Source organism: Gossypium raimondii, unplaced genomic scaffold (assembly GCF_025698545.1).
Source record: "Gossypium raimondii isolate GPD5lz unplaced genomic scaffold, ASM2569854v1 Contig00255, whole genome shotgun sequence".
Lineage (NCBI taxonomy): Eukaryota > Viridiplantae > Streptophyta > Magnoliopsida > Malvales > Malvaceae > Gossypium > Gossypium raimondii.
In genome coordinates this window covers 321,858-393,946 of record NW_026291356.1, presented here as the reverse complement: position 1 = coordinate 393,946, position 72,089 = coordinate 321,858, and the positions used below count along the sequence as shown (strand labels likewise).

General features: G+C 33.3%; 2 protein-coding genes and 1 non-coding gene across 3 annotated transcripts; all 3 read left to right on the top strand.

The window, feature by feature from the left end:
- Nucleotides 1-19,380: 19,380 nt before the first annotated feature.
- On the top strand, nt 19,381-19,487 carry LOC128037419 (small nucleolar RNA R71). Its single transcript, XR_008193377.1, has one exon. It is a non-coding gene; the product is annotated as a small nucleolar RNA R71 (small nucleolar RNA).
- A 10,865-nt stretch (nt 19,488-30,352) lies between these two features.
- Nucleotides 30,353-36,331, top strand: LOC105794403 (putative clathrin assembly protein At2g01600). Its single transcript, XM_012623565.2, has 15 exons — nt 30,353-30,738; nt 30,866-30,935; nt 31,061-31,158; nt 31,898-32,036; nt 32,145-32,272; nt 32,377-32,469; nt 32,595-32,645; nt 33,267-33,332; nt 33,438-33,503; nt 33,683-33,763; nt 33,864-33,944; nt 34,803-34,973; nt 35,052-35,133; nt 35,242-35,363; nt 35,720-36,331. Exons 1-15 carry the CDS (start codon nt 30,649-30,651, stop codon nt 36,080-36,082), a joined length of 1,701 nt encoding a protein of 566 aa, XP_012479019.1. The 5' UTR covers nt 30,353-30,648; the 3' UTR covers nt 36,083-36,331.
- Nucleotides 36,332-53,018: 16,687 nt separating this feature from the next.
- Nucleotides 53,019-57,237, top strand: LOC105794402 (myosin-binding protein 2). Its single transcript, XM_012623564.2, has 4 exons — nt 53,019-54,765; nt 54,859-55,020; nt 55,110-56,524; nt 56,643-57,237. Exons 1-3 carry the CDS (start codon nt 53,412-53,414, stop codon nt 56,483-56,485), a joined length of 2,892 nt encoding a protein of 963 aa, XP_012479018.2. The 5' UTR covers nt 53,019-53,411; the 3' UTR covers nt 56,486-56,524; nt 56,643-57,237.
- Nucleotides 57,238-72,089: the final 14,852 nt, after the last annotated feature.

The window sequence follows — 72,089 nt, the reverse complement described above, 5'->3', positions numbered from 1 at the left end:
ATCACGACCTTCTACTTACATTATTTTTCAAATCTAAGCGTGTTGACGAAGAACTTAAAATTGACCCTCTGCCCTTTAGAGAAAGTTAGATGCTAGAAATGATGAATCTATACGTGTTTAGGAAGAACTCCAAACTAACCTCGAAAAAATATGGATAATGGATTTAATTTTGTTACATTGTCTTTGTGAGGAAGAAACTAGTTTTCTCCACCATACATCGTAAACGAGGCTTGAAATGGATTGATCTACTCAGGAAAACAAGGAACTTTCTAAAAAGCTTCAGTTGATTTACAAACACAACCTATTACTTACAGGATTTTACGAATCTCAGTATCTGCTGATTTACGATGACGACCTTCTACTTATAGGATTTTACTAATCTTGCAATCTGTTGATTTACAATCACGACCATCTATTTATAAAATTTTATGGATCTAGTGGTCCACTAATTTAAGATCACAACCTTCTACTTATGGTATTTTACGAATCTCGCGATTTGCTAATTTGCGATCACGACCTTCTACTTAAGGGATTTTACAAATCTCGTGGTCCGCTGATTTATGATCACAACCTTCTACTTACGGGATTTTATGAATCTCGCAATCCACTAATTTACGATCATGACCTTTTACTTATGAGATTTTACGAATCTCGTGATTTATTGATTCACGATCACAACCTTCTATTGACTTGATTTTACGAATCTAAGCGTGTTCAAGAAGAACTAAAAACTGACCTTTCTACCCTTCAAAACAAGTTTGATGCTAGAGATGATTAATATAATCGTGTTGAGGAAGAACGCAAAACTGACCTTGGAATAAGGAGGCTAGAGAAATCAAATTTGTTACATTGCCCTTGTGAGGCTGAACCAAGTTCTTTTCACCAAACGTTTGAAATGAGGTTTGAAATGGATCGATCTACTAAAAAGAAAGAGCTTTACCTTTTACTTACGGGATTTTACGAATCTTGAAGTTTGCTAACTTACGATGATGACCTTCTACTTACGGGATTTTACGAATCTCACAGTCTGCTGATTTACGATCACGACCTTCTACTTATGGGATTTTACAAATCTCGTGGTCCACTGATTTACGATCACAACCTTTTAGTTATAGGATTTTACGAATCTCGCGGTCTACTGATTTATGATCATGACCTTCTACTTAAGAAATTTTACAAATCTCATGGTCCGTTAATTTACGATCATGTCCTTTTACTTATGAGATTTTACAAATCTAGCTATCCATTGATTTACAATCATGACATTCTACTTATAGGATTTTACGAATCTCGTGGTCCATTGATTTACGATCACGACCTTCTATTGACGTAATTATACAAATCTAGGCATGTTGAAGAAGAACTAAAAACTGACCTCTCTGCTTTTCAGAGCAAGTTAGATGCTAGGGATGATTAATATAGGCGTGTTGAGGAAGAACTCAAAACTGACCTTAAAAGGAGATTAGAGGAATTAAATTTGTTACCTTGCCTTTGTGAGGCTGAAGCTAGTTCTCTTCACCATACGTCTGAAATGAGGCTTGAAATGGATTGATTTGCACAGAAAAACAAGGAACTCTCTAAAAAGCTTTAGTTGATTTAAAATCATGACCTTTTACTTAACGGAATATTACGAATCTCGAGGTCTACTGATTTACGATCACGGCCTTCTACTTACCGTATTTTATGAATCTCGTGGTCCATTAATTTATGATCACAACCTTCTACTTATGGGATTTTACGAATCTCGTAGTCCGCTAATTTACAATCATGACGTTCTACTGACGTGATTCTACGAATCTAAACATGTCGATGAAGAATTAAAAACTGACCTCTCTGCCCTTCAAAGCAAGTTAGATGCTAGAGATGATTAATATAGGCGTGTTAAGGAAGAACTCAAAACTAACCTTGAAAGATTGAAGATAGAGGAATCAAATTTGTTACATTGCCTTTGTAAGGCTGAAGCTAGTTCTTTTCACCATACATCTAAAATGAGGCTTGAAATGGATCGATTTGCTCAGAAAAACAAGGAACTTTCTTAAAAGCTTTGGTTGATTTATAATCACGAGCTTTTACTTACGGGTTATTATGAATCTCGAGGTTTGTTGATTTACGATGACTACTTTCTACTTACGGGATTTTACGAATCTTGCAATTCGGTGATTTACGATGACGACCATCTATTTACGGGATTTTACGAATCTCGTGGTCTGCTGATTTACGATCACAACCTTCTACTTATGGGATTTAACAAATCTTGTGGTGAACTGATTTGTGATCACGACCTTCTACTTAATCAATTTTACTCTCGTATCACAATCACAATCGTCTACTTATGGGATTTAACAAATCTTGTGGTGAACTGATTTGTGATCACGACCTTCTACTTAATCAATTTTACGAATCTCGTGGTCTGCTAATTCACAATCACAATCGTCTACTTATGGGATTTTACAAACCTCTCAATCCGCTAATTTACAATCATGACCTTTTACTTACTGGCTTTTACGAATCTAGGCGTGTTGAAGAAGAACTAAAAATTGGCCTCTTTGGCCTTTAGAAAAAGTAAGATGCTACAAATGGTTAACATAGACATGTTGAGGAAGAACTCAAAACTGACATTGAAAAAGGAGGATAGAGGAATTAAATTTGTTACATTGCCATTGTGAGGCTAAAGCTTGTTCTTTTCACCATACATCTGAAATGAGACTTGAAATGGATTGATTTGTTTAGTAAAACAAGGAACTTTCTTACGAGCTTCAATTGATTTACAATCACAACCTTTTACTTACGGGATTTTAGGAATCTCACAGTCCATTGATTTACGATTACGACCTTCTACTTACGTGATTTTTTGAATATAAGTGTGTTGAGGAAGAACTCAAAATGGACCTCTCTCTCCTTCAGAGCATGTTAGTTGCTAGAGATGGTTAATATAGGCGTGTTAAGGAAGAACTCAAAATTGACCTTGAAAGAATGAAGATAGAGGAATCAATTTTGTAGTATTGCCCTTGTGAGGCTCAAGCTAGTTCTCTTCACAAAACGTCTGAAATGAGGCTCGAAATGGCTCGATCTTCTCAGAAAAATAAGGAACTTTCTGAAAAGCTTTAGTAGATTTACGATCACAACCTTTTACTTACGGGACTTTACAAATTGCGTGGTTTGTTGATTTTCAATCACGATCTTCTGCTAATGGGATTTTACAAATCTCACGGTCTACTGATTGACGGTCACGACCTTCAACTTACGGGATATTACGAAACTCTTAGTTTGCAGATTTGCAATCATGACCTTCTACTTACGTGATTTTACAAATCTAAGCTTCTTGAGGAAGAATTCCAAAGTAACATCTCTGCCCTTCAGAGAAAGTTAGATGCTAGAGATGATGAATATATATGTGTTGTGGAAGAACTCAAAGTTGACCTTGAAAGAAAAAGGATAAATGAATTAATTTTGTTACAATTCCTTTATGTGGTTGAAGCTAGTTCTCTTCACCATATGTCTGAAATGAGGTTTGGAATGGATAGATCTGCTCAAAAAAATACGGAACTTTCTGAAAAGCTTCAGTTGATTTACAATCACAACCTTTTACTTTCGAGATTTTACGAATCTCACAGTACGCTGATTTATGATGACGACCTTCTACTTACGAGATTTTACGAAACTCTAAGTCAGCTGATTTACAATGATGAAGTTTTACTTACTAGATTATATGAATCTCACAGCTCACTTATTTACGATTACAACCTTTTATGAATCCCGTGGGCTACTGATTTATTATCAGGACATTATAATTAAGGGATTTTATAAATCTCGCAGTCCGCTAATTTAAGATCATGACCTTCTACTTAAAATATTTTACGAATCTCGAGGTCCGTTGATTTACGATCGCAATCTTCTACATATAGGATTTTACCAATCTCGAGGTTTTGAGGAATAACTCAAAACTGACATATTTGCCCTTCAGAGCAAATTAAAAACTAAAGATAATGAATACAGGCGTGTTGAGAAATAACTCAAAACTAACCTTGAAAGAAGGAAGATAGTGGAATTAATTCTATTACATTGCCTTTTTGAAGTAGAAGTTTCGGGATTTTACGAATCTCGTGGTCTGCTGATTTATGATCACGACCTTCTACTTACGGGATTTTACAACTCACATTCCACTGATTTATGATCACGACCTTCTACTTACGTGATTTTACGAATCTAGTCGTGTTCAGGAATAACTCAAAACTGACCACTCTGCCCCTCAGAGCAAGTTAGATGTTAGAGATTATGCATATAGCCACGTTGAGGAAGAACTCAAAACTGACCTTGAAAGAAGAAGAATAGATGAATCAATTTTCTTACAATTCCTTTGTGTGACTAAAACTAGTTCTCTTCACCATATTTCTGAAACGAAGCTTGAAATAGATTGATCTTCTCAGAAAACAAGGAATTTTTTGAAGAGTTTTAGTTGATTTACAATCACAACCTTTTACTTATGGGATTTTTTGAATCTCAAGGTCTATTTATTTATGATCACGACCTTCTACTTATGGGATTTTAACAATCTCATGGTCTGCTAATTTATGATCACGACCTTCTACTTACTAGATTTTACAAATCTCGTGGTCTGCTGATTTACGATCACAACCTTCTACTTACAGGATTTTACGAATCTCGCGGTCCACTAGTTTATGATCATGATCTTCTACTTAAGGAATTTTACAAATCTTGTGGTCTGCTGATTTACGATCACTACCTTTTGCTTATCAGATTTTACGAATCTCGTGGTCCACTGATTTACGATCACGACCTTCTAGTGACGTAATTTAATGAATCTAGGCATGTTGAAGAAGAACTAAAAACTAACCTCTCTGCTTTTCAGAGCAAGTTAGATGCTAGAGATGATTAATTTAGGCGTGTTGAGGAAGAACTCAAAACTGACCTTAAAAGGAGATTAGAGGAATCAAATTTGTTACCTTGCCTTTGTGAGGCTGAAGCTAGTTCTCTTCACCATACGTCTGAAATGAGGCTTGAAATGGATTGATTTGCACAGAAAAACAAGGAACTTTCTGAAAAGCTTTAGTTGATTTACAATCACGACCTTTTACTTACGGGTTATCACGACTCTCGAGGTCTGCTAATTTACGATGATGACCTTCGACTTTTGGGATTTTATGAAACTCATAGTCTGCTGATTTACGATCACGACCTACTTTTGAGATTTTATGAATCTCGTGGTCCGCTAATTTATGATCACGACTTTCTACTTACGGGATTTTACTAATCTTGCGGTGCACTGATTTACGATCACAACCTTCTACTTAAGAAATTTTATGAATCTCGTGGTCCACTGATTTACGATCATGACCTTCTACTTACGAGATTTTATGAATCTCGCGGTTCGTTGATTTACGATGACAAACTTCTACTGACGTAATTTTACGAATCTTGGCGTGTTAAAGAAGAACTAAAAATTAGCCTATCATCCCTTCAGAGCAAGTTTGATTCGAGAGATGATTAATATTGGCGTGTTGAGGAAGAACTCAAAACTAATCTTAAAATGAGGATAGAGGAATTAAATTTGTTACATTGCCATTGTGACGCTAAAACGACGGAAATGTGCAAGTGTACACAATCGCAACAAGTAATAAAGTGACAAGTAAATGTCAAGTTATCATACCCATAGGGACTGTGAAAAGAATTATTTATGAATGTAATTTTAAAAACACTTTGGTGAAGAAAAATATTTTGATTTGAGGAGATGATTAAAACTAGGATTTTAACTAAATAAAAATAAAATAAAAGGTTCCAATGCACGATTTTAAAAGATGATTTTAATCAAGATGACATAATTGTGCTAGATTAATTGTAACACCCCTAACTCGTATCTGTCGCCGGATTAGGGTTACGAAGCATTACTAAATATCAAAATCTCATACTTAACAAAATGAACCAAATACCATAGCTGTATATAAATATGCGTCATGTGTATGTAAATATATATATATTTAAACCCTAATTTATCTCACCTAATGATCAAAATAATTTATTCGTCAAAACATAGTTCATTAACAATCCACACCAAATATCAATCATGCTTTACTAATTAAATTGGATTTTCAAATCATGTTTCGAATTTCAACCCTTTCCTTACCATTTCACTAATCAAAATTTTATATCTTTCAAATACTTAAAACATTTTTAAACATTTATCAAGACATATCATATACCGAGCAAATATCAAAACATCTATTTGTATACATTTATTTCATTAACAAATTACTAACTATGCAACATAATACAAACATAAGTAACCTACCCTGTTTTGGACAACATTTATACATCAAATTGGACAGCATGAATATGCTCAAAATGGACAGCATTATACTTCAAATTGGACAGCATCAATATGCTCAAAATGGACAGCATTATACATCAAATTGGACAGCTTTAATATGCTCAAATTGGACAGCATTATACATCAAATTGGACAGCATCAATATGCTCAAAATGGACAGCATTATACATCAAATTGGACAGCATCAATATACTCAAAATGGACAGCATTATACATTAAATTGGACAGTATCAATATGCTCAAAGTGGACAGCATTATAACATATAAAAACAGCCACACTTGAATATCATAGTAATATGCGAAATAACCACATTTTAATGTCTTTGAAACACATTTGTGGCATGGCTTAATATTCATATCTGAACATTAAGAAGCGAAATCGGCAAACTTATTTGGACATACTTATTATCACATAATTATATACTATATAACATACTTCCAAAATGAGCTCAATACATGGCATAATATTCACAAACATTAACAGTATTATTAAGCCATTTTTGCATGGCTATATATACACTAATCAAAATGTACCATATCGAAATTAGCCTATATATGACATAAGTCGAAAGTCGAATTTATAAGGTACCGAAATAGTGATCGATAGTGTGACAATATTCCTGAACGATTCCCAAACTCAAGCTAGCTTTCAAAATATCTATAACACAGGAAAAACAAATAGGATAAGCTACAAAGCTTAGTAAGTTCGTACTAAATATACTCAACAATTCATAAAACACAAATCAACAATTTGAACAATTAATGTATAACTCATGATAATATCAAACCGTCCATAAGCTTATTCATATACTTATGTGTAAAATCTTACCCTTTTTCTATTTGAACTTCCTACTTACTTGTATATACCTGTATAAATTCATAACGAACATAAACATTCTCGTAACATTATCTAACACTCAATGTTTCGTACACTAATTGCCATCGCATAGCCGAAGCTATTATAATCTCGCACACTAACTGCCTTACATAGCTGAAGCTATCTCAGTCTCGCACACTAAGTGCCATATATAGCCGAAGCTATTCCAAATCACACAATAAGTGCCATAAATAGCTGAAGCTATCTCGAATTTCATGTTAAGTGCTAAACATAGCCGATTTATCTTTAAACGTGACTGTATTCTCATGTATACAATTTATGCAATAACAAAGTATTAAAAGCATAATTGCAACAATATTTAACGCATACGAACCTACCTGGGCTGCTAAGACGGCGAATCGAGTCGTTTAGTCGATAACTTTAGTTTTTCCCCGATCTAGGTCTGAATTCCACTTTTCTTGATCTATATAATATCAAATTCAGCTTATTCAATCATTACTATATTCAATTTAATCCAAAACACACATTTGGACACATTTACACTTTTCCCCAAAATTTTACATTTTTACAATTTAGTCCCTATTTCAAAAGTAACACAAAATACACAAAATTTCAATATACTCATGCTTGGCTGAATCTTCCCTATGTCCATAGCAATCCATAAATTCTATTTATTTCACATCTTAACCCCTCAATTTACAATTTTCATAATTTAATCCTTAATAAACATTTTTATCAAAATTCACTTAATAAAACATAATAATCTAACATCAAATATTTATTTTCATCATCAAACATAAAAAAAGCTTGAATATTCATCAATGGCATTTCACAAAATCATCAAAAATTTTAAAAATTAAAACACGGGCTAGCTAGTATACGAAGCAACGATCTCAAAAACGTAAAAATATAAAAAACCGAGCTCAAAAATACCCTAATCAAGCATGCAAGATTGTCGAATGCAAAAATTCAAAAAATGGCTTCCCAAGCTTTTACTTTCGATTCAAAATGACGAAAGAAAGATGACAACCTAATTTGTTTTACTTTAATTTAACTTTAATTACATTTTTACTATTTTAACCTTTTAAAACATTAATAATTACACAAATTCCAAGCCATTAAAATCCACTATCTCCTTTATGGTCTAATCACATCATAAGAACCTCACATTTAATTAATCATAGCAAAAAAATAATTAAACAATTAGTATGCCACTTTTACATTTTACGAGATTTAGTCCTTTTATCAAATTTCGGTAAAATTAAATCACGAAATTTTCACACATATCAAATAACATACTGTAAATACCAAAAATAATATTAAAATAATTTTATGACTTTATATTTGTGGTTCCGAAACCATTGTTCTGGTTTAGCTTAAACTAGGTTGTTACATTAATTACATTTCTTAACTCAGAATTATTAAACTCATGTTTATGTTGGTACAAATAAATTCGCGGCAACTCGGTAATTTGCTAACTTATGAGTATACTTACCTACAAAAATCCATTTATCTCTTGATTATATCTCTATGCCAATTCAACCGATTAAACAAATTTTAATAAGCAAATGTGTTAATGCACATACATACTTATGAAATTAAAATAATCTCTTGTACATATCTCTATGCCAATTCAAACAATTAATTCAATCTCACAAGTACATAAAAGATTATGTGAGGTAGCAATGTATTTCTACCTTCAAACAGTTTAATCACAATAATCTTGCAAGTTATGCAAGGCTAATGTATCACTAGATACCATTGCTAATTTAACACTCATCTACCTTAGATGATTAAACATGCACTAATTGAGTATCGTGTCAATTAATTACAATTTCAATCCGTTTAAATAATTAATTTATTAGTTACCTTACAATTGTAATGCAAGAATAACTTAGTCATGGTTTTACTTAATCAAACATTTTACCGAGGCCTATAACAACACACAAAAAAAATTTAATAACTCCAGTAGACGAAAGGCAATCAACCTAACACGAATTGAATTTAAGTCATATTAATTAAATTAAACATATCAACATCACAATTATTCATGGACATGTTCATAACAACAACAATAAAATTAAAAATGATAAGAAACAAGAATCAAATCTGGTGTTTCTCCGAGGCTTGACTAGTTTGTTCCGCTTCTTCTTCTCCACTTGTTCTTATTGAACCGATGCTTCTATGAACACTTGAATGCTGATCCAAATGGTGGATGGATGACTCTTTTTCAAGAGGTGAAATTGGCAAGGGAAAAGGGAAGAAAATGAAGAATAATGGAAAGGAATGAATAGAGAAAAATGAGAGAGAAGTGAAGAGATGAGAAAGGTTGAGGTGTATTTGAAGTGAGCAGCAAAGGGGGGTATTATAGGTTGGGATGGCTGCTAAAATTAGCAAAAATCAGCAGCCATAGAGTCCCCCCATGGCTGCCCACACATGTGGCAAGTTTGAAGGTTTCAAACTTGCTATTTTAAGGTAGGGGAAAATCTAGAAAGGCATAAATAATGCAGGGGTTTGAATGCAATTTGAAGGAGTCTTCAAGGGCTATTTTGCAAGAAAAATAATCAGCCAAATAAGCTAATTGGGTCAGCATGTGAGACAGTATTGGGCTGCCCAGTGCTCGATTGGATCGATTTTTTCGGTTCAACTTAACTGGGCCACTTTTCATAATTAATTAATAATAATTTATTTAACCAAAATTAAATTGGGTTAAATTTAAAATTAATTATATTATGAATTAATACACATAATTTGGACCTTCTTAGGCTAAAAAATTAATTCACCTTGATGCTTCAAAATTGCTTCTTGGTTTTGCGCTTCTAGTAGTGTTTGCTGAGCCATTTTTTGCCCTTTATGCAAATCTGTTGAAAACAATCAAAATTAATCAAAATTTGATATAAAGTGAATTAAAATTCAACATGTTTATAATTTGAGTGCAATTTAATTATTTTATAATATTTATATATTTTTCGATAAGAATTTTACCGAAACTGCATGAATTTAAGTTAAAAAGGGCATGGAAAAGTGTGCATATGTTCATGTTTCCACACCCCCAAACTTAAATCATTACTCGTCCCGAGTAATGCACAAATTGAACAGAATTTTTTCAGAAAGACCTTTGAAAAATTCCTTCAGAACCACATTCTTCCCAAAATCATGATTTTAGTATACTTATGCTCAAAAACAAGAAATTTGATATTTATGCTACTTATGTATACATATCATTGAAATTAATCTCAATTATTATTATGATAGAAAAATTAGACTAAATGCTTCCTAATAAAGACATGTTAAATCCCTACGAATTTGGTTTTATTTCCTCATTCAAGATTAAGCTACAATCATCAAGTTTAATTTATGCCTTCATATGTTGAACATAACAATTTATGTCCACTAATGTAGGTAGCATAGAAACTTGAATCATTAGGTCTTTTAAAAGGTTTTAACGTGGCTAGGCTAGGGGTAGGTAACAGGTAGATAATTTTAGGCTAAAAACCCTAGACTCAGTCAGCTTAAATCGGACCCTCGAAATAATTACCTTCAATTCACCAACTTATTTTGCTTTCACATGCTCTTTTGTACCTCTATTTCTTTCGATTACATATGCTCTTTTTTTTCTTTTTTTCTTTTTTTTCACGAGCATTTTGTTGTATGTACTACAATTTTTTTGAGCATTTGATACTTCTTTTCAACTCCCCCGAACTTGTTTCAAAGAATATTCTGAGTAGTACTGACTCTAATGTTTGGGACAATTTAAATATAATTAAGAGAAAAGTGATGGCTAAATATTGCAAGGGTTCAAATAAAATTAGGCCATATAGTCTCAAAGTTGGGTTTCAATGGATAAAAATTCCTCAAGGTTGGCTTGAAAGGCTCAAATGGTCCAAACAAAAGTTGCCTAAATCATTTTCAACATTCAATGCTTCCTAGGATTTCACCTCGAGAAACTACTAAGTCAATTCTAGAGATTTAAACTTTCATGCATGCCTAATTTTCCTAAGGAATTAAAAATTTTATGGTATGATTTGCATGATTTATTAAAAATGCATTTATGTCATAATTCAGCTAACATAAAAATTATTAAGATAATTGAACTTTACTTATACTGAAGTTTAGCAAACTTAACAAAATTTCAAATTTTTGAACAAAATATATTCTAATCATAATTAAAAGAAAATTTTATTCTGAGTGGAAATAATTTCAATTTCTCGGTCCCCCTACTTAAGATGAACAATGTCCTCATTGTTAAAACTGAATAGATAGTATACACCAGGTAGAATTCTAGAAAAGAGGAGGTGAGTCAATTTGATTGCTTAAGTACCAAGCTCTCTCTAGATCCAATCCTAGACATGTATATATCTATTGCCACACTTTGTACTTTGCAACTTGTTCATTTTTATTTATGATTTCCACCTCTTGCTTTATTATGCGAAAATAAAAATTCCTAATAAAACATAATCCTATTAAATAACCTTAGAACGTAAATAAAATAAAGTCAAGATCCTCCCTTTTTATTTATTTGCAGATCCCTCTGAATTCGACTTATCTTTTGCTACATCGTCTTTCTTTTTGCATGAATCGCTTCTCTCCCTCTTCAATAGTGGACTCCATGGTTCAAATATGAAATCTGGAAACTCAGGCACAAAATAAGCTTGTTGCTGTAGAACAGAGTCTCCAGCTATTTGTTAGAGGTTCCAATCTATGATTGTGCCCTAGCTATAACCTATCTTCTTTACGTTTGCAAGAATTTTAGCTTTCAAGCACAAAATTGTTATCGTAAAGGGAAAGTAAGTTAGGCCAGAACGTCTAACGGCACAATTTCACATTTCTCTCAGGATGATTTTTCCCACATCAATGGTCTTTCCAGTTAAAATCAAGTATAATAAGACCATTCGCTTTAATGAAATTGTAGTCCCATGTGAAATGGGCATAAGGCTAAATCGAACGAAATAGAACCATACATTCGCTAGTGGTGTCAAATATTCTCTGAGACAAGTGTGAATTCCTTGCTTTGACACAGTCCACTTAGAATCTGGAACTATGAGTTCCTTGAGAAATTCTTGCAGATTTTTAAACTCAATATTACTCATCAAGGAAGAATATTAGTCGTCTTCGAAATCAGGTAATTCGAAGAATTCATTAATAGCGTTTGAGGTTATTGGTAGCTTGATTCCGCGAACAGAGACTTCCGTCATTTCACTTGAGGTCAAATTCGCGTAAAATTCACGAACTAACTCCTCATCTGCACTAGGTCTTTTCTCACAAAATAACTCTCAATTGAGAGCTTCAGTAATTTGTCAAATGCGCGCCATGAAATCAATATAGTTGCTTTCTTTCAGAGTAATGCCTTTTTCTGGGTACACCTGTTGATTCTTGAAAACGCTTTCGTATCTCGCTTTGGCTTCTTCACAGTGGAATTTATTTTGTGATTTGTCAATTTGAACAAAGGCATGAGTTCTCTTGCGAGGCATGATTAACCTGAACATAAGATGGAAACAAATATTTTCTCAAAAATTTAATTAGTATAAAATATTAATAATTTAATAAATTGAAAAATTAAATAATTAAATAAAATTAAAATTTAGGAGAAAATTTTGTCTTACCACTTTTTTTATAAAAATTAAGAACTCAAAGAATGAGTAGCAAGGCAGCAATGTGAGCAGATGTGCAGACAGCAGGCGGTACTGTCGGGTGAATAGCAAGGCTGGTGAGTTGGCGCGCGTGAGCGGGTGCGTGAGAGCAGGTCTGGCGCAAGCTGCAGTAGCGGCGTGAGCTGCTGGTGCATGCATGGGCTACTGGTCGAATGAGGCTGCTGCTAAGCATGAGTTGCCGTATAGAGCTAGGCGGTGCTGCGGCTAGAGAGTTCGGCACTAGGTGATTTGGTACTCAGTGGGTTTTGGATGTTAGGATTGATGGACGGATGAGTGAAAAAAATAGATAGCGTAGGTGAAATTTATAATGAAATGAGTAGGAGTTTAATTAGAATTCTTAGAACAAAAAATTCCAAGTTCTAATTCTACATAGAGTTAACAACAATTAATAATTAATATAATGCATATTAATTTATTATTTGATATTAATTTATTAAAAATAAATACTAATTAAATAAAATATGATCAAATTTAAACTAATTCTAATTCTATGCAAAGTTGATAATAATTAATATATATTATAATAGATATAATTATATATTAATGATTATCATCTTATTTATTAAATTAAATTTAAAACATTTATTCTAGATGTCTTTCAAAAATATTTACAAAAGAGACATCTAATTTTTAATATTTACAAAAGAGCAACAAAATTTTAAAAATAATTCAATTAAGTACCTAGACTTAAGGAAAATTTGAAATTGAGTTGCAATTAAAACTTGGATCAAAATTAACCCTTTTATTTGAAACACTAAGAATTTATTTTGCCATTTAGGGAATAATTTCTCGGAATATTATGTTAAAACCAATTTCCAGGAAAGATTGGAGGGGTCACAAGCGGTCCCGCTTAAGTTCCAATCTCCTAGACAGAATTTATTTAAACATAATAATCCCAAAAATATACCCTAAATCATTTATTTAAAAAGAAAAACAAGAAAATTTAAATATCTGATAAAATGAATAAGATTTGATCTCGTTCAATTTTATCCTCCCAGTAATGTTTTAAGCGTTAAGCATTAACTCAAAAATTACCTCCCTTACTTTGAAGTTCGACAACTCCATATGGATAAACTTGGTGAATCATAAATGGACCGGACCAATATGATTTTAACTTACCTGAAAAGAACATTAATCTGGAATTGAGTAACAAGACTTGCTGACCTACTTCAAATTCTCAAACTCGAATGTGCTTGTCATGCTATCTCTTAAGTCTTTCATTGAGTAATTTGGCATTCTCATATGAGAACATTCAGAATTCTTCTAACTCGTTGAGTTGGAGCATATGTTTCTCTTTAGCAAGCTTCAGATCCAAGTTGAGTTGTTGGAGAGCCCAGTAAGCTTTGTGCTCTAATTCCAAGGGCAGATGACAGGCTTTCCCAAAGACCACCTATAGGGTGACATCCCTAAAGGTGTCTTGTATGATGTCCTATAAGCCCATAAAGCATCGTCCAATCTTTTGGACCAATCTCGTCAGTTCGGGCAAACTACCTTCTTGAGTATGCCTTTGACCTCTATGTTTGACAGTTCAGCTTGTCCATTCGTCTGCGGATGGTAAGTTGTGGCAACCTTGTGCTTCACTCCATGTTTTTCGAGTAACCATTTCAACCACTTGTTCACAAAATGAGACCCTTCATCACTGATGATGGCGCTTGGGGTTCCAAACCTTGTGAACACATGCGTCTGCAAAAACTTCATCACAACCTTAGTATCGTTTCTCGGATATGCCTCAGCCTCAACCCACTTAGACACATAGCCTACTACTACCAATATGTACTTGTGACCAAAAGACGGAAGAAAAGGATCGAGAAAGTTAATACCCCAAATATCAAATAATTCTACCTCAATGATGTTTGTTCTAGGCATCTCATTGCTGTTTGTGACGTTTCCAACCCTTTGACATTGATCACAGCTCCTTATGTAAGCATATGCGTCTTTAAATAGTGTTGGCCAAAAGAATCTGACTTGCAATACTTTGGTCGCAGTACGTGTACCTCCGAAGTGTCCCCCACTCGGAGCTGAGTGGAATTGGTATAGAATCTTATGTATTTCATCTTCTACCATGCATCTTCTGATCATTTGATCTGCACACTTTTTAAATAAGTATGGCTCTTCCCAGAAATAGTACTTCACATCGTGAAGAAACTTTTTCTTTTGATGATACGTCTTATCAGTCGGCATCAAACCACAAGCTAAATATTTAGAAATATTAGCAAACCAAGAGGTATTATGGACATGATTTACCTTCAGTATGTGTTCATCTGGAAATGTCTCCTAAATTGGTATAAATGGAGAATTCCCTTCTTGCGGCTCCAATCTGGACAAGTGGATAGCTACTTGGTTTTCTACTCCCTTTCGATCTTGAATTTCTAGATCGAACTCTTGAAGTAGAAGTACCCATCGAATCAATCTTGGCTTAGTGTCTTTCTTGGCAAGTAAATACTTAATTGTCGAATGGTCTTATAGACAGTCACTTTTGTACCTACAATATAGGATCAAAATTTGTCAAAAGCAAACACAATAGCAAGTAACTCTTTCTCTATTACCGTGTAATTCAGTTAAGCTCCTGTCAGAGTCTGACTTGCCTAGTAGATGGGATGAAAAACTTTGTTCCTTTGCTGGCCCATGACAGCTCGTACTGCGAAGTCACTTATGTCACACATCAATTCAAATGGTAAATCTCAGTCTGATGTGATGATTATGGGTGCCGAAACTAGTCGACTCTTCAAATCTTTGAAAGCTCTTATGCACTCTTCATCAAATTTGAATATCGTGTCCTTCTCAAATAATTTGCATAAGGGTTTAGCAATTTTGGAAAAGTCCTTGATAAATCTTCAATAGAAACGGCGTGGCCCAAGAAGCTCCTAACACTCTGTACAGATGTTGGAGGTTGAAGTTTTTCAATAACATCTACCTTTGCTTTATCTACCTCGATTCCATGTCTCGTTGTCTGAAGCCCTAGAACAATACCTTCTCGTACCATGAAATGACACTTTTCCCAGTTGAGTACAAGGTTTGTTTCTTCGCATCGCCTTAGTACCTTGGCTAGATTGGCTAGGCAATCATCATATGTATCTTCGAATACTGAAAAATCATCCATAAAAACTTCCAATTATTTCTCAACCGTATCAGTAAAAATAGACATCATACATATTTGAAATGTAGCAGGTGCATTACATAAACCAAATGGCATGCATCTAATTGCAAATGTACCGTACGTGCAGGTGAATGTTGTCTTGTGTAGATCTTCTGGTGCTACTGTAATCTGATTATACCCCGAGTATCCATCGAGAAAACAGTAATAGTCTTGCCCTGCGAGTCTATCCAGCATCTAGTCCAAAAACGGCAAAGGAAAATGATCTTTCCTAGTCGCCTTGTTTGGCTTCCGGTAATCGATGAAAAATTCTCCATCCCATAATCGTTCTAGTCGGGTATCAACTCGTTGTTCTCATTTTCAATGACCATAATATCTCCTTTCTTTGGCACGCACTGGACAGGACTTACCCATGAACTGTCTAAGATGGGGTAAATTATACTCGCATCTAACCACTTGATGATTTCTTTCTTTACCACGTCCTTCATGATAGGGTTCAATCTTCGTTGTCCATCAATCGTCCCTTTCTCTCCATCTTCCAGGATGATCTTATGTAGGGGTGAGCAAAACTCGAGTCGACTCGAAAAAATTGAAAAAAAATTTGAATTTCGAGTTAAACGGATCGAGTTATTCGAGTTAATAGAGTTATTCGAATCAACTCGAATTTTTTTTCAAATTTCGAGTTCGAATCGAGTTGAGTTTTCAAATTCGAATAACATGAATAATTCGAATATCAAACTATAATATTTTACATTTTTACCCCAAACTCCCAAACCTTTATACTTTTCCTTCAAAACTTTTACTCCTTCTCACTTTCCCCCCAAAACTTTTACTCCCCTCCCCTCCCAACCCCCAAATCTACCCAAAATTCATTTCCTATCAAAATTTTACTCTCCCATTTACTTTTTCTCAAAATTTTACCCCCAAAAACCCTCAAAACCTTTTATTTCCCCCCAAAATTTTTACTCCCTCCCATTTTTTCCCTAAAACTTTTATTCTCTTCCCATCCCACCTCTCATCTACCCAAACCCTCCCCCTCAAATTTTTTTTAATATTTTCCCTCCAAAATTTTACTCCCCCCTATTTACTTTCCCTCAAACTTTTATTCCCCAAAACTTTTTATTTTCCCCCTAAACTTTTATTTCTCACATTTTACTCTCAAATAAAAAATCAAAATTATCCAAAAAAATCACTAAACATAAATAGTAATAATTTTATTTATATCTACTATTTATATTATTAAATTAAATTTCACATTTTATATTATTTATATTATTGAATTGTTTAGTCATATTGAATATTTATATTAAAATTGAATTATTAATTATGCCATAAAATATTCGTGTTAAAATTTTATATTTGTATCAATTTCACATTTTATTTTTAAAATAACTTTTATTAAAAATCATATTTTTACATTTAATATATTTTTAATTCCAAAATACATAGTGACAAGAATCAAGATAATTGAAACAACTAAGCAAGCAAAGAAACTAACCAGTATAAAAAAATTAATAAATAAATTATGAGTTGATGAAAGTTAATAAAAAATCTGATTAAGGTGGACAAATTTTATTTCGATGGGTGACAGTGGTTACAAGGACCCAAAATTATTTTTTAAAATTTAACTCGAACAAATATATTCGATTCGATTCGATTCGATTCGATGCGAATTCCATATCTCTTGACTCGATTCGAGAAAACTTCAAATAAAGTTAGGATGATAAAGTGAGATTCGAAAACTCAATTAACTCAAAAATTTTCGATTCGATTCGATTCGATCAAATGCTCACCCCTAATCTTATGCATGCATACAGACGGACTAATGCTGCGAATATTGGCTATGGTCCATCTGATAGCCTTCTTGAATTGCTTCAATACTAGGATGAGTTTCTCTTCTTGCTCAATAGTTAATTCCGTTAAAACAATCACAGGCAAAGTAGAAACATTACCTAAATAAACATATTTTAAATGTAAGGGAAGTACCTTCAGTTCTAATTTAGGTGGCTCCTCGATTGACGCTTTTGGTTGGGCATAATCTCTCTTCTCTAACTCCAAAGATTCAAAATGAGATTGCGGATTAAATCCCATTTGATTAACTTTTAGCAAAGCTAAGTATTCATCCTTATCTTCATCACTTGGAGGGTCTGATGTCAAAATTTGTTTCAATAGGTCATCAACATAGTTAAGTTCCCTTTCTATGATTAATTCCTCTAAATCGGACACTGCAAAACAATCATCAACTGTGTCAAGAAATCACATAGACTTAAAAACATTAAATGTTACCTGATCGTCCTGAATATGCATAGTAAGCTCGCCCTTTTGCTCATCAATAAGGGTCCTTCCAGTTGCTAGGAAATGCCTTCCTAGGATGATTGACACTTCTTTGTCTGCTTCAAAGTCTAGAATAACAAAGTCAGCAGGAAAAATAAATTTGTCTACACATACCAGTACGTCCTCGATTTTTTCTTCTGGATGTGCTAAGGATCAATCTGTTAATTGAAGTGTAACTGTAGTAGGTCTAACTTCAGCTATCCCTAACTCCCTAAATATTGACATGGACATCAAGTTGATACTCGCACCCAAATCACATAGTGCCTTACCACAATATGTTGCTCCAATGTTGCAAGGTATGGTAAAACATCCAGGATCTTTCAACTTTGGGGGTAGTTTGTTTTGGAGATATGCATTGTATTCCTTTGTTAGGGTTACCATCTCAAATTCTCCCAGCCTTCATTTTTTTTACAGGACATCTAGGTAAAGTACTTTGTAGTTGGTTTCTAAGTTCAGTTGCAAGCTGGCCCATTTGGTTTTCCAGGTTTTTCAATGTAGCTTCTTGGCTTTAGATTAAGGCATCATTCTTGGCTATGTATGCCTTCAACAAGTTTTCTAAACCATTGGATGGTTCAACTTGAGGTTGTTTCTAAACTTGTTGGGTAAAAATAGGTGGTTGGGTCGGTCTAGGTTGGGCATATGTGTTACTAGGTCTAGCCCTTTGGTATGGGTTATAGGAATTGGATTGTAGTCCTTACCTTTCTCGGTTTTGGTCCTAGTTACCCATGTAATACACAAATTCTAGGTTCGATGGACATTCCTCCAACAGATGTCCTTCCCCGCAGCAGACATAGGCTATATTTTCAAATTGATTTGGTGGTTGTGTTGCAAAACTATTAAACCTATTAGTGGTAAAATATTTAAGCATTGAGGATATTCAGGATGCCTGAGATGCGAGTGAAGTGAGAGCGTCCACTTATGTACTCTAGCGACTCGTCTTCCTAACGTTGCTCGATTGGTTGGTCATTGATAATTGTTGCTGGCAATCCTCTCAATGATTTCATAAGCCTCATTATAAGACTTAGAAAGGAAAGCACTGTTAGTAGAAGTGTCCACTACCATTCTCGTGTGAGCATAAAGACCATTATAAGACGTCTCAAGTTGGATGCAATATGGGATTCCGTGATAAAGGCACTTTCGTAATAGTTCTTTGTACATTTCCCATGCCTCATACAAGGACTCATCATCCATTTGTTGGAAAGCAATGATCTCGTTCCTCAACTTAGCATTCTTGCTAGACGGGAAATACTTCATGAGGAATCTTTCTACTAACTCTTGCCATGTGGAAATAGAATTTGGTGGCAATGAGTTCAACCAGGCTCGAGCTTTGTCCCTTAGCGAATATGGGAACAACATCAATCGTAGTGCATCTTCGGGTACTCCGGCTAACTTGAAAGAATCGTTCATCTCCATAAACAGTCTTCAGTGAAGATGAAGATCTTCGGTAGGCATTCCACTGAATTGGCCCACTATTTGAAGCATCTGGAACATGACTGGCTTTAGCTCGAAATTATTGTTCCTCGATTTCGGGTCTCCTAATACCCGAATTAGGATCATGAAACACTAGCACGACATACTATCTTAGAGCTATATCCCTATCATCAGCAATAAGGATAGGATTTTGAACAGGGTTTGCTCCGTTTCCTTGATTCAAATTTTTAAGGTTCATCTCTTCGGTCCTTCTCTGACTTGCTTGTCTTCTTCGCTGTCAAAAAGTTTGTTCAATTTTAGGGTCTACAGGGAGTAAATCGATAATTCAATCAATACTCATAAACACCTAAAATAAACACAGAAAAATTAATTAAGTTAAAATTGAACAGAAAAATAAATCAAAATGCAAAATTCACAAATTCACAAATTCACAAATAATGACTTTTTAAAATAGTCCCCCGGTAACAATGCCAAAAACTTGGAACAACGGAAATGTGCAAGTGTACACAATCGTAACAAGTAATAAAGTGACAAGTAAATGTCAACTTATCGTACCCACAGGGACTGTGAAAAGAATTATTTATGAATGCAATTTTAGAACACTTTGGTGAAGAAAAATATTTTGATTTGAGGAGGTGATTAAAACTAATATTTTAACTAAATAAAAATAAAATAAAAGGTTCTAATGCACGATTTCAAAAAATAATTTTAATCAAGATGACATAATTGTGCTAGATTCATTACATTTCTTAACTTAGAATTATTAAACCAATGTTTATGTTGGTACGAATAAATTCACGGCAACTAGGTAATTTGCTGACTTATGAGCATACTTAACTACAGAAATCCATTTATCTCTTGACTATATCTCTATGTCAATTCAACTGATTAAACAAATTTTAATAAGCAAATGTGTTAATGCACACACATGCTTATGAAATTAAAATAATCTCTTGTACATATCTCTATGCCAATTCAAACAATTAATTCAATCTCATAAGCACATAAAAGATTACGTGAGGTAACAATGTATTTCCACCTTGAAACAGTTTAATCACAATAATATTGCAAGTTATGCAAGGCTAATGTATCGTTAGATACCGTTGCTAATTTAACCCTCAGCTACCTTAGATGATTAAACATGCACTGATTGAGTATCATGTCAATTAATTATAATTTCAATCCGTTTAAATAATTAGTTCATTAGTTTCCTTACAATTGCAATGAAAGAATAACTTAGTCATGGTTTTACTTAATCAAACATCTTACCGAGGCCTATAACAACACAAACACAATTTTAATAACTCAAGTAGATGATTAAACATGCACTTATTGAGTATCGTGTCAATTAATTACAATTTCAATCCGTTTAAATAATTAATTTATTAGTTACCTTACAATTGTAATGCAAGAATAACTTAGTCATGGTTTTACTTAATCAAACATTTTACCGAGGCCTATAACAACACAAAAAAAAATTAATAACTCCAGTAGACGAAATGCAATCAACCTAACACGAATTGAATTTAAGTCATATTAATTAAATTAAACATATCAACATCACAATTATTCATGGACATGTTCATAACAACAACAATAAAATTAAAAATGATAAGAAACAAGAATCAAATCTGGTGTTTCTCCGAGGCTTGACTAGTTTGTTCCGCTTCTTCTTCTCCACTTGTTCTTATTGAACCGAGGCTTCTATGAACACTTGAATGCTGCTCCAAATGGTGGATGGATGACTCTTTTTCAAGAGGTGAAATCGGCAAGGGAAAATGGAAGAAAATGAAGAATAATGGAAAGGAATGAATAGAGAAAAATGAAAGAGAAGTGAAGAGATGAGAAAGGTTGAGGTGTATTTGAAGTGAGCAGCAAAGGGGGGTATTATAGGTTGGGATGGCTGCTAAAATTAGCAAAAATCAGCAGCCATAGAGTCCCCCCATGGCTGCCCACACATGTGGCAAGTTTGAAGGTTTCAAACTTGCTATTTTAAGGTAGGGGAAAATCTAGAAAGGCATAAATAGTGCAAGGGTTTGAATGCAATTTGAAGGAGTCTTCAAGGGCTATTTTGCAAGAAAAATAATCAGCCAAATAAGCTAATTGGGTCAGCATGTGAGACAGTATTGGGCTACCCAGTGCTCGATTGGATCGATTTTTTCGGTTCAGCTTAACTGGGCCACTTTTCATAATTAATTAATAATAATTTATTTAACCAAAATTAAATTGGATTTAATTTAAAATTAATTATATTATGAATTAATACACATAATTTGGACCTTCTTAGGCTAAAAAATTAATTCACCTTGATGCTTCAAAATTGCTTCTCGGTTTTGCGCTTCTAGCAGTGTTTGCTGAGCAATTTTTCGCCGAGCAATTTTTCGCCCTTTATGCAAATCTGTTGAAAACAATCAAAATTAATCAAAATTTGATATAAAATGAATTAAAATTCAAAATGTTTATAATTTGAGTGCAATTTAATTATTTTATAATAATTATATATTTTTCGATAAGAATTTTACCGAAACTGCTTGAATTTGAGTTAAAAAGGGCATGAAAAATATGTATATTTTCTTGTTTCGAGAGGCTGAAGCTAGTTAGTTCTCTTCATCATACGTCTTAAATGAGGATTGAAATGGATCAATCTGCTTTGAAAAACAAGAAACTTTCTTAAGAGCTTCAGTTGATTTACAATCACGACCTTTTACTTATGGATTTTATGAATCTCACAATCCACTAATTTACGATCACGGCCGTATACTTACGTGATTTTTTGAATCTAAGCGTGTTAAGGAAGAAATCAAAATGGACCTCTCTTCCCTTTAGAGCAAGTTAGATGCTAGAGATGATAAGTATAGGCTTGTTAAGGAAGAACTCAAAACTGACCTGGAAAGTAGGAGGATAGAATCAATTTTGTAGTATTGCCTTTGTGAGGCTGAAGCTAGTTCTCTTCATCATACATCTGAAATGAGACTCGAAATGGAACGTTCTTCTCAGAAAAATAAGGACCTTTCTAAAAAGCTTTAGTTGATTTACAATCACGACCTTTTACTTATGAGACTTTACGAATCGTTCAATCCACTGATTTACAATCATGACTTTTTACTTACGAGATTTTACGAATCTGTGGTCTGTTGATTTACGATCACGAACTTTAACTTACGGGATATTACGAATCTCTTGGTCCGCAAATTTATGATCACAACCTTCTATTTACGTGGTTTTACAAATCTAGGCATCTTGAGGAAGAACTCCAAACTAACCTCTCTATCTTTCAAAGTAAGTTAAATGATAGAGATGAAGAATATATGCGTATTGTGGAAGAACTCAAAGCTGACCTTGAAAGAAAGAAGATAAAGGAATCAATTTTGTTAAAATTCATTTGTGTGGCTGAAGCTAGTTCTCTTCACCATACATCTGGAATGAGGTTTGGAATGGATCGATCTGCTCAAAAAAATAAGGAAATTTCTGAAAAGCTTTAACTGATTTACAATCACGACCTTTTACTTTCAGGATTTTACGAATCTCACGATCTATTGATTTACAATAACAACCTTCTACTTACGGGGTTTTACGAAACTCGCGGTCAGTTGATTTATGATGACGACCTTTTACTGGATTATATGGATCTCATAACTCGCTATCACGACCTTCTACAAATCTCGCGGTCCGCTAAGTAACAATCACGATATTCTACTTATGGGATTTAACAAATCTCATGGGTCGTTGATTTATTATCATGACCTTATACTTAAGGGATTTTATGAATCTTGTAGTCCGTTGATTTACGATCATGACATTTTACTTACAGGATTTTACGAATCTCACGGTCTGTTGATTTACGATCGCGACCTCCTACTTACGGGATTTTACGAATCTAGGTGTGTTAAGGAAGAACTTAAAACTAACCTATCTGCCCTTCAAAGCAAGTTATATGCTAGAGATAATGAATATATGTGTGTTGAGGAAGAACTCAAAACTAACCTTGAAAGAAAGAGGATAGTGGAATTAATTTTGTTACATTACCTTTGTGAAGCAGAAGCTAGTTCTCTTCACCATACATCTGATATGTGGCTTTTATTTGATTGATCTGTTCAGAAAAACAAGGAAAATATTGAAAAGCTTCAGTTGATTTACAATCACGACCTTTATCTTTCAGAATTTTTCGAATCTCGCGATCCACTGATTTACAATCACAATCTTCTACATACGTGATTTTACGAATCTAGTCGTGTTTAAGAAGAACTCAAAACTGACCACTCTACCTTTCAGAGCAAGTTAGATGTTAGAGATTATGCATATAGCCATGTTGAGGAAGAACTCAAAACTGACCTTGAAAGAAGGAGAATAGATGAATCAACTTTGTTACAATTCCTTTGTGTGGCTGAAGCTAGTTCTTTTCACTATACTTCTGAAATGTGGCTTGAAATGGATCGATCTTCTCAGAAAAACAAGGAACTTTCTAAAGAGCTTCAGTTGATTTACAATCACGACCTTTTAGTTATAGGATTTTACGAATCTCGCGGTCCACTGATTTACGATCACAACTTTCTACGTACGGGGTTTTATTAATCTCGTGGTCCTTTGATTTACGATCACGACCTTTTACTTACGGGATTTTAAAAATCTCATGGGCCACTTATTTACAATCACAATCTTCTACTTATGGGATTTTATGAATCTCATGCTTCATTGATTTACGATCACGACCTTCTACTTATGTGATTTTACGAATCTTGCGACCCGCTATTTACGTTGACGACCTTTTACTTATGGGATTTTACGAGTCTTACGGTATATTGATTTAGGAGCATGGCCTTCTACTTACGTGGTTTTACAAATATTGTGGTATGTTGATTTACAGTCATGACATTTTACTTACGAGAATTTATGAATCTCATGGTTCGCTGATTGACAATCACGACCTTCTACTTACGGGATTTTACAAATCTCGCGGCCCGTTGATTTACAATCACGACTTGCTGCATACACTATTTTCAAAATATTATGGATTACAATACAGTTTGCAATAATTTTACAATACAATTAATGACATTTCTGCAATTATAATTCGTGGTATTCTATAATACATTTTGCAACATTTTTGTAAATACAATTCGCAATATTTATAATACGATTCATTTCCTTAAAATCATTTCTTCAATAACCTTTTAACTTTTGTACCACACTGCCGAACAATAAATTTTACTTAATAAAGTTTCAAGTTAAAACTTACGTATTAAGCCCCTAATTACATGTTGCACGTGTTAAATTTGTCCAAGAAGAATCACTTTATAAGTATTCTTGGATAAGGTGGGGGACAAATTGTTATAGAATTATAATAAAATATATCATAACTTGACTCGAAGTTACACTCGCTCTGGTGACCCAAAATCTGACCTGAAACCCCCTTATATACATTTCTAAAGACCCTCTTTAGGGGTCTCTGCTTTCAGGATACTCTTCTTTTTTATCTCCTTTTTCCTCCCTACTCTACTATTTATTTATGTACTAACCAACAAAATGACCAACTAAATTTAACATCAATAAACAATAACTTGTCCTCTAAGATGTTAGGAATTATCTATAAATTGCTAAAGTGGCCTTATAGAAAATCTTCAGATATCATTAGGTAAGCAAAGAGGGTTCTTTGTTAGTAAGCATGGTTGTAAGAGCCCATTTTTGTCCGGGCCCATACCAACAAAATAACCCAAATAATAAACCCAAAATTAACAGTCCATTTACAAACCCAAAAACCAGACCCAAAATTAAATAAACCCAACTGGCCCAAAAGAAAATTAAAAAACCCTAGCCCACAAACAAAAGTTTTTCGGCAAAGAGGGAAGCCCTAGGGCGCCGCATGAGCCTCTGCCCCAGTTTCGGCACCACACGTGGCCGCCTCGCATGCCCTTCGCGCCGCCTGACATCTGCAAAAATGAACACAACAAGAAACAGTAACAGTAAATGGCAAAAAGACAAAAAAAATAGAAATAGAGAGACTTGTAATTCGGGTTATAAAATCCCCAAGCACTGCTTGTACTTCTTCTTCTTCGTTTTTACGAACACTGGAAATTAGAAAAGCAACACAAAAATATTGAAAAGGTTGATTTAGATCTTATTATTTTCTGTTCGTTTTCCCTTTTTTTTCTTTTTTTCTTTTTGTTTATTTATTATTATTTTTATAAATCTTTTTAATAAAAAACGTAGAAATAAAAAGGGGTTTAAAGGAGCCGTACCTGAGGGCGGTGCTCCTCCGTAAGAACGCCTGAGGTAACCACCTCCGATGAAAGGTGGCCAGAAGTCGAAGGGTCTTCAGCTATTTCGGGCATTTTCGCCTGATTTTTGGAGGTTTCGGCTTCAAATCGGGCTTGGGGAGGTCGTTTTGATCGAAATGGCTTTTTTTGGGAATCCGGCCGCCGTACACGGTGGTCACCGCCGTCGTCGGCCGGTGGACATGACGGACGGACGGTGGCTCTATCGGCCGGAGAAAAGGGGAAGGGATTGAGAAATTTTTGATGTTGTTTTTTGAGAAAGAAGAAAAAAATCTGACTTAAATAAATAAGTAAAACAGTGCCGTTTTGGGGGTGGGGTTCAGAGGCCAAAACGACGTCGTTTTGGACCTCTGACTCGCGACCCGACCCGCTACATGGCTGGGATCCGCGTGTTTTGCCTGGAGAGGCAATTTGCGCGTTCAGCCCCTCTGCTTTTATAGTGCAGTGTAATCTCCCCCTTTTATTCTTTCAGTTTGGTCCATAAATTTCATGCTGATTCATTTTAATCCTCGCTGAAGCGCTGCGTTTTAGGGCTGGGGAATATTTCCCTGGAAGTCCCTTTCCGCTTCAGCGCATTTTGTTTCAGTACCTCGTCACCCTCTTTAATTTATTTACGATTTGAACCCCAAATTTTGGGTCCGTTTTCAATTCCATCCTTATTCCATTTAATTAATTTATTTTATTTTTTTAAAAAAATTAATTAATTTATTTGTTTTGTTTAGAGCTCTTCTTTTATTATTATGCATTTTAAGTTTTACATAGTTATTTTAAATGTTTCACATAATATTTATTTGATTTTTTTGTATTACATTATTTGTTTTAAACTACTATATTGCCCTTTATTTTTATATATTATTTTTAATAAAGAAAAAGAATACTGTTTTGTGTTCTTTTATTTATTTATTTCAAACTATATTAGTATTTTTCATTTTAAGTTTCATATTTTGTTTGCTTGAGATATTCACCATTCATTTGAATTGATTTCATAAATTACTTGTCTTATATTATTAGCTACATAAAATTGTTCTTGATTATTTCGTTTACTCGGGTTATTAATATTGGTATGTTAAAGTGATGCATGTGGTATGATTATTATCATTATGCATGTGTAATTTGTTAATTTGTTTTCACATTATTGCCATTTATTAACGTGATATTTTATTCGTGAATTGTCATTTCATGTTCTATATTATCGTTTTATTTCATTTCATCGCTTCAAAGTTACGTTCGATTTGTATACACCCATAATAAACCGTTTTATTTTCTCATAAAACAAGTGCACCTCGTTCAAGTGGTCATTATTCAAAAAAGAAATTTTTTCTAAATAAGGCAATATTTCGCGTTTGGAAAATCGAGAAAACGTGTCCTAACGTGCTGGGTTTCGATTTCTCGTTCGACCAAATAGCCAAATATCCTTTTTAAACTTTTAAAATAAGACAATATTTCGCGTTTGGAAAATCGAGGAAATGTGCCCTAACGTGTTGGGTTTCGACTTCTCGTTTGACCAAATAGCCAAATATCCTTTTTAAACTTTTAAAATAAGGCAATACTTCGCGTTTGGAAAATCGAGGAAATGTGCCCGAACGTGCTGGGTTTCGATTTCTCGTTTGACTAAATAGCCAAATATCCTCTTAAAACTTCAAAGTATGGTTTCATTAAACTATAAGGTGATCTTGGTTTCGATGGTTTAGAGTATCGTGTCCTAACGTGCTGGATGTGATATTCCTTCGGAACAAGAGAATCTTATATTTCAATTCACGTGATCAGAATTTCTTTTAAGGATCGTATTTTTAAAACTCTTCAAATTTTCAATTTTCGACACTAAGACACTAATTAATCAACTAGGTACCAATTTTTGGCGTATCGAGGGTGCTAATCCTTCCTCGTGTGTAACCGACTCCCGAACTCGTTTTCTGAATTTCGTAGACCAAAATCGTTGTTTTAATAAAAATTAAATCATTTATTAAAAACAACCACTTTTCGAGGTGACCCGATCACACCTCATCAAAAAAAATTGGTGGCGACTCCCGTTTTCATTCTTTTTTCAAAATCCAAGTCGACCCCGTTTTAACAAAAAAATGGTGTCAACAATGGTTATTAGCAACAATGTCCACGCGTAATTGAATGGTAGGTCATCGTCTTGGTCTATTCCTAGGAGCCTCTCTAACAAGATTGAAGAAGTTCGTTTGTTCTCCATTATCTTCACTTGTAGAATCTGAGTTGGAACTACTACTTGCATGTGTATAAAAAGGGAAAATCCATGTTCATTCTTTTATGAGGAGGAATATAGATGTTGTTATTTGTTTGCAAACAAGAAACAAGATTAGAAGAAGGGGCCAGATTTGAGAAGGAAATACATAATAAACAAACTTTAATCCTTTTATAAGGAGGATAAGGAGAAGGGTGTTTTCAATATTAGGAATGGGAAGAGACAGAAGAGGAGAAAGAAAGCATAACAAGGAAGGAGGTTAAGAAACATGGAACCCAATTAATTGGTTAGAAAGGAAAAAGAAAAGACAGAATGAAAAGATTGAATCAAGAAACAAGAAGGTGGGTTCTAAAAGAAGTTAAAAATCCTTGTGAGAATGAAGACCAATAAAATTGATTCTAGAAACTTAACACAGGGAAAAGGAAATTAGAAAAGTAGATAAGAAAGCAGAATCAGGTAACAGAAATAGAAATAGAAGGGCAATTTACCAAAAAAAGCCTATTTTTTTTAAAATTACCGAAATGGGCCAGGTATTTTATTATTTACTGGAATGGGCCTTTTTCAGTAAATTGCGTCCACGTCAGCGCGATGTCAAGGGACGTGACAGGAAATCGCGGCCACGTCAGTGCGCTTTGATGACGTGGTAACAAATCACGTCCACGAGGGGGCGATTTGTTTCACGTCGACAAGCGCTACCGACGTGGCTGACTTGACTTTCTGCCAGCGTGAAACGTAACGGGTCAAAAATTTGACCGTTGCCTCCCCACGGTAAAAAAAAACTATAAATACCCCCACCCCTTTTTTTTCACAAACTAATCCTCTCTCAAATTTCCTCTCAATTTCCAGGACCTACTGTAGCAAAAGCGCGTCCACAAGGGCGCGATTTCACAAATTCTTCTCAAATAGCATTCTGCTAGAAGCGATTTTATACTATTTTCTCAAAAATTTCAACTCGAAATTATATCTTCCAGGACCTACTGTAGCAAAAGTGCGTAAACGTAGGCGCGACTTATTTGTTTACTTTTTTCTACAAAATCCTAAAAACTCTAAACCCTAAAATCACGTCCCCCGTAACGCGCTACGTCAAGAAATCGAGGCCACGTCAGCAAATCTTCAAATATCATTAAGGTAAGCAAAGAGGGTTCTTTGTTAGTAAGCATGGTTATTAGCAACAATGTCCACACGTAATTGAATGTGTATTCCTAGGAGCCTCTCTAACAAGATTGAAGAAGTCCCTTTATTCTTCGTTATCTTCACTTGTAGAATCTGAGTTGGAACTACTACTTGCATGTGTATAAAAAAGGAAAATCCATGTTCATTCTTTTATGAGGAGGAATATAGATGTTGTTATTTGTTTGCAAACAAGAAACAAGATTAGAAGAAGAGGCCAGATTTGAGAAGGAAATACATAATAAACAAACTTTAATCCTTTTATAAGGAGGATAAGGAGAAGGGTGTTTTCAATATTAGGAATGGGAAGAGACAGAAGAGGAGAAAGAAAGCATAACAAGGAAGGAGGTTAAGAAACATGGAACCCCATTAATTGGTTAGAAAGGAAAAAGAAAAGACAGAATGAAAAGATTGAATCAAGAAACAAGAATGTGGGTTCCAAAAGAAGTTAAAAATCTTTGTGAGAATGAAGACCAATAAAATTGATTCTAGAAACTTAACATAGGGAAAAGGAAATTAGAAAAGTAGATAAGAAAGCAGAATCAGGAAACAGAAACAGAAACAGAAAACATTACGCTGTAAAAACTCCCTACAATTTAAACATCATCGTTACCATTGAGCCAATCACTCCTTGGCATGTTAAATTTCTATATTTTTAAATAACATTGCAAGTAACCAACTGTCAACTAAACAATGTGGACACAATTCAAAGGTTTGAATCTTTGGAGTTTGTAATTGCACAAATTATAAATTGAATATAAATATGAAATAATGTTGTATAAAAGATTGAATTGAAAAGTTGACAAAACAAACTATTTAATTGGAGTTAATAGTCAAAAGTTTAAAAAAAAAAAACAAAGTCAAACTTCAACAACTTGAATAATTCTCTCCAAATTAAGAATGAAAGTCTAGAAACACATGCGATTCAAATTAAAAACATTATTATAAAAAAAAAGAATTTTTAAATTTAAATAATGATAATAAAAATGACAGCATAACCAAAGCGGGGCCGCCAATTGCCAAACAGCCTCCAATCTCACGCCAAAAGATCCCTTCTTCGCCAAAAAAGAAAAGGTGTTATACAGTTCACAGAGAAGCGTCAATCAAAGAACTGATCACCGTTGAGCGACACTTCATCTTTTGGATTACTCTCTCTCTAATTTTTTTCTTTGCCCTTCGATTGATTATTTCATCTGCGGTTCGCTGAGAGAGAAAAGAAAGGAAAATCAAGTGTGAAGCAAACACGTCATTATTAAATAAATAAAAGTGGTAGAGCGATCTCAGCGGTTAAAGAGGGTACAAAATGGCGACTCTTCAAACATGGAGAAAAGCTTATGGTGCCCTTAAAGATACCACCAAAGTCGGACTCGCTCATGTCAACAGCGATTATGCGGTACTTTTCTCTCTCGCTCTCTCTCTCTTGCAAGTTATCTTATTTCTTTCTCTATATTTAGTCGGTATAGATTTTTTTTTTTAATAATTGGATTTGCTTTGCTTATTTTTGGAACATTTATAAGTAGGATTTGGATGTGGCCGTAGTCAAAGCTACCAACCATGTCGAGTGTCCTCCAAAAGAAAGGCATCTTAGAAGTGAGTTTTCCTTTTTGTTTTTGGATTTTTAAATGTGAATTTACGGATCCAATTTCATTTCGTTGAGTTTTCGGTTTCTGGGTTGGGTATCTGACGATTTAGTTTGAGGTTTTTTTTTTTAATAGAAATCTTCATTGCGACATCAGCGATTCGGCCTCGAGCAGATGTTGCTTATTGCATTCATGCTCTTGGCCGCAGATTGACCAAGACTCATAACTGGACGGTATAATTCACTGACTTCTATTATGATTACAATCTTTTTTAACTGGACTTATGTTTCAATTTGGTTTCGAATCGATGTTTAATAGGATGATGAGGATGATGTAGGGGTTTTCAGGTCATAAGATTGATATGCATGTTTTCAGAGTTGAAGTAGTTTCTTATTGCTTTATCGCTTGTATATTATGTTAGATTTCCAACCGTCAATTTTATTAGTGTCGATATGTAATTGAATTTGGCAATACACTGCATCATGTGGAATGTTTTGTTGTAATATTCAAAGAAGAGTGCAATCTTCAATATGCTACGTAGTGATACTAGATTCCAGTGCAATGCCTATGCTATAACCTTAAGAAACTTTTGTGGACAATGAATTCTGTTTCATCTGGTTGAGCTATGTTAATCTACAATTGTGTGCTTTTTTTTTTTTTTTTTCTGTTTTTTGGAATAGTTTCTGTTTGCAACTATGGTTTCTAGACATGCTGAAATGTTGCAGCATACTACTAGATTGCAACTTGGAAGGATGTTGCTGCAGTTGTTTATGCTGCAAAATGGTTAAACGGATGAGAATGCATGTTTATGGTTTTTGAATTGCTTAAGTCTTTCTCCGATTCATAATTACCTGTTATGAATGGAGAAAATAACTTGCATTGATGGTTTACAATTTGCCAATGTCAAGGTCTTGTTCTGATATGGGTTAACGAACATATGTTGTAATTGTTCTTTTTTTCATTATTCAATAGGTTGCATTGAAAACGCTTATAGTTATCCATAGAGCATTGAGGGAAGGTGATCCTACTTTCAGAGAAGAACTTTTAAACTTCTCTCAGAGAGCACGGATTCTCCAACTTTCTAATTTCAAGGATGATTCTAGCCCTATCGGTGATCTTTTAGTCTCTCTCTCCTTTGCCTATGTGTTTTCTGGTCACCGGTAATAACTTCTGATTGATTTGCTTACTTCCTCCTCCTCTTTCTGTATATGTCCTTCAGCATGGGATTGCTCTGCCTGGGTACGTACATATGCATTGTTTTTGGAAGAGAGGCTTGAATGTTTTAGGATTCTGAAGTATGACATTGAAGCTGAGCGTCTACCAAGACCTGACCAGGGGCAGGATAAGGTATCACTCTTTTTGTGAATATTTGTTCCATTAAATTACAGGCTGTTCTTTTACCCTTTATGGTCTCATGGCCTGCTGCAACTTTTGTTCTTTTTAATGGGTAGGGTTACAGCAGAACCCGGGAGTTGGACAGCGAAGAATTGTTGACACAATTGCCTGCTCTGCAACAGTTGCTTCACCGTCTTATTGGTTGCCGGGTATTCTATTATATGTCAATCTTTTAGAATTCGAGTTTTGTTTCCTCTACATGTTGAGAAGCTGTTATTTATTCATATTTTTCACCATATTTAGAAAGTTAATAGTTTTCTCTTCTCTCTTGCAGCCAGAAGGTGCTGCTATAGGCAACTATGTTATACAGTACGCTTTGGCTCTGGTATGTTGGCTCTCTCTTTCATGGTTATGTATTTGTTTCATCTATCTGTACCTGAAATCTTCTTTCAAATTTATCACTACTGTTTTTCATTAGGTTAAATTATTAATTTGAATGTCTCAGTAAGAGTTGAACCAAAAACTATGTACGCATCCAAAATGTGTCTATCCAGCTGTCTTTTGCTAATTTTTCAACTGAAGTGATCATTTTGATATTAATGGGCACCATAAGTATTAACTCTTATCTAGACTTTCTTATTCTGAGTTTTCTACTGGAGGACCTGGTTTCTCCTTCTGTTAAATTCAAAGTTCAAATGTCTCTTTGAAGTTTCTTTTTCTTTTCATTATTTTCAGTGTGCAATGCTTAATTGTCTTTAAATCTCGTAGAATTATTTTCCCCTTAAACTATTTTGAAACCCATTTTGTATCTACACCTCCTTCCTCTGCACTATAAAAAATTATGAGTGTTTTTTCTTTGTTTGTTAAAAGAAAATGTGGGAAATGGTTTTTTCACTTCCTCCTAAGGATCTCTGTCTCCCTTAGGAATAATTATAATAATGAGAACCTAACAATGGAAGCGCTTTGCATTGAAATTATTTTGACGTCTCAGTATTGCGATTTTTAGGTGCTGAAGGAGAGCTTCAAAATATATTGTGCTATTAATGATGGAATTATAAATCTTGTTGACAAGGTAACATTTTTATTTGATGTTGTTTATAGAAGAATTTCCTAGTTTGAGACTTGCTTTTCTTTTTTCTTTTTCCAAACTGGCTGCTCAAGTTGGAAATTATTGCAGTTTTTTGAGATGCCAAGACATGAGGCTGTCAATGCTCTTGATGTATACAAGCGAGCTGGTCAGCAGGTGAAGATGTAATTTTTATTTTTATTTTTAATTCATCAGATGTTTATCTGATTAGTTGCTTTTATGATTATTGGATTATATTCTTTCTTGGTTGGTAATCATGGCTTGTTTGACGTCTCAGTGTCAACAGTTAAACACAATGGTGGCTCAGTAAAATATATTCAATGTTTATGATGCAGGCTAATAGCCTTTCTGATTTCTACGAAGTTTGCAAAGGATTGGAACTTGCTAGGAACTTCCAGTTTCCTGTTCTCAGGGAGGTATGGATTCTATGGAGGTGGTTTGTTGTTTGAGTTGCCTCTTTCGTGAATCTTTTGTTCAATACTTGTTTATGTTAATTCATCACTAATCTTGTTCCAGCCGCCACAATCTTTTCTTGCTACCATGGAAGAGTATATTAGAGAGGCACCACGTGTGGTTTCTGTTCCAACAGAACCGTTGGTTAGTACTCCTCACTATATTTCTGATACCACACTTACATACATTATAGATCTATGTGGTCATATAAAGACAGAATGACATTTGAGTTGTGGTTATTTTTTTCGCCATATTTTAGAACTGCTGACTAGTTCTCACCATGAGGATACAATATAGCTATATTTGAGAAGCTGCAAAATCTTCAATGCATAATTATGCTACTGGCTCTAAGACTAGAAACGCATACAATTTTATGTTTGAAGAGTATGACATGAACTGTGAGAAAGGTGACCTTGTGATAGTTGGAGTTCATTATCCATAATAGATCGGTGAAAATGAAAAATTCTCATGGAAATCATCTTGAAAATCGAAAAAGAGACTTGTTAGTATTGTTCTATAACAAGAGGATTCTAGCTGACTTAAGAGAAAATTGTCTAGATCAGCCGCACTTTAATCTGTCAATACTTGGTTGTTGTGTGAAAAAGGTAAAAAAAAAAAAAAGAGTATCAATAAACCCCAGCAGTGAGGATAAAGAGGCAAATGAGTGATTGTATAGGAAAAGAAATGCATGTACTTATGTGAGGATACAAAAAATAAACTGTGGGAAATATAACGAAAGGTGCTTGAGATGGCTTTCTAACATGAAATAAAAGAATAAAAGATTGGTATGAAAGCAAGAGATCACTAGATTAAAAGATAAGCTAGGATGAAAAGTGAACATGATTAGTTTCGATTTGCAAATGTAATGTCAAAGTTGATTTATAAAACTTGCTTCTCAATATTAGGATCTTTGAAACCATTTTCTGTTCGTTCTTTCCCTTTTCTTTTCTTTAAAAAAAAATATTGGTATATGCTATAGAACTAATGGTCCATTGTTTACAGCTTCAATTAACATACAGACCTGAGGAAGGCCCTTCTGAAGATTCTAAATTACCCAATGATGAACCTGAGCCATCTGCTCCTGCTGATGACAATGATGCAGCTTCCACTGTTGAGACTGCTCCCCCTCCCCCTCCCCCAACTCAGACCAACATGGACACTGGAGATTTATTGGTAATGTTTCTTTTGGAGTTTCATAATGGTATCCTATTTGTCTACTTCATTTTTTTTATTGTGTATTGGTGGGTTCAGGGATTGAATTATTCTGCACCTGATGCCTCAGCAATTGAGGAAAGCAATGCTTTAGCTCTAGCCATAGTACCAACTGAATCTGGTAAACTATGTTTCTTTTTCTTTCTCTTTTCCCCCCTTAGTTAATGGCTGTCCTGATGGTCTTTGCTATTACCACAATTAGCTAAGGTGCAAAAGTTTTATTTTGCAGGTACTGCTTCAACATTTAATTCTAGTGCTGGTCAGCCTGTGGAATTTGATCCTACTGGATGGGAACTTGCCCTTGTCACCACACCAAGTACCGATATTTCTGCACCTACTGATAGGCAATTGGTATGCGCTTTCTGTGCTTTAACTTCTTATTCTGTTCGTATGTGTTGCTGTTGATTGGGAAATATAGCACTTTACTGGCCAAGGTTTGTGATGATTGAAAGGTTAGGATTTGGTTGAAATATTGCCAAAGAGAGGCTTCACTTATAACTTTTGAGAACTGCCTTACTATCTCCAATCTTATTTGTTAATTTTGGAATTAGGGCATGTTAGTTCTGGTTTTACTTCTCTGGAAGTGATCATCTTTATTTCTCCCTGCGTTTTTGGATTGTTATATACCAAACGAGTGTAAATACATTGAAGACTTTCTGAACCCCGAGCAAACTTACCTAATTAAACTTGTGGCTGCTAATTTTCAGGCTGGTGGATTGGACTCGCTCACTCTCAACAGCTTATATGATGAAGCAGCATATAGAGCTCAACATCCTGCATATGGAACACCAGCTCCAAATCCATTTGACGCACAAGACCCATTTGCCATGTCAAATAACGTTGCTCCCCCACCTGCAGTGCAAATGGCAGCAATGGCTCAACAACAAAACAATCCTTTTGGTGCTTACCAGCCTGCTTATCAGCAGCCGCAGCAGCAGCAGCAGCAGTTGATGATGAGCCCATCAAATCCATTTGGTGATACAGGGTTCGGGGCATTTCCGGTGAACCAAGTGGCCCCTGTTGGTCAACCACATGCTAATAATCCATTTGGAAGCACAGGCCTGTTGTAATGTTAAGTGTGAAGAGTTGGGTTTGTGGATTTTGGTTGGTTTGATCAGTTTGGGCATCATTTTATGAGATGATGGAAAGAGTGGGTAGGTTGTGTTTTAGGCACACGAGGAATGGCTTTCAGCAGCTATCTTTTATTACATTTTGTATGGGGTTGTAAAGTCAGTAGTTCAAAGATGTAATAATATCTTAGATGATTACTACAATTATTTTTGAAAAATCCCAGCCGTGTGCATCTTTTAAAATGTCAATGAATCCATTCGAATTAACTGTTAGTTGACACTTAGGTATTGGATTGAGTTAAGTTGGATAATGATATAATGATTAAAATAATATATTTTTATTAATTGTCAATTTATTTGATCTGTTCGGTGAACAGATATCTTGTTGGTTGAACAATGAAAAAGGAAGCAATACTTCGTTGGAAGTACGACTTAGCTTTGCTGGGTAAATTTCAGTTTCACAAGTCAAGTGCATTGTATTCATGGTGATGACCTTATAATTAATATATGCTTACATTTCTACCTTCTCTTTAGCATTTCTTTTAAATGTTTTCACAAAAATATTTAGTGCATTGATATGGGAACCTTTAAATTCTACAAATAATATTACTAAAATTTATCATTATATTTTCATTCGCGAATCCGGGGTTGGCCTTAAAATGGAAAATCGTTGTTTTGGTCCTTTAAAAGTTTTAAAATTTTAAATTAGTAAAGGTAAATTTACATTTTAACCCCATAAAATTATGAAAATTTAATTTAATTATTTAAAATTATAAGATATAGACTATTAAAATTAAAATTTCATTTCGAACCCCTAAAAAATTTTCTGGGTTCGCCTTTCAAAAGAATACAATTAAGGTTTGAAGAAACAAATTGTATAAAATGTCAATTAATTCGAGAAGAAATAATAGAAAAAAGTAATAAATATAATTTTATTACTTAAGTGATAAATCATTTTAAAATGAATTTAATTTTTATTTGAGATTTTAAAAATAAAGATGATTATAAACCATTTTAAAATATATTTTTATTAGTTAAGCAATAAATTTAAAATAAATTCCATATTTTAAAATGATTACAATTTAAGTGATAAAATTGGAATTTATTTTTAAATATATTTTATATTATTATTTTTGAAGTTATAAAAAATAAAATTATTAGAGAAACACATCTTCGAAACCTTTGTATCTCGATAATCATTTGTCCGTATTTATTGTGCAGTTGAAATAAATAAAAATCTTAAAATTCAAGAAAAATCTAAAATGATTTTTTTAAATGATGTTATCTTTGAAATTATAAAATACAAAATTACTTTAAAAACATTTAGAATGAACTTAGACAATCATTTGTTTGGATTCATTATGCTTGCAAAATAAAAATAAATTTCTTAATTTTTAATTTTCAAATTATTTTTGTGACATGTGTCAAATTCTTTTGGTTGTTAGCAAAAATGTAACGGTATTGGCAAGGCACCAACAAAAGAGTACCAACTTAACTTAAGATTTCTAAGTGATTAACTATCAAATAAATATAAATCATCAAGTTCAAATACCTCACTATATATTAACCCATTAATAAACATAAAATACCCTATAAATATTATACTTAGAGTAATGCTTCTCATTTCATAGCCATGCCATGTTATATATTTAAAGAATTTGGATCATTTATATCATACCTTATAAAATAAATTATATTATTTTGAAGATGTTTTCCCATTTCATATATTTTACATAAAAATAGAAAAACATATACATGATAGGAATTTAAACCTATGCCTACAAAGTTTTCAATGTCTAGATTTTACCATTCAACTAAAATCTCATCTATTATTTTATAAATATTTTTGTTACATAATTATGTTTTTACGCATATTATGGATGTACCATAATCATTGTTATATAAAGGTTTTACTATGTTGATGCCACGAGTGAACTCGACACCAACTCAGTTAGAAAATTACTTAACAGGCTCATTTCATCTATTTAAAAAATAATGTTTTCGTCTTTTACTATTTAAAAATAATAACACTTTACCATTTCATCTATTATCAATATCATATTTTATTTTGGAGAGAAAGATATTTGTAAAGAGTAAAGGAAATTAGAAGAAAGAAAGTGAGTGTGGAGAGGAGAGAAGGGAAGCCCACCTCTTGGAAGCGCTCCCAAATCTTTCATCATTACCCTCACTTCTTTTCTTTTCTCTCTTTTTCAAATTTAATCTTTGCTTATATATAAAACAGCTGGTTTTGCTTTAACTAATAGCTTTTGTAATCATAGAATCCAATGTTTTGCATTATAAAAACACTAATATTCCTTTATTCTTAATCCCATCCTTTTTTTCTTTTTTTAACTAAATACACGAAAGCTTAGACTAAGAGTCTTACACCTGTCATGAATAGAGTTACAAAGCCCGTAAAATATCACGGAGGCCCCTATATTAATTATTGGACTGCATTTTGCACATTCTACTAAAAAAATGGGTAAATTAATCGTTGTATATTAGATGAAAGAGTAATCTGGTTTTTCAATTAAAAAATTCATCCATTTCTGCTATTAAAAACTAGTCACCATACACCAACATGAGGTACGCATGGCATACCACTTGTTATTATCTGGTTATTTTGCCACTCACCTCAATTTCTAATAGTACAAATAGATGAAGTTTTTTTACAGAAGACTAATTTACTCTTTGATCTAACGTTTAAGGACTAATTTACGTATATTTTAAGTAGAGGAGACAAAATGTAATCTAAACACTAGTATGGTGCCTCTACGTTACTTTTACCTTAGAAAGTAGGTTAGTATATTTTAGTTTTATCCCTTAATTATATTATTGTAGATATCTATGGCTTAATTTCCTTATGGATTCTCCTCCACGGCTTTACCCTTTATATAGTACCAATTTTAATTTTATTTTTTGATAAAAGTATCATAGAAGTCCCTATAATAGGGGTTAGATTGCATTTTGCCCCTATACTAAAAACATGAGAAAAATTAGTCTTTGTATATTAGATAAAAGAGTAAACTAGTCTTCTGTTAAAAATTTCATCCATTTTTACTATTAAAAACTAGTCAGTATATGTCGCATGAGGTATACTTGGCATGCCATGCATCATTGTCTGGTTATTCTATTGATCACGCTAGTTTTTAATAGTAAAAGTTGATGAAATTTTTAATAGAGAGGATGAACATGCTCTTTGATCTAATGTATAGTGACTAATTTACTTATTTTTTTAATAAAGAGGTAAAATTCAATCTAACTATTAGTATAAGGGCCTCTATGATACATTTTTTCCTAAAATATTGTAGGGAAAAAATGCAATTAAGAGTGAGTCCATATCAAATGGGGTTTTCTTTTTCTTGGGACCAATTTTATGTTTAAATACTAATCCTCATATCTATCACTTTAATTTGGAAGGTTTTAATGAATTTCATCAATTTTCAAATTAAGTTGGTCCAAAATTCGGTTTCTTCTTCCCTTTTATCTCCTTATCTCCAATTCCTTTCGTCAAATGGTTAGAAATGTACTCAAAACATTTTTCTTTTTTAGTTCAACAGACAAATTCATTAAAATCTTTGATATTTTAAAGCAGCCTAGGATATGAAAAGTCCAAACAAGTCGTTGTAGAGAACTAGCCATAGATTTGGACCCTTAGAACTAAAATTAATATTTAAAGATTGATAAAAAAGAATCCACCCGTCGTGATCAATAATACCAATATAAACATTTTATTTCAAATAAGACGATGCTTAAAAGTAAATTTATTTGAATTAGTGATGATTGTGAAAGTAGAAGAATAAGGGGACCCCTCACATGAATGATTATGGTACAAGATGAAGCAAAATATAGTTTCACAATTTTAATTTTGGGGGAACCACGCCACCCATGTGGGATGATGCCTAAAGGGTCCCTCTCTTTCATTCTAATCTTAACAACATATGAAGTGAGGGAGAGCTTAGTGACTTGAATTTGGACTGTTGGAAATATTGAGGATTTCAGCTCCCCTTTCTGGGATCTCCTTACTGCCCTTTAGCTCATACAAGAGATTCACACTTTAAGAAATTTAATTTTATGGAGTTCAACTGTTATTTTAATACTATATTTAATTGTGCTTAAACTTTTTAAATTTACTTAATATTTTATATATACAATTCGAATATAAAATACAACAATCATATTTTATAAATATTATTAGTATAAAAATTGTGAAATTTTTTATTTTTTTAATAAAATGAAATGGTTAATTTAAGACTAGTATAAAATAAATAATGTTACATAATTACTTAATTAATTTAGAAAAAGGAATAAAGTGATTTTTTGTTTTAATTTACTTTATTCAAAGATCTCCTTGGAGTTGGAATCATATAGTTGAAAGTTTGTGTGATAAAGCAAAGAACAGGAGGGGAACAAAATCATCTTTAGGGTGAGTTTAGATTGGCAGTGCATTTACTTGCAATTAGTGTAAAAACAGCGGTGGCGGTGAGATTAGATACTGTAGCGATACTGTAGCGTGAGATAAAAAGTAAACTAAACGCACCATACCGCACCCAATCGCCCATCCAAACCCACCCTTAGACACCGTGGTTAAATTACTTACTCAATTTTAACTTAGGGTTGGGATTTGTGGAGGAAAAAAATCAAACCCACTATTTATGTGAAGTTGACTAAAGGCTAAAGTTGGACTATGGTAATACTTTGTTAGGACTTACTATTATTAGTAAAATAAAAATATGTGAATTTAAGTGTATTGAAGTATATAAAAATATGTTATAAATAATTTTAAATATTATAAAATAATAATTTTTAATTATTTTCTAACTAAATTGAATATTCGTGACAAAAATTTATTCTAACACTTAACTAGTCTAGCATCCAATTGATTTGGAAAATTGTAGCTACTTTTTTTTTATATTTTAATCAAATATTGTGAAAAGGCTATGAGAAGGAATAATATAAAATTTTATAAGGTAAAAAAGAAGGGTTTAATGATTTTTGATATTTCAACTTTACAAAAATATCATTTTAGCTCTCCATTTAATTTTTTTATCTTTTTAACCCTTAAGCTTGTATTTTTTGTCAAATTACCTAAAATATATGAAAACTTAACGGTTTATAACATACATGTGAATGACACATCAATATTTAATTAATATTAAAATTTTAAAAATTCAAAAAGATTTTAAAAATTATTTTAAAAATCATTAAAATCATTTAAAAAGTATAAAAGTATAAAAATATTTTTAATATGTTTAAATTTTAAAAATTAATTAAATATTGACACTTTATTCACGTGTATGTCACATTAGCAAAATTAACAAATCTAAATTTCCTATTCATTTTGAAATAATTTGATAAAAATACAAATTTAAGAAATAAAAAAAACGAAAAATTAATAAAGTTGAAAGTCCAAAAATTATTATCCTAAACAAGAAAATAAAGGGATGGGTTGGATGAGGAGGGTAGTGCCTTTTGCCTACCAATTAATTTATTGGTATCTCAAGAGTAAGTCATATCATTTCATTGTGCTATTCAATGTCGAATTTTAATTCCACTTCCTTACTTTGGTGCAGCTCATAAAGTTACCCAAACCAATGCCTCCCACTCCCCCCCTATTTTTGGAAATCAATTCTCAATTTCATGAAAAAAAATTTTATCATATTATATCACATTTTGGTATAGAGTGTCAATATTGTTTGAATAAACTATAAGACGTATTATGGTGGTTACTCATTTCATTCTTTAATTATATAGTTAGGGGTTCGATTCTCACTCATGAAAACATAATACATTTTATGGCTACCCGTTTACCTCTTCGAGTCTAGAAAAGTAAAAAAAAAATGCAACTTACAAAATTAGACAAAAATATCACTTTTGAACAAAAATTAGAGAAATAAACTACTTTTATTCAAATTTAGAGAAATAGGTTAACTTTGTGGGTAGGAGCTGCCACGTACGCAAAAGCGTGCCATACACAAACTTCTTAAAAAAATAATAATAAAAAGGAGACGTTGGATCACAATAGTTAGAAACTATATTATAAAAAAAAATTAAAACCTAATGACTAGAAAATCCTAACCCTATATAAACCCTTCACCTTATCATTTTTCTTCTTTCATTTTCATCCAACTTTTTTAATTTTTATTCTCAAACTCTTTTCTCTCAATTTTCTATCTTAATCTTTAAATAAGTTCCAAAATATTTTCTTTTCAATTACAAATTATTAGTAATTCCATACCTTTATTCGATTTTCATCATCTTAAAGATTTCAAATAAAATGAGGTAATTTATTTATTTTTAAATAAGTCTAACAATATTTTTTATGTTAAATAAATTATTAATTTAGTGGTAATTTAATAATATTATAACATTTTGGTTTATTTTATTTTTCTAAATTAATTAATCGTAATTAATTTGATAAACATTACTGTAATTTAAAAATATCAATGTAATCGATTCATTTGGATTACAAAACACATATCCGTGTACAATTACATATGGTAAGAAAATATTATTTTATTTTTATTTTAGTTAATACCATTATTAAGTTGTTAATATTTTTATATACTTTTTAATTTTTATGTTTATATCCTTATTAAATTGTTAATATGATTAAATATTTTATTTTTGTTAATATCATTATTAAGTTGTTAATAATTTTTAATTTTTTTAATTTTTATGTTTATATAATTAGGACAAAGATCAAATTATTGAAACATATATACATAATTTAAGTGTGAGAGTACCACATGTTGTAGAACAAGACTTGAATGAGGTAAGATTCTTACATGTGTCCCATATGCTCAATGGGACTAAATTGGAGCCTACACTTATCAGTGTGTTGCTAAAGAGATGGGGACCCAAAACACACATTTCATCTTCTGTGTGGTAAGTGTATGATTACACTCGAGAATGTAACATTACAACTCGATCTACCAGTTGATGAGGCAGTCGTTACGGGGGTAGTGCACGTTGAGGATTAGAGGCCAATTTGCCATCAACTATTGGGCAATGTGCCAAACAAGTTTAGTGGTAGCCAGATAGATATGAAATGGTTAGAAGAGAATTTCTCACATATCGACAACTCGTCTAGTGAGGTAGAAAGACAATAATTTGCTGGAGCATTTATACTAAGGTTGATCGTGAGTCTTCTAATGCTAGATAAATCTCGAAATAAGGTACATTTAAGGTGGATCATACAACTAATCGACCTAAAAGAAGCCAGGCGACTTAGTTGGGGATTAGTTATTTGGACTACATTGTACCAAGAGACGTGTCGGGCTATTAAAGCACCAATAATTAAAATTGGTGGATGTATACTCCTTCAGTCATGGGCATGGTATTGCTTACCATTTTTACGTCCCCAAGTAAACTTCTCTTATTAATTTCTACTCGTAATAAAGTAAGAATCATTTAATAATATAGTCATTATATTAAATTTTTTTTCATTACTATATTTTCATAATTACATATTATTTGAATAGGTAGAACAATGATGCGAGTCATATGGGTATATTAAATGAGCTTGAAGATATTCAATTGTTGTTAGATTAACGGTCAAGCCAAGTTTAATTTTTGAATTGTTCAGTTACATAATAATTATGAAAGCATTTGAAATTTATTATTAGATACATAATGAAATTTATAATTTTTTATTACTGTTTGAATGGATGCCATATTTGATCCAAGAATTGAAGAATGCATCCCGATTGAATTTTTGACGACTAGTAATATTGAACACATCAAAGTGCCATTGATGGTTTTTGAAACAATTGAGATGCATAAATCTAATCAAGTGATGCACTAGTTTGGCTTTGTGCAAAATATTCTACCCTCACCTCAAAACCTCGATGAACTTCACAAAATTGACTTGTGGGGGAGGACCGATGAAGATTAGTCTAGATTCCATGCAAAATATATCAACTTATGGCACATAGGTATAATTTTCTACCTATATGCAAATAAATTGTCAAACTAGATTTGGCGACGTCTTTGGATTACATGACATGGTTTAGAGTTAATGGTAAGCCATATCTATTGTCGAAAGAGAAAATGAGTGGACAAATTCATCGTAGAGGGCCAACACGACCCCATATGAGGCTGTGATCGGGAGTACATGCATCGAGTTCATCATTATTGGCTCCAACCTCGAATTATATACCAATAGGTGTACCTTCGGGTCAGTATGGTTTGCATTTACGAATAATCTCATGTTTGTCACACAAGTACCAAATTATGCACCTTCATCAATAAATTCCCTGTCATCTATTCCACCATCATACTATGCATCAACATTTTCCCCAATAATATTTTTTGCACCACTTCCATTTGTAAGAGTATATTACACGCCAATGTCGTTAACAAAACCATTGTATCCATAATCGCCTACAATTCTAGCATTGTAACACCTTACCCGAACCGTTCACCAAATCCAGGTATGGAGCGTCACAATTGAACCGGGTTCATATACCAAATCAGAACTCATTATTTTAAGATGGAATTGTATTACCTATTTATAAAAATTTACAACAAAGGCAAAAAGTTTTTACTAAAAGTTCATTATCTCAACTCCGAACTCTAAAGGGACTACATAGATACAATATTTTCGTTCCCGTAGAGAAGTCTCTAAAGGTACCCCCTTCTTATGTGCATGACACTTAACTAATGAAGCTCCTTGATCCAACACTGTCTGGCTTGGTCTATCCTCGAGTTCCTTATTCCGCAAATCCTGCAACTACAAGTCAAACCTCTGTAAGTCCCAAATGAACATAGTGAGTCTCCTAATTGGATTTTTTATACTTAGAGCCTGTCTTGCAAGGGTAAAAAAATAAAGGAAACTAAATGCAATTGACTCCCTATTTGTGCAGGTAAATTTCTCTTAAACCCAACGTAATGGCTCTAATTTATTCTCGATCCTATCTATTAGAAGATAGATCATGAGGCAATTTCCTCTTGGGAAATTCTATCAAACTTGATCAGTTTTGGCAGTTTCTCGGACGTCTCCCCATCTCTACGAACTCTGCCCTTTCCTTTACTTACATTCTGTCTTCCATTTATCCCTAGTGTGGATTCTTCTTTCTAGTTCTTATAAGGTAGTCACTTAGGCCTACCCTCCTAAAGATCTTTGGGTGTGTTTCCCCTTTGGCGGTCATACCAAATCTATTTAGTATATGACAGACTCCTTATCTTACTATAGTCTCGAAGGGTTTGCTGACATTCTATCTATTGAGATAACTATTAGGGTCCCCCGTCACTCTAGCGAATTAAGTCCCACTTGGGATGGATAGCAATTGAATTACTTCCTTATAATCCACTTCATTCGAGATACCAAGCTCGTAAATGTGACATCTTTATCTTATATGGACTGCATTGGACTTTAATACCTAGTAGACTATTATCAAAGTGATTATCTGTATTTACGATTTCTCCCTTATGTTAGTTCCTACGAAGCTAGTCATTTGGCTGGTACTTTCTCAATAGTTTTCCCCTTGAAGAGGACTAATCTTGACAAACACATTTATCACCTGGTGTATCCCTCTTTGTTAATGGGTTCTAATTAACCTATCTTTTTCTTGTAGACTAACTAGCGTACTTTTTATTCAACCTCTAACTTACAGGGTTTTTCTAAGCACCCTCTAATGGTTCTTAGTGGCAAATTTTTATCTGTGATTCTTGGTTAAACTATTTTTTGTTCCACTGTACACTAAGCACCACTAGTATGTCATTTCCTGTGACTATTTCTTGCTGGGTTACCACACATATGCCCTACTGGCTTCAAAAACTACTATTCTAGTAGTCTTTTTCCACTTCCATTATGTTCCCTATTCGCTAGCGGATTCCTTCGACCTATTGGCTAACTACTGCGTCCCTTACTTCTACTTTCCTTTTTACCCTTTTTCCTTGATTGCAAAATTTTCCATGATTACTGTTCTAATTGACCACCTTTGTTTATTGTCTCGACGGACTCCATAAGCTGCCATAATTGACCTATGGTTTTACTCGTTAGGTTCACTGTTTAATGTCCTGGTAGACATTATTGGTTTTTTGGTCAAGCTACAGTTTATTGTATACTGTCTTGGAGGACTATCTCGTGTTTATTGTCCAAGCGGACTATATTAGTTGTCATAGTCGACCTATGGTCTTACACTATTTAACCCCATGTTTAATGTCCTGGTGGACCTTATTGGCCACCATAACCGAACTATGATCTTATATCTTAAACCTCTTAGACATGTCGCCCTGAAGGATCTTACTGTTGTCGTGGTGTTGCCCCATAAAGCTTGCTAGCCACCGTTGTAGTGTTACTCTATGGTACCTTAGAACTGTCGACATTGGTTAATATTGTATCTACCTTGATGCTTGAACACCAAAGTGTCCCTTTACAAGGCTCGATGCTTCGCACATCACAGTTTGTTTCTAGCAATCCTAGATGGCGAGATCTTAACAGAATTCCAATTTTCCTATTCCTCTATCCATTACTCCAATTTGCAATTCCTAATCTTAATGCTCGAACACCATAGTGTCTCTTCTACAAGGACCAGAGCTTCGCACATCACGGGTGCACTTAGTAACACCGTATAACGGTATTTAATAGGATTACCCTTTTTCCCAACCCTAACTTCATCTAACTCGTTGATGGTTCCCTTCTATGTTCCACTATTATAAACATGCAATATACATGCATTTCAGAAATGAAATACCATGGAATCATAGTTAATTCATGCATATTGAACTAAAGTGGTGAATATACATATATGCTTATACGATCTTAAACATACTTAACATTCCAGGGTTAAAGTATAGAAAATCTAATGCTTCTTTGCTTTATCAACTTAGCTTTTCCAAATGCAAGAGCTTCCATTCTCCTGGTAACAACTTTATGGATTCTCTACTTTTTCAACTCAAACCTCATGATTTCTACTCCATGCAGAGCTTCTTATAACTATCTCTTTTTCAAAGTAATCAAAGAAAAAGATGAAGAGAAGAAAGTGAAACTGAAGTGAGAAGAATCCTCAAGAAAATATTTTTATGTTTCTAGATTGTTAAATTTCTCAGTGTTTGATACTACTTGAGTTTTTAAGACTATAGCTTTCTTGATCTTTCTAGGAGGCATCTTAAGTTTCTAACAAAAATATATATGAACAGTAATCAATGGAACAATAATCAAGGGAACAGTAAAATAGAGTTAAAAATACTTAACATCAATTTCCTTGAACTTCGTATGTGATTCCTCTTTTGATTCGTTGTTGACAGCTTCCTTTAGTGAGGCCTTTGAAATTGGGGATGAAGGATAAAAAAAACTAAGATTTTGGTAGAGAAAGGGGGTTTTGAAATTATAGGTTTTAAAGACGTTTTAAGGGAGTTGGGATGTTAAAACTAGGTTAGGCTAATATAAAATAGGGGTTATACTTAAAACCATGACTTTTGGGGTTAAAATTTGGTGTATTAAGAGTTAAAAATCAGGTTACGTAATTGGGCCGGGTTGACTCTACAGAAAATTGCAGCGATGTCGCGATGTAAGGGTTCTGTGTGGCGACATCCCTAGCAGTTTGCTCATGTTGCGACACACCTTGCAGTTTTGAACTTTTAAAAAACTGTCTTCCATGTCGCAACACAGGTTAGTGATGTCGCGACATTGAGTTGATTTTTTAAATTCTTTGTTATTACCCACGGTGTTGCGACACGAAATGTCCGTGTCGCAATGTTGAAATCATTTTCCCAAATTTTCCTATCGTTAGAATGCTTTAAGCGTGTGTTAATCCTACTTGTGATAAATTGGTTAGCAAAATATACAATTTATACATTTAGTAAGAATTTCTACATAAAAATGTTATGTCTTACTTTGGACTCATCCGTCAGCTCAATCAATATACACTGAGGGACTCCCTGAAAACTATTTTTATTTCTATTAGTCCAACACCCATCATGTCAGTATACTCATCTAGATTGTATCTTTCTCTAAACTTACCTTTTTAGCCTACCTTAACTATTGACAACTCATTCCGTAAATCATAGTTATTGATTATTTGTAGGATCACATACTCATGTAACCATTTGAATTTTTTCTTAACATTCTTGCTTCGTAAGAAGGTTGAAAATTGTGGTTCAAATTCGTCACTCATTGTATTTTTGTTTATCTCATCAATCAAGACTGGGTTTTCAAGAGTGAGCTCTGATATGATTAGCGAAGAGATTGGCAAAAAATGTTGCACTATGCTACTTAGACTTTATCTTTGTGGCCTTTCAAATTCATCTAATTGTTTGTAGTTAATTCTCTTGAATGGTTTTTGTGAGAATTGAATATTTCGTGGCTCCAGCAGCTCAACGTTTATGTTCATCAGTTGTCTCGTTTGGTTGGGGCTGGCTAGACGATTATAAGTGTTGTCTATATATATTTTTTCTATATTGTTCAACATCCAAAAAATTCCTAGGTCATTGAATTTCTAGGGTGTTTGGTTTAGGACTAAAGACATACAATGAATAGTAAATTTAGGCTTATCAGCTAATATTACTAGTTTCTCTACATTTCACTCTATTAATTCCTGAATCGATAAACATTCTTCCACTGAGTTGAGCCTGAAAGTCATTGTTTCTGTTGATAGGTTTGTGTTATGCTGCTCTGGTGTTCCAACTTGATCGGAAGATCTTGTAACTGTAGGAACGATGTGTTCCATACTTAACTGATTGTTGGGTTTACTAGCCACTTCTCCACCAGCTCTATACATTCATTTATTGTTGTTTCGTTCACCCATTCTAGATATTCTTCTGTCCGTTGAAACGAATAACAGTTTAGGTGTTCTTTTCCCTCGCAAATATCTCTGATGGCAGTCTCTCATTTGTTCAACTCTAGGCTTGCCACATCTTGATGCCTTTCTGATGATATACCAATGTGGTCGTTATCGTCTTGAGAAAGAACTAGAGTTTCTCCTTAAAGTTGACTTAACTCAAGCATTAGTAATCGTTGGTTCTCCTGTATCTCCAATCTTCAAAGACTCCCTCTTAGTAAATATCGACATCATAGTCCAATTCATCATCTGTCCACATATAACCCATTTCTCCTATTGATCGATCTCATTTAATTATGACAACTGTAGTTTCAAAATGTGCACTAAAGTCTTTGTATAAAAAATGGGCAGTAATAGTAAAGTTAGTTAGTTAAGTTAAGTAAAGATCGTATCTATAACCTAAAAATTTCCTAATTATTCTTTCTAAATGAAAAAAAATTAAAATCAAATTAGTGACATTGCCTCCCCGGCAACGGGGCCAACAATTTGATCGCCTTCAGATGTACTAACGTCCATAGTGTGAATACTGTAGTAAAAGATATATTAATGAGGCGGTTGTTTGAGTATGCCCAAAGATCAATCATGAGATGGTTGTAATAACATACTTGATTTATCATGTTTATTACTATAAGGCGTTACCATTATTATTTCATTTTTTTTGTGTGTGTATAAATAAACTGTTTTATAATAATGTCCTGAGAATAATATGATTATTCTTAAAATGTCCTCAGTCAAGTATTATTGTTGGATAGGACAACAATAATGCATTAAGACTAGCATGTAGTTGATTGATGAAAAAGAGTTGTCATTGATATGGAATGTCAAAATCGATGTATGAATATGTGTGTTAGAGAACAGCATATTGGACTGACCCGTTATGAGTATGTTTCTTGGATTATTATGTAATTGTCACAACATTACTCATAGTGATTAATATGTATATGATCATCAGGCTTGAGATCATCATAATCCCAACATCGTGAGTTGTATATTTTGATACAGTCAAACGTACACCGTAACTGGTTGTTCTATAAAGGCTGATGTTGGATATACCACGATCCATGTAGAAGGATATGGTTGATCGATATAGGATAAGTCCCTCCTACATAATGGGAGTAATATCTTAGGCCACTTGATTGGGTGAGACTAGAAATGCATGGCCATGCTCAAATAAGCTGATATGAGATGTCATACTTATTTGTATATCATAGTCTACTTAAGATATCAATGAACATAGAATGGACTATACATGTGTGACTATTCCATGACTTGTGTCCAATCTAGAGATAAATTACTTAAGGATTATTGCATGAAAGGTTAATCATAAAAATGTTATGTCGAATCATGATTTCTTGTGACTTAGGTAGCAATGATGCATTGCTAGGTGCCACTCATTGTTTGTAACATTGGAATCGTTCTAGTATTACTGCTAACGTTACAAGAACCTACACGGTCACACCCTATAGTTGAAATGAACGGAATAAAACATAGTTGGTATTGTGTTTGGTTGTCGCTTGAATTAAATTAATTATAGAATTAATTTAATTGGGTAATCAAATATCAAACACATTATGTACAAGGTTGTTGTACGCATAATGAGAACATGAATTTGATTAGTATATAAATTCAAATAAATATATAGTTTACCGAAATCATTATTATAATTAATGTAATTATAATTTTCGGTTTAAAACATAGTTATATTTATTTAATTTTTAAAAACCCTAAAAAATAGATATAAAAATCCTGTTTTTTCTTTGCTTGGGGTCTAGCAGCCGTCAAAGCAAAGTCTTTTCCAAAACAATTTTGGAGATTCCTTCCGTTCATTGTCAACTGGGTGGATTACATAGAGGCCGGAGTCACGATAGATTGCGGCTTGGTTTGATAATAGATCAGATTACTCGTTGCTGAGGTGTTGCTGTCTACTCAAAATAAAGATTCGGTAATTTTGAAACCTTTATTTCACCCCGATTCGTTCCTTACACATGGATCCATGGTTAGAATCGCCGAATGTTTTATTTTTCAGCTGTGCCGTAGGGGTGATGGCGTTCCAACAGTGGTATCTGCAAAAATAAGGGTCTAGATGTAATATATTTACAACGAAGTAGGTGAGTACTTCGAGGATCGTACCCAATGGAGGCGAGTACTAGATCAATTTTAACTTAAACACTGAAAGATCTAATTAGTACTTTAGTTTAGTTATAGTACGAAGGTAAAATAAAAAGAGTTTCTAGGGTTTTTATAAAAATAAAATAATACAAAGAACTAAAATTTGAGAGATTGAAGAATAGAAATAATCAAATTTGATTATGGATAAATAGTTCACTTCGGTAATCCCTATCAACTGTCGCTTCAGGTTTCTCGTTAATTAACTAGTCGCTATCCTAGCAAGATCTTTCGATCTTCTATTCAAATAACGAGTCGGCAATAACTACTTATCTTCCAACCTCACAGTCCAGATTGGTTTGGGCCAAACCAATTTTAGGTTAATTCCCACCTTGATGACTTCCTAGGGTTGTCAGGTCTAGGGTTTGTTTTATGTTCTTCCATTCCCAAACACCTGATCCTTTGAGTATCCCTACAAAATAGTTAACAAATCATACTTTCATTCGCTAATCCCCCATAGAGGGATTAGTTCCTCATGGTCTCCATAGATAACATATAATCGATTTAAAGAGAAAACATGATAAATAAATCGACAATATAGAGTTTACGAAAGAGTCTGATTGTATTAAGATTAATCGCGAATACATAAGGTTTGATTGTCTCCACAATACAAATATCTCAAAATAGAACAAGAACGAATGAAAATAAATCCAACCTAAGGAAGAGAAAACTAAACTGAAATTAAAAGACTAATTCTAGGCTAAATGAATGATGCCTTTTTCATGTGACAAATGAGTATATTTATAGATCTCAGGTGGCCGTCGTCCTTAACCCTAGGTTAGCTGACATTCTCGAGCTTTAAATTTGATTGTGCAGACTAAATCGCTCATTGGTTCATTTTTAATTCTGTCTAGAGTCGATGTCGTGACACATCAGGACCTGTGTCGCGACAAAGGAGTTAGTATACTCATTTGTGGTATCTTTAGGGGTATGTCGCGACACCCTTAAGCTATGGCGCAATATTGAAGGTAGTTTCGTGATTTCTCTATTTTGTTCCCTATGTTGCGACATCAGACCTTCCGTGTTGCGACGTAATGACCAGTATTGATTTGGTATGCCTTCTAATGGTCTCCTACACACTTATAAAGTTCATTAGCTCACCCTTAGGCCTCATTTGGCCCCTAAGGTCAATAAAAGACTCACTTTGCACATTTTATTAACTTAACGAAAATTTAAGAAAACATAATTAAGCTTAATAAAAATGCTTGTCTTTAAGCTCCTAAAGTGCGGATATTAGTTTAATTTGCAACACCGAATTACAACAGATCAGTATTCTTGTGACCTGAAAATTCTGCCATGGAAATGACGAGACGAACTACAAGTTTTATCCCGAAATTCTCTATTTTTTTAGAAAATTATTAAACTTTACTCGATTTTTTCAAATTTCAATCCAATTGCTTTTTTTTATCGAACAATAAAATTTAATTTTTCAAATTAACAAAACTTTTTTTAATGTAATGGTTGTTGATGTGGCATGGAGGGAGGGGAAAGTGCGCCCCCGTAGCAAAAATGCATCTAGTAGGGTGCGCTTTTGCCACATGTATGAAATTAACATATTTCTTTAAATTTTAAAAAATGACATATTTTGAACGCGCCTTCATCAGTTTTAAAAATCGATTAATTTCCCTAAATTAAAAGAAAACATGTCTCTCTCATTTTCAATTAAAAATGACATTTTTACCTAATTTTACCTAAAAAATTTGAGTGAAAATTGTTTATTTATCTATTTTCTTATACTAAAGGCAAGAAGAAGAATAAGCTGGTTGAGAGGTGAGGGATAAATATATGAAATAAAATCAAAACAAAATAAGTAAAAAGGAAAGAAAGAGCATCTGGTAACAAACATGGCTTCTAAATGGACCCCACTCTTGTCCATCAATTCATTGCTAAAAAGCTTTGGTGGGCCATTTCATTTTCCAATTTTGATATACATTATTCACAATTTTAATTTTTTAGAAACAAAATAACATAATAAAAGAAAATTACATCATACAAACATACCTTCTTCTTTTTCTTTTTTTGAGGGGTCGAAGATTGGAATCTGGACCAAACATTGATACTCTGGTCATCCGATTCACCATTTTGTTTTGCTTCTTTCTCTTGTTGATCTGTTTTCATATCTGAATACTTTAGAAACTCTCATACTCGGCCTACAGTCTTTTTTAACATCATAGGTATTATTTCCTTTTAAGGCCCTTTCATTGCTTCCTTCAAATACTACTCTTTCTTATTCAAAACCCTTAAATCTCTCTTCCTCTTCCTCTTTCTCTTGTTCGTATCTAACAAATTCTACCCTTTCTTTGTTTCGTTTTGCTTTTGTTCCTTTTCACGACTCTCTAAGTCTCTCTGTACATAGAACAAACCAAAGAGCTCCATTAATGGCAGCCAATAAATTTGCAACCATGTTGCATAATAATACAAACAGGGTCACTCTTGTTCTTGCATATGCATTGCTGGAATGGGTTCTCATCCTTCTTCTCCTTCTCAATTCTCTCTTTTCTTATCTGATCATCAAATTTGCTGATTACTTCGGTCTTCAAAGGCCTTGCCTTTGGTGTACTAGGCTTGATCATATCTTTGACCCATCCAAGTACAACAATTCTTATAGGGATCTTGTTTGCGATGGTCATGCCAACGAGATTTCTAGACTGGGTTATTGTTCATCTCATCGGAAACTAGCCGAGTCTCGAGATATGTGTGAGGATTGCTTGTCCTCGTCACGGTCGGATTGTTGTGACTTGTCAAAGAAGTTAGCTTTTTTCCCATGGATGAAGCAGGTCGGTTTGATTCAAGATGGTGGCGATAAAGTGATGGAAAATAGTGAAGAGAATTGCAAGTGTTCTTGTTGCGGTGTCATGTTGGAGAAAAAGTGGAACTTTCCTTATCTCTTGATTAAGCCTTCTTGGGAGGTTTTGGATTATCCCCAGAAAGGTAATTTAATTACTGAAGATGGAGGATTTGATAATGTTGAAGATGAAGGCAATGCTTCAGATGGAGCCAAGTCAGATGTTTTGGCTGATTTTCAGGAAGATAAACAAAGGGTTGAAGAAAACAATAGAGTTGAGATCTTGTCTCATGGTGATGAGGATGAGGATGGGGGTGAGGGTGTTGGAGAAGAACTGGGAAAAGAGGAGGAGTTTTCATGTTTTATTTCTAGTTTTGATTGCAATCAGATGGCTGCCAATGAAGATGATTTCATTTTAGAGAAAGATCTGGTATCAATGGAAGAAGAAAAAGAAGGAAACTTAAATGTATTAATGGATGGCCCTGAGTTGACTCAAGTCGCTTGTAGCAAAGACGAGTCTCCTGAAATTCAACCTAAGCATCTGGAGTTCTACATTGAAGGGGATGGTTGCCATTTGATTCCAATTGAATTGATGGCTTCTGTTGGCGTGGAAAGCCAAAGAATATACAATTTTAGAGAGGAAGATGAAGGTATTGCTGGTAATGGAGATGTTATTTTGGACTTTGATATGCATTGTGGGACACCATTGGAACTGGTAGTGGAGAATAGTTGCAGTTCAGGAGAGAAAGTGGTATTGATTTCACCCCACGAGAGTGAGGATGAAACCAGTGTTGCAGTGGTCGAATTAATGGAGTCTAAGGAGCTGAAGGAGAGCTTTTCAACGCATGCAAGAGAGGAAGATGAGCAAGTTCCTTTGAATGAAGCTGATGAAGTTCAAGGAAATGCAGCAACAGGAGAAAGGGAAATGAGTGTAGATGTTAATCAAGGTACTTGTTTAATCCTATTTAATTTGAATTTTAACCAAATTTCGATTGTTGAACTATTTAAAGATGAACAAAATATTCAATTTCTTTTTGCAGTTTCTGATGAGCAAAATGATGAAATTGAAGCAGAGGTCTCAATAGGGACAGATATCCCTGATCATGAACCAATTGAAGATATTCAACTGCAACATTTGTTTGATGAATTCACACATGAAAATCCCTCCACCACTACTCAATTGCATGTAGATGTTGATAATGGTAAGCCTTAATTTCAATTTTAGAATTTTCTTTTATTTACTTTTTTAATCTTTTGTTTGATGTGTTTATCTTGGGTTGCTTTACTTTAGGCTCCAAGAATGCTGAAGAAGAAACAATACAGTTTAAAACTATGACAGTTGAGACATGTGACCAAGCAATAAAAATCCATTTATCAGTACCTTCAGAGTCTAATGAGATTGAGGATGATAAAGTTCTTGATACACCAACCTCTCTGGATGGTATCCACCAGTTGCACAAGAAGTTGCTATTGCTCGAAAAAAGAGAATCGGGAACGGAAGATTCATTGGATGGAAGTGTTTTTAGTGACATTGAGTGTGGTGATGGAGTACTGACTGTTGAGAAGTTGAAATCAGCATTAAAAGCTGAAAGGAAGGCTTTAAATGATTTGTATACCGAACTTGAGGAAGAGAGGAGTGCTTCTGCTGTAGCAGCACACCAGACAATGGCAATGATAAATAGGCTTCAAGAAGAAAAGGCAGCAATGCAGATGGAAGCCTTGCAGTATCAGAGGATGATGGAAGAACAATCTGAGTATGACCAGGAAGCTTTGCAGCTTCTTAATGAGCTTATGGTCAAGAGGGAGAAAGAGAAGGCGGAGCTTGAGAAAGAGCTTGAGATATATCGCAGGAGGGTGCAGGACTATGAGACCAGAGAGAAAATGATAATGCTGAGAAGAAGGAAAAATGAAAGCACTAGGAGTGCTACTTCTGGTACTTGCAGCAATGCTGAGGACAGTGACAGTCCATCAGTTGATTTGAATCAGGAACCAAAGGAAGAAGACAGCTTTGGGAACCATCAGGAGGACAGCAGACAGAATACCCCTGCTGATGCCGTTCTGTATTTGGAGGAGTCGTTGGCTAGCTTTGAGGAAGAGAGGCTATCGATTCTAGAGCAGCTCAAAGTATTGGAAGAGAAAATGGTTTCATTGAATGATGAGGAGTTACATTTTGAGGATGTAAAATCAATTGAATTATTGTATGAAGAGAATGGCAATGGCTTCCATGGAATTTCTGATTTCACCTATGAAACAAATGGGGTTACCAATGGTCATTTTGAGGGAGCAAATAGGAAACATCATCTGGAGAAAAAGCTGATGGCTGCAAATGCAAAGAGACTTCTCCCACTTTTTGATGCTGCTGATGCAGAAATCGAGGATGGGTTACTGAATGGACATGGAAAAGGATTTGATTCTGTTGTCTTGCAACAGAATTCACCCGCCAACTCCGAACTAGAGAGCAAAAAGCTGGCTATTGAGGAAGAAGTGGATCATGTTTATGAGAGACTACAAGCACTTGAGGCAGATAGGGAGTTCCTAAAGCATTGTATTAGCTCCTTGAGGAAAGGAGATAAAGGAATCTATCTTCTTCAAGAAATTTTACAACATCTTCGTGATTTACGGAGTGTGGATCTCCGAGTAAGGAGTATCGGAGACACCGTTATATAGTTGCATACAGCATAATACATACACTTGGAAGGCTAATCGGTAAATCTTAAATCTGCTGCTCTTTGTATGCATATCATAGAGTTATGGTTTTCTTGTTACTTGTACCTTTTAACTGTAATGGTACTTCATTATTTGATTTTATGCTTGATTATTGTAGAATACTCAATTGGAGTAGCTTAACCACTGCACATTTAGGACTAGAAAACAGAAATACCAACTTCGGTGCCGGTCAATGATACAGATGCCAATACAATTCCACATTTCCAACAATCTTCAACAGGAAGGCCCCTTAAAAGGACAGGGAAGCTCCTGCTGTGGTCTGTTTGATGAACTTGGTTCTCAGTGTCCCAAGTAATCCCAACATTTTTGTGGGGTTTCAGCTCTTCATCACCTTTTTGAGCAAAAGGAAGATGGTGAGTGTATGTGTGTGTGAAAGCTTAGTGAGGTGAAAGCCAAGCTGTCATTTTGCATGTTGTGAGAAAAAGGGCATGGAGTGATCCAACAAAGATTCCTCTGCCAGATGCATAACATTAGTTTATTCAGACAATTAGAACTAGGAGGCCCTTTTTTTTTTTTTTTTCATAATCAATGGAAAGAAAGGGTAAATAACCCTATTTTCGTTCTGGTCTTTTGCATCATATTATCACCTGGTTTGGGTCTACTTTTTATTTGGGAGGGCAAAGTTGAGTTACATGTATACTACATGCATCCATCTGTAAGTATATAAAGTGAGTGTTTTGTATTGTTGTTTATACTGTTTAATTGCTGTGCTTTACTTTGTTGTATATACACGTTCTTTGCTCTAAAGTCTTTAAAAAAGTATAAAATAACAGTGAAGTCAATTATATTCAGAATACGAAGCAAAGATTGCTTTTCACAATTTGGTTTTGCTTTTAAGCATAAAAAAACACCTAACAGCCCCAACAACAGTTTTTCAATAAAATAGTCTATTGCAATTAGTGAAATAAACACAACCCTGTTGGGATCTTACAGCTAAAACTATAATTTTCCATTAAGCTTAAAGGGTAATGTGTTGGCAATCATTCAGTCTTTCTCAATCCACTTGTGACCAAGTAGCTCTTGTTTGATTACATGATTGAGGTTTCACGATTTTGTACACAAAAAAACAATTCATCAATTAAAGATGATGCCAACAATTATATATATCCAATTAAATTGTAGTACACAATCGATATGAGATTCATAGTTTGAGTAGCATGACAGTCAAAGCTGTCATAGAACAATTTTGGTCTCAACTTTGAGGAAGTTTATATCATCAATGATATAGAAATTATATAGATTGTTTATATATAAGCAGCTGTTTTGTTCACGTGTGTTAATTAACGAGGGCAGCCTTTGTATTAGAACAATAATATTTCCTTAAATTTTTTTTGCTGGTTAAATAAAGCAAGTGTATTATGTAATCATTGAACCAGCATGGTTTAACTACTTTCGGTGCAGCTTAAAAGCATACTTAGGAGGAGGAGGAGGGTTAAGGTTAGGTAGCTTTCATTTTATTAATGGAGTGGAGTGGTGATGTAAAGATGGGCTAAAGTTGATGTACCAAAAGTTCAATATATTGGAGCAAACTGGGATTTTGGGATTAATGGATTGATTCTTGATGATTATTGGAGTCTGTGGTTGAGGAAGTTTTTTAGGTATTCACATCCATTTAGTCTAAGATTTCAAGTCATGGAATTCAATGGAATTAAGTGATTTAAGCATATGTCCTTGAAATTTTCATAGGATGGTACAGATTTTGAGGCCTAAGATTTTACTTGAAATTCTACCCACACCCGGGATTTTGAGGTCTAAGCAATAGATAAAAGGCTTAACATACTCCTCTTGAACTTTTTTTTTCAAATTGAGATTAATGTTTTTTATCATATTAGTATTTAACATTGATACCTATAATAATGTCGTTAGTTTTTTAAATTTTTAGAAAATTTAAAAAATATCAAAATTAAAAATAAAAAACAAAAATTGATCGTCAACGATTGGTCTGGACTGGGAGACTTACTTAGACCAATCAATGGGGTCGCTTGGGCTTTTGGGGTTGACTGAACTTGGACTTGGAAATATTTTACAACCGGCCTTCAAACCTACCTAACTCATGTAACACTTCTAGCTTTTATTTGAACTTTTGATATATATATTTGTAATTTACTAACATTTCAACTATTTTTTTTAAAAATGTTTTTGTTGGATTTTTATAACCCATTATTCGTCCACGCTACCAAAAGTTTCAAAAATAAATGGTGTTAGATATAGGTACCAATTTGTATAACGATTGTCAATCTTAAGTATCGGTATGATAAAAAAAATTTGAAGGTATCAATTTGAGAAAAGTTGTTAAGTTTGAAGGCCAATTTGTATATTTAGCCTAGATGAAAGTACCTAACCCATATACATATTTATTTTTTTATAAATATGTCTATGTTTATGGTTTTAATTAGATCTTTAAGTTCTGACCCGAACCAGAAAATTCAATTTGAGTCAACCTAATTTGGCCATAAAAGCCAACAATGTAAACTCGTAACCCAAACTTGAATTGTCCCAAACTCAAAACTAACCCAAACATGAAACAAATTGAATGACTCAAATTCGAAATGATTCATGTATGATGTTACAAAAACCTCAAAATACTTCAAATCTGAAATATCTGAATGACTTGAACCTATAACAATTCAAAGCTGAAGCAACTTAAACCCAAAATGACCTAACTTCAAAGTTGATCCAAACTTAAAATTAGTCCAGACTAAAAGGATTTGAAAATTTTAGAAATTGAATTAACTCAATCCAGATTCACTCTACTCACCCAATTGATTGATCTAATTTTAATAATTAAATTGTTTTTGTCAAGATAATTGAAGTTTTATTCAATAACCCAAAACAAAGCATTGTGCTAGAAAATAACCATAAGTTCAAGACCTATACAATTAATAGGGCATTTGGTTTAAGTCATGTTACATTCTTGGAGGGAGGGCGTAATCTTACATTTTGGCATAAAATTCCAACGATTGATTCGAAAAGATTTCCTTGAATCAATAACATTACATTTCCAATAGTGCCAATATTTCTCAATATCAGCTTTTCCTTGTGTAATTTAAGGTTTCGAAGTAATCTTCATTTTTTAACATTTTTATCTTTCTATTTTATAATTTTGGTTAATTTTATGATAACTTTTTAATATATATTAAGTAGTTATATTATGTATATAATTTTTAAAATTAATATAATATTGTAACTTAAATAAATTTAGCACCCAAAAATGAAAATAGTAGGGTTATCTGCTCATTTAGCACCCAAAAATGTCTTCCATTTTTACTTTGGCACTTTTTTTTTGGGGGGGTTCAGTTTAATACTTGAAGTTGTAAATCTAATGACGTTTGTCCTTTAACTCATGCCTTTAGTTAGTGATGACTTGGCGCACTAGTAAAGCATCACACCGAATTAATATTTGTTCAGTAAAATAATTAAAAAATTCAAAACAATGTAAATGATTCAAAATTTCTCAAAATTTTAAAAATTAATTTTTTCAAATATTATACAAATTTCAAAATTTCTAAAAGATATTTTTTTCCAAAACATACAAAGATTTAAAAAAGGAAAAAGTGTAAATTTTTTAAAAAATGTTTTTTCGAAAATTATCAACTTTTAAAGAAGGTTCAAAATTTTTTCAAAATTATAATTTTTTAATTATAATTAGTAAATGTTTTAAAATGCATAATTTTTTTAAAAAAGCGTAAATATCTAAAAAATTAAAATTTTATAAATAAAAACACACTTTTTTTTTTTGGTGGTGTGGTGCTTTTCTAGTAAGCCATGTCTTAGTGACTAACAACATGGGTCAATGGATTAACATGATTCTCAATTTATCATATTTAACCAAAAATTTATTTAAATATCAAAGTGATAATCGAGGACAACTTTGGTCTAGCAGAATCATTTATTCACTACATGCAATAATTGCTAGACTATTCCATATAAGAAGGCTTCTTGTTTCAACATGGGTTATATTGTTTTACATAACAATACTTATATGCATCAGACCAACAAATTATGTTAAATACTTCTATTATAATTGGTTTTAGTTAGAAATCAAATATTTCTCATCTTAGAATTTTTGGATGTATACTATATGTCTCAATTGCTCCATTACCATGCATAAAGATGAGTCCTAAAAACAATTGAGAATATATGTTAGTTATGAATCCTTCTATAATTAAGTATCTTGAACCAATGATAGGAAATCCATTTATGACACGGTTTGCAACTATCATTTTGATGAATTAGTGTTCCCAACATTAGAGAGACAAAATAAATAGCTAGTAAAAGAAATTACATGAGATGCATCATTATTGTTTCATCTAGATTTTCGAACAAATCAGTGTGAACTAGAAATTCAAAAGATAAATCATTTGCAAAATATTGCAAATTAACGGTCAAATGTTTTTACTAACTTTAAGAGAGTTACAAAATCTCATGTAACAACTGAAAATGCTCTAATTCGTATTGATATCCTTGTAGGACAATGGTAGACCAATCAGTTTCGAAGAAAAAAAAAGTCATAAAAGAAAAAGAGCAAACGATCTAGATGGTCAATATTATGGAGGCGAGTACCCAAAAAGAGATCAAAGACATAACTAACTAGAAAACCATATAAGAGGTTTAGGTATCCAAAAATAAAGATAATAGAAAGATATTGATAAGTTATGTCACTACAGAAAAAATATGGGATAGGAAAATATAGTTATGGTCAAATAGTGTTTGAATTGTAAACCAAGATCTGATATAAAACTTAATAAACCATAAACCGGGATCTATCATGTCAAATCATCAAGAGCAAAACTAAATGCGAAAGTGTACCTAAATCTATTGATTTCTTGAAATATTCAATCTTGTGATTTTGATCTTCCAAATTTGCACACAAGTAATTTAGAGAATGTTGTTCTTTCTTTTCTAAAGATGGGATATTAGAAAAGTTACATATGTGTAATTTAGGGACCATAACTCTAATATACAATTTTACACATTAACCCTACTTTTAATCAATCCATCATCAATTAAAAATTAGTTCTTGGAATATCTATACATATTTGTCCCATACTTTATTTAATAACTAAAGCCCAATAAACCGTAGACAAATTAGCCCACTTTTAATTTAGTCTAATCTTTTATGATAATAAATAATAACATGTAATTACTATTATTATATATGTGACGTCTATATTTTCTAACAATCTCTCACTTGGACCATATATATATATATATTAATTACTCTATAATTACATGTCATTATATAACCTTATGAGCTCAAAACTTTACTATCATATCCAAAAGGTATTCTGAACAATCTCATCCATTAATTATGTTAACATAAAACCAATGCGATTTTTGTTACATATATCATTACTAAATCCATCTCTGATCATGTATGTTAATATAACCAAATGACATAGATCAAGTATGGATGTGTAGCATGAAAATTATATGCAATGTGAACCAAACATGCCTATTTCTAACTGGTCCTCCTTAACCTTAGTGAGATCAAATTTTACTAAAATCAGAGTGTGAATAAACTCAATAAAATTTATTGCTGCAGAAAATATCCTTAATATCTGTAATCTGAAATAACTGAAAAATGTGTCTATAACAAAAAAAAAACATTTAAAATTACAAACTCCCACTAAAATTGAATATCCTAAAATGACATTACACCTATATAAGTTCTGTGGTCTTATAAAACCTTGGGTGTAGTCCATTAGTAAACGAGTCTGTAATCATGGAGTTTGTCACAATATGCTTTATAGGCACCTAACTACTTTGAACTTTTAGTTTAACAAACAGGAAATTAAAGTCTATGTGCTTTGACTTTGATGTGCTTATGTTGTTATTGGAATAAAGCATTACTAATTATTGTAACACCCCTTAGCCCGTTAAGAAGACATGATGTGTATTATTCAGCCAGACAAACCACTCGACGGACAAGGGCATTACTAACAGACCAAATCCTTTGGCTTAACTTAAAATTTTTAGAGAAATCATTATAAAGATTTTACTTAGTGTAAAAGCCATTTCTCTTCTTTTATTTGGTAGCGCATCTTTAGAGAAAATAATAGGAGTCATAAAAGAAAAAATTGTTATTCAACTACAGCCTAGTTATGGTGTATATATCGAAATCATAAAATTCATGATCAACAAATCAAGTGAGTTGTACACTTTCAAAATCTATTATTCAACTACGCCTAGTTATGACGTATATACAAATGACATAGTTAATTGCAAAAGTTAAATACAAAACATATGTATACGCCATCCACCATATAGCCATGCATGATACAAAAATATATAAGTGGCTTACTCGAAACTGCAACTCTGGTGTAGTCCTCTTGGACAAATCCTTTTTCTACTATCAAAATGCCTAAGAATGAAAAGAAATGGAGTAAGTTCATTTGAACTTAGTGAGTTCCCAAAATATGCACAATTAGATTTATAAGAACTCCGATAATCAACAAGCAATAATACTCGTAAGAAAAGAACCACAATTTTTTTGTGAGACTTTGTTATACAGACATAATACGCTAATTGACATCTATAGTTCCTTGGCGACAACACTACGCCAATCTATCACAACACATACAACGCTTAGGTGGACACATTTTGCCGACTAATACATATCTCCCACAAACTTATATGGTTATCAACGACCCATCCTTGTGCCAACCTCGGACCTATATATCAGAAATCAGAATCACATATCAGTCATATTTATTTTCATTTTATATCCTTGTTAAGTCGAACACGTGTTCTCCCGCAAGGTTGAGCCGTGATATACCAGTTTGGTTTGCAATATAGCTGCCTTACCAGAGGCATCACATATAGATTTCCTTTCCACAATTTTCACATATAATAAATTTTCTGGTACTGGGCTCGTGTAACAAGGAAGGTGTTTTTACCATGGCCACACTCACAAACACATTTAGACACAACACATCGACTCATATACAATAAGAGAAACTTACTGCACATAACCCACATATCATGGAAGTTTCATAACTCAAAGGAAGTAAGAAGGAACTCACCATCAAACTTCAGAATAGAATCTACTCTATCGGTCATTTGCTTCGATTGCTCAGACATTCGCTAGCTTCTTGAGCTAAATAAGAAACAATTATAACCATCAGAAGAACTATCTACTTTAATCGTGCATGCATTAATGTAAAAACATAAATCCCTTCGACAGCAACCTAAGAGCTTTCCAGAAATTACCAGTAAGCTAGTACTTAACAAGGGTGTTTTGGCTAGCTACTGGAAACCTTCATTGTCTTCTAACAAAGATACTTTAAAACTTTTCAGAGACTTAGAAAAAAACGTATAGAAAAATAAATATGAAACATGTCGGCTATTGGCACCCTTATATAGCACAGGCAGCGGGGATAAAGCTTAGTGTGAGGATTAGAAAATCCCACTATAGCCCTTGAAACCTGAGAATAGACTTGCCTAAACATCTACCAAACTTAGCTACTGCCATTAATCAGTTTAGTGAGTATTAAAATGTTGTTTTTACTTTAAAGCAAGCTAACTAAACAAGTCATTTAGCTACCTAAACACATCAAGCTGTCATCTACAATACTTTAGTTCAATTCTAACTAGGTTTAAACTAAACTCTAACGATACTCACTGAGCTATCGTTTTCACGCTAAAACACGAAAAAAAAGTCTATCAATTCGCGAACTAACGAGTTCACCCCAAATATTTGGGGTTGACAGATTGTCACACAAAAAGAGTCCGCCTAAACCCTAGAGTTCGCCAAGTGAAAAATTCCAGCAAAGCGTTCCACAAATGGGCGTACTATCGAATCCTCACAATACGCCATCCAAACCTATGACGGATAGTTCACCAATCTCACCCTTTTTAACCATGGGTTATTCAACTATACGCCAAACAACATATCAATACGATTTATGTCGGGCAGGCTGTTACAATTATTGTCACAATTTTCACCCTAGTGATAAAATTTTGCATAAATATTCCATCAAAATCAGAGTCTGTATACCTGATAATCTCTAACTTATCAGACCTTCAATATGTGAGCATGTAATCTTTTATTCTTTAAAGATGCCTCATAACCCTGTCAACAATTATCCAATTGTCCAAACCATGGTTGCTAAAATATCTGCCTAATGTCCCAACAGTGTACACAATATTCGAATGTGTACAAACCTGAACATACATTAGAATTCCCATTGCTAAAATGTAAGAAATCTTATGCATTTCCATAATCTCATAATCATTCTTAAGGCATTGATTGAGACTATACCTACTCTCATTAAACTTATGACATATACAATCATTAACCAAAACCATCTCGAAACCAAATAAGATAATCACTTGGTAAATATTGTAATACCAAATGTTTCCACATGCAAGGTTTCATTTTAGGATGCAAATGTTTCTAGCAAATAAAAGGTTGTCATAAATATTTAAATAACCAGTTCCAATAACATTTGAATTTAATAACAAACTAAATTGATTGTTTCCAAATGAACAATAAGATAATCACTTGGTAAATATTGTAATACCAAATGTTTCCACATGTAAGGTTTCATTTTAGGATGCAAATGTTTCTAGCAAATAAAAGGTTGTCATAAATATTTAAATAACCAGTTCCAATAACATTTGAATTTAATAACAAACTAAATTGATTGTTTCCAAATGAATAATAATATCCAAATTTGTCCAACAAAAAAACATAAACTAAATTGCATCTAAAAGACAGTACAACAAAACTGTCTTTTAAATCTAAATGAAAATTAAAAAAAGTTCCTAATAACAACCTAAAATGCCCAATTGCTTCCACTTCCATCGATTTTCCATCGCCCACGAAGATGTGTCTTTCACCATCACTTGACTTTCGGTAGCTTAGACAGCCTTGCATAGAAACACTTATGTGAGTAGTAGAACCAGAATCTATCCACCAGGTGTTTCTAGATACTGAAACTAAATTAACCTTAGAACATACTAAAGTAAGAATTACACCTTTATTTGCACGCCAAGTGTGATATTTAACACATTCTTTCTTCACATGTCTAGACTCGTTACAAAAGAAACAAACTAAACTGATTGTTTTCGAATGAACAATAATATCCAAAATTTTCCAACAAAGAAACATAAACTAAACTCCGTCTAAAAGACGATACAACAAAATTGTCTTTTAAATCTAAATAAAAATTAAATAAATTCCTAATAGCAACCTAAAATGCCCATATTGCTTCCATTTCTACCGATTTTTCATTGCCCACAAAGATGTGTCTTTTAACACCACTTGGCTTTCGGTAGCTCAGGCAACCTTGCATAGGAACACTTATGTGAGTAGTAGAACTAAAAGTTATCCACCAAGTGTTTCTAGGCACTGAAACTAACTTAATTTCAGAACAGGCCAAAGTAAGAATTATAAATTTATTTGCAGGCTAGGTGTGATATTTGGAACATTCTTTCTTCACATGTCCAAACTTGTTACAAAAGAAACAACTCTCTGTAACTTGTTGTTGTTTCTTTTGAGCTGGACCCTTAGTAGCTTCACTCTGATAAATTTTTTTTCTTGTCCTTGTTTTTAAAGGCATTGGCCAAATGGGCACTTTCAGACTTATCATGCTTCAACCTTTCTTCCTATTGCTCACAATGAGAAATGAGCTCATTTAGAGTTCATTTCTCTTTTTGACAGTTGTAACTAATTTTAAATTGGTTAAACTATGCAGGAAGTGATACCAAAACCATAAGAACAAGTAATTCCTCAGAAAGCTTGATTTTAAGTGCCTTAACTCTTGGAACAACATAGAACATCTCCATAATGTATCCCTTCACGTTTCATTGACCCTTATACTTCATAGGCATCAAATAAGTCAAGAGTGATGTCATCTCAATCTTATTGTTTTTGGCAAAACGTTTCTCAATTTTGTGAAGGAAAAAACTTGACCTGAGTAATCTCTTCAGATTCTCTGCCCCTAAAGGCTTTTGGAATGTTATGCTTCATGATCACTAGACTTATGTGGTTTGAACGACCCCACCTCTCAAAATCCCTTTTAACATCAAGGGTGCTTGTCTTAGTGAAATGTATAGCTTGTTCTTCCCTTAGTGTAAGGTCTATGTCCATACAACCAAGTACTGTAAGTGTATTTTCCATTCCTTGAAATTAGTCCCATTAAGAATGGGTATAAAATTTATATTAGCAGATATTGTGGCAGCATAAGATGAACTAGCCAAATATAGAACAAAATAGATTAAAAAAAAAAAGCTCACAACAATATTCATAAGTAAATAATAAATTTAAAATAGTGACTAATCCCATCTCAAGATACCAAACACAACATTAATATTAGTTTTTGGAAAGTAATATTAACATGATACTCTTGTTGTAACAATCAAACATTAATAATAAATTATGTCAAATAATGAATCAATCTTTAGATTAACTTATTGCTCACATAAAATACCTTATAATTGTCACACATTTATCACCACAGATGCCGTTGAAATTCGCCAAATATTAACTTACCTTTGGGTAAATTAATAAACGCATGAATCACAAAATATATATTCATCTTGATATTTTAAATAAAGTAATCTACGTAAAAGAGGTCACTTTTGTGCCATTTTGTTTCAACTAATCTATTTAAAATATTAGACATCCTTAATTAAAATTAAAAGCCAAAATATGAATTTATTTGTTTTAAAATATTTCTTTAATTTCATCTTTTAATCAAATTAAAAGACAATAGTATATATCTCAGATATATATTTATCCCAAAACAACATACAATGATTTTGACAAGAATCATAATAGTTGATTAAATTAAAATAACCTCACATAAGACTTCAAATTTAAACCAAAATAATTTGAATAAAGGAAAATCACATCTCAAGATATCGAGCACTATTAATATTTCATCTTTGGACAAAATATTAACTTGTAAGTGATATCTTGGTGCAGTAATCAAACACTGACAATAAGAACATGTCGAATAACAAATCTTTTTTGGGGCGATTTATTGCTCTCACATGTAAAACCAGATAATCTTTACATGTTTATTACCACATATGAACATGTAATTTTTATTAAATATTAACCTTCCATTGGGCCAATCAATATTAACATGGCTTAATTTACATGCATACAATCTTTTATATTTTAAAACAAAATAATTCAATAATGCAATCATAAACCGAAAATCTTAATCTTTAACTTTTTTAAACACATATTATGGTCAACATGAGTTTGTGTCAAAGCACCCAAAAATTGAATATATATCCGTACCAAAAATAACAACTTCAATAAATTGTCCATCAAACCAATTTAACAAAAAAATCACAACCTTAATGATGATCCAAAACTATAGGAATTAAACACGAGTTTAATACAAACACATATATCTATATTTTACCTAAATATAATAATCAATATCATAAGAACTCACGACATTGGAATACCAAAATTTATAAGTAACTAAATTAAATTTATTTATTCTTTTAACTTTGCCATAAAAAAACTGTATAAACATGGTTTCATAATGAAACTCCAATCACCAACATTGATCTTAATTTATATATATATATTTTATAAACAAAACTTTATTCTTAGAGGAACTGATGTCATTACATGAAAAGTAAACATAATAAAAATGATATAATAAATCCATAAAAAAACTTTAATCATGATTGTTATGAATGAATTTACATAAAATTTAAATCTATACACATATTTGGTTCATACTTTATTCAATAACTAAAGCTCAAGAAACTTTAACTAAATTAAATTATTTTAATTTGGGCTAATCTTTTAATGATAGTATATAATAACATGTAATTATTATTATATATGTAATATCCATATTTTTCAATAAATAATAATAAGAATAAGGATATTCGAACTACATCTGTTGTGAAATTTAGACATGGAAAAGATTGGCTGAATAGGGAAGACATAATTTTATAAGAAAATATGGTTTCATTTTGAATATAGTAATAGTTAACAATGTTAAAATCAATTTTTATAATTAATAAAAATTAAATGTGTGCGATTAACATTATATATAAGACTAATGTACTATTTACCTCCTCAAAGTTGCACTCAATTATTACTTTGGTCTAAAGAAATTTTTATCAATATATACCTAAAGTTTCCAATCGTGTATTAAATTGCCCAAATTCTTAATGGCATTAAAATTGTTTATCATTGTGTTGTGAAATATTATGTCAACGGCAATTTAGTATTAAAGTAATGATTATTTATAGGTGAAATTTTGCCTCATAATTGAATAACAAATTATTTTATCTAGTTACTTAATATTTTACTATAAGTTGTTTATCACTTTTAATTATTATTTTATTCTCTTAATTAGATTTTCATTTAATTAGCATATATATATTATCTTAAAAATTATAAAAATATACTATTTAATAAATTTAAAGAATAAACATGTTCAACTCTTGTGACATGGGAACTAGTATATAAAAAAGCAAGAGTTTGAAAAAAAAAAATGAACCGACAAGAATACCATTTATTTGACTAATTCACCTATAAAGACCCATTTCCAAATATATTTACGGAAATGGGCCAATTTCTACATTATTTACCAGAAAGAGCCGATTTTGGCAAAACGCGTCCACGTAAGAGCGTTTTAGGGTGAAATTTCAGGAAAACGCGTCCCTGGAGGAGCGATTTTGCCATGTTAGCACAAAATGCACTGAAATGGATGCGCTTTGCTGATGTGGAAAAATCGCTCCCCTAGGGGCGCGTTTTGCTCTGTGTTTTTTCTAGGTTAGGACTTTTTGCATGTTTAGTCCCTAGGGTTTTTTGGTTTAGGTTTTTTAGGGTTAGGGTTTTGTTAAAATAATTTAAGATTAGGTTTGTATGGTTTAGGGTTTTGTTAAAATAATTTAAGGTTCTAGGTTTTAGGAATTTTTAAAAATAAATAAGGTTTTATTGTTCTTTTTTAAAATTAATTAAATTAGAGTTTAAGGGTTTTAAAAATTAATTAATTTTGGGTTTAGTGTTTTAAAAAATTAATTAAATTTGGGTTTATTTTTTTAAAAAAATAATATTGTGTTTAGGTTTAGGGTTTAGGGAAAATTATATTGACAATAAGGATTTTAGTTTTTTTCTACAGTAGTTCCTGAAAAAATAATTTTGAGAAGACGGTTCTAAACAAATAGTGTCAAAAATGCTTCAAGTAGAATGCACTATTAGCAAAAATGATGAAAAAAGCTCCCACGTGGACACTCTTTTTCTACAGTAGTTCCTGAAAAATAATTTTGTGAAGACGTTTCTGAACAAATAGTGTCAAAAATGCTTCAAGCAGGATGCATTGACAGCAAAATTGAAGAAAAAAGCTCCCACATGGACGCTCTTTTTCTACAGTAGTTCATGAAAAAATAATTTTGAGAAGACATTTCTGAACAAATAATGTTAAAAACGCTTCAAGCATGATGGGACATGCACGTCGGTGGGTCGATGTTCGATGCTGGAAATACGTATTAGGGAATGACATCAACTTTTAGTGGTTGGCAATCCACATCTGATTGGGGACGTTACGAAACGTCTACAAGAAGGGATGATGTACTCCTTACGATGTCCACCAACAAGGAGACATCGTATGTTGCAAATGATGGTGGGTTGGATGATGAGTCCAATATGGATCCACCTTGAGAGCCTGATCCCGATGGTGCAGAAGTTGCATTATTTTCTGAACCGGATCCTGTTCCATCTGAACCTGAAGATGTTGAAGGGGGTTCAGATGAAGAAGAAGAAGATCTGCGATTCAGGGCGTACTCGTCTCCAGCCCATATGCATAATGTCGATATATCGGCCAAATACAGGGAGGCCATGTATGGTTTCGGAAGGTATTGCAAGAGATTAACAAGGTGAATGCGAGGGCCAACACCATGCACATAGTGTGTCACGATCGTGACAACCTATGGTTTCGTGTGACAGAGTTTGATAGACCGAGCCGATATATTACCAGTGGGCAATATCGTGTACACCTGATAAATAAGACTTGCGACTGTGGGACGTTTGACGCACTTCGTTATCCATGCGCTCATGCAATTGCAGCTTGTCAGAATCTCTGTTTGGATCCTATGAGATATGTCGACGAAGTGTACAAAATAGAATACATGTACAAAGTATGGAGACACGTATTCCCACCGGTCCCAGATGAATGTAAGTGGCCGTTTATATCACTTGCTCTACTTAAGTTGTTATCAGATAGGGAATTGTGTCGCAAACCAAAAGGTCGAACTTGCTCGAGTAGAATACATAATAATATGCATATTTGGGAATGAACGAACCAACAGAAGTTGTGCGGATGGTGTAGGAACCCAAGTCATACAATTCATTAATGTCCAAATTGAAATAGTTGATAATTGCTGTAATGAAACTATGTTGCATTATTTCTATTGCGCCTTATTCAAAAGAACTTCTATTTTATTAAAAATAAAAAAAATAATTTACTATTAAATTATTAAAAACAACTTTTATTTTATTAAATGAAACAATATAAAAATAGATTTTACAAATATATTAAAAAATCAATATATGTGCCGGTCGGAATCAGTGCCACATGGGGGTGGTCGACGATTACGCGCTAGATTCCTCTTTGGTTCAGCTTTCGGTGGGGGTTGGGGTTGCTCCGGTGAGGGTTGTGGTTGCTCCGATTGTGGGTGTTAGGAGGATAACCCACCTTGATAGAATAAAGAATTTCGAGGTGTTTGCATCACTCACGGCGGAGGTGTTTAAATCTCATAAGGCAATGGGGATTGGTAATGAGATGAGCTCCCCAATGGTGCCTCATGCGATCCTTCCGGTGACGATGGCCTATATATCGTCGGTTGAGTCAGAGTCATCGGGAAAGAAGATGCACCGGGTCATGCATTCCAACCTGCCATAGGACTGGGAAAAGGAAATATATAAGGGTTAGGATACATATAAAGGCTAGGATACACACCTGGCATAATTTGAAGGGGTTGTGCTGTGGGTGTCGTCGGTTGAGGTGTTGGGCCCGGTGATTGTGTGGGTGCTGTTGATGGGCCCGTACCGTCATCCCTTCTCCTTAGATTAAAAGGGCCCTATCGTTCCCTTTCGACACGGATTTGCCGATGCCTCTGCTCTTCCGACAACAAATATGGCTTGCCATAGATCCTAAACCATGTAACCCGACACCCACTCTAACTATGGAACAATGATTGGTTCACGAGCAGGTATATGATCATATCGATTTTCCCAAATTTTGATATATTTCGAGAAGAATACTGACCAATTCGTATTCATTTACTGTAAGTCGATTTTGTGCTCTATTTCAAGCACCTCAAGTGCCTTGGGAATCGATTGTCGAAATCTAAATTACCGTAACACTCTATCCGTCTGGTGCATCTCGAAGTAGCATAGTTGACCAATGAGACCTTAACATGCCAAATGTTCAGATTTTGAAAGAATTTATCCGGAATTATTGCCCAAATTGTCAGATCCTCATATGGTGTCCATTGAAACTATATGAACGTGATGAAAATATTAGTTATATACATAATACTAAACACTAAATATGAA

Excerpts from the sequence above, each read along its gene's own strand:
- LOC105794403 (XM_012623565.2), top strand. The coding sequence starts at position 30,649 with ATGGCGACTCTTCAAACATGGAGAAAAGCTTATGGTGCCCTTAAAGAT. Across the intron at positions 30,936-31,060 it reads AAAAGAAAGGCATCTTAGAA|AAATCTTCATTGCGACATCA; the intron begins GTGAGTTTTCCT and ends TTTTTTTAATAG. Across the intron at positions 32,037-32,144 it reads GGATGATTCTAGCCCTATCG|CATGGGATTGCTCTGCCTGG; the intron begins GTGATCTTTTAG and ends TATGTCCTTCAG.
- LOC105794402 (XM_012623564.2), top strand. The coding sequence starts at position 53,412 with ATGGCAGCCAATAAATTTGCAACCATGTTGCATAATAATACAAACAGG. Across the intron at positions 54,766-54,858 it reads GAGTGTAGATGTTAATCAAG|TTTCTGATGAGCAAAATGAT; the intron begins GTACTTGTTTAA and ends TTCTTTTTGCAG. Across the intron at positions 55,021-55,109 it reads GCATGTAGATGTTGATAATG|GCTCCAAGAATGCTGAAGAA; the intron begins GTAAGCCTTAAT and ends GCTTTACTTTAG.